The sequence below is a fragment of the Ahaetulla prasina genome, chromosome 1, assembly GCF_028640845.1.
Source record: "Ahaetulla prasina isolate Xishuangbanna chromosome 1, ASM2864084v1, whole genome shotgun sequence".
Lineage (NCBI taxonomy): Eukaryota > Metazoa > Chordata > Lepidosauria > Squamata > Colubridae > Ahaetulla > Ahaetulla prasina.
The window spans coordinates 298,660,517-298,732,605 of NC_080539.1; the positions used below are offsets into that span (position 1 = coordinate 298,660,517).

Here is a 72,089-nt window from a genome sequence, read left to right on the forward strand (position 1 = left end):
TCCAGTCTCTTCTTAAAAACCTCCAGTGATGAAGCTCCCACAACTTCTGAAGGCAAGCTATTCCATTGGTTAATTGTCCTCACTGTAAGAAAGTTTCTCCTTAATTCCAGGTTGCTTCTCTCTTTGGTTAGTTTCCATCCATTGTTTCTTGTCCTGCCTTCTGGTGCTTTGGAAAATAAATATAACCACCCCCCTTCCACCACCACCCGCTCTTCTTTGTGGCAGCCTAACTTTGTCTCCTTACAGCGAGGTTCCTTCTGACACCAATATGGAAGCGATTTGCGTCTGTTCTGCTGTTCAGCTGCTACCCTCGAATAACAAACACAAATATCGTCTCCCCTTCCCACCGCCTCAGAGAGGTGACTGTTTCTCCGCCGCAACGATGGCGGCGCTGTTGCGATTGGTGGCGCTATTTCCAGGCACTGCTTTAGTCACTCTGGCGGGGCGATCTGCAAGGGATAGAGCAGGGGGCCCCAACCATGGTCCCTTTAAGACTTGTGGACTTCAACTCCCAGAGTTCCTCAGCTAGCTGGAGACCCCTGGGATAGAGGACGAGGATGTGGCCTAAACTCCGCCCCTTATCCCGGAAGTGCCGGTGGAGGATGGTTTCCAGCCGGTAGTTAGCCCAGTCCGGCGTCGGATCGGGTGGAGGGGGAAAAAAAAGAAAAAGCTGCTGGATCCGGACTTATGCGGGATGGCGGACCGCGGCATCGGCTCCTCGGAGCATCTGGAGCGGCTGCACGAGATTTTTCGCGGCCTCCATGGAGAGTTGCAAAGCGCCCCGGAGAGGCTGCGCGGGAACCTGGCGGTTGGTACGTGAGAAAGCAGCGCTCCGGTCCTGCGGGGGTGGGGAGCCTCTTCCCGGGTTTGGCTCCGTGCCATGCCGCGGACGTTCCCAAGCAAGGGAGGAGGTCGCTCCCGGAGTGTGATGGGGGTTACCGGTAAAACGGAAACGAATCGGTGGCGCTCCCCAGATACCAAAGCGAGAAGCTGAGTAGTCTTATGAGGATTCGCCCCGGCCAACTCGCCCCTGGACAAGAGTTACACAAATATCAAAGCAATGGTGGAACAGAAGCATGAAAGGAAGCATGCAAAAGGAGGACAGAATGAAACCTGAATGGCAAAAATAATAATGTTTTATTTATTTTAAATAATTAAACAGACTTGTTAAATTGTCTCGCAACGGGTGGTCCTGTGCCCAGGTGCCCGTGGTGAGTTGGCTGTACCTTTCCCGTGGCATTTTACACTATATAGAGCAGGGGTCTCCAACCTTGGCAACTTTAAGCCTGGTGGACTTCAACTCCCAGAATTCCCCAGCCAGCAAAGCTGGCTGGGGAATTCTGGGAGTTGAAGTCCACCAGGCTTAAAGTTGCCAAGGTTGGAGACCCCTGATATAGAAAGTTTATTCCAGTTAAAAGAAAAACACTCATATTCAAGTCTAGGCTTCTTTCCTCTCTTTCAACCCCATCCCCACCCCCTGCAGCTGCTTTCTGGCTTGTTTACTTGCTGACTTGTTTACCTGGAACAAATTGCATTGTGTAGCGTTGGATTACAGTCTTTACACCTCTTGAAATTGTGCGTGTGAGAAAGAGAGGAGGAGAGCTGGTCATCAATGCTTAGTAAAGACAAATATACAATATAGAGTTAAACAGGTAGCCCTCGACTTACAACAGTTCATTCAGTGATCGTTCGACGTTACAATGACACTGAAAAAAAGGACAACCGTTTTTCCCGCTGACGACCATTGCAGCATCTCCATGGTCACGTGATCAAAATTTGGATATCTTGACCACCAGTTCATATTATGTATGCCAGTTGCAGTGTCTCGGCGTCGTGTTATCATCTTTTGCGACTTTCTGACAAAATCAGTGGGGAAGCCAGATTCACTTAACAGCCGTGTTACTAATTTAACAACTGCAGTGATTCACTTGGCAAATGTGGCAAGAAAAGTCATAAACTGGGGCAAAACTCCACTTAAATTTCTCACTTAATAACAAAATTCTGGGCTCAGTTGTGGTCCTAAGTCGAGGACTACCTGCACTCTTGTAAACTCACTTAATGTAAGACTTGCAATCTACCCTTGTGCAATACATAAATCTACAAGATGTGTATCCTAGATACATGCCCATCCAGTCTCAGCTTAAACACCTCTAGTGAAGGAAAATCCTGCACCCCCTTGGGTAGACTCTTCCATCATTGATCATTTCTTATTTGCCCCAATGTCCCAATTAATTTTAATGCCTTGTCATTTAAAACTCGTTGTTTCTTGTTCTGGCTCCTGAAATGATATTCACCAAGTCTGCCCTGACTTTTACATGACAACCCTGCAGATACTTGAAAACAGCTAGCATATCATCCTAGAGTCTTCTCCAGGCCAACCCCTCCAACTGTTTTTCCTTTCAGGTCCTTTATCACCTTGGTCTCTGTTCTCTGGATAACTTCAAATTTATCAGTGTGCTTTCCAAAATGGAGTGCAAAGCAGAGAGGAATCCTAATTTCTCTTGACCTTTCATAATACTTTGATTAATGCAGCCTAGGATGACTTTTGCTTTTATTTTTTGGCAGCTGCTAGATACTATCGTATTATGTGCTTATTTGTCCAGTTTTGAGGCTGCCTGATTCCTTAATGACTCTGGCCAGTTTACATATTAAAAAAAAATCAATATCCTAAATGTCATTTGGACAAAAACTGCATGAATTTCCCGGGGGTGTGGATATTGCCAAACTTATCTGTTCTGAAAATAATTCAAAACAACATTTTAAAAATAATTTATTCAGTCCTGATTGGAGTACATGATAAGGGTAGGGTTAAGTAATATATGGTCAATGTTTTAGGACCTTTTATTTAGCAGGCAATTTAGTTTGGCAGGAAGAGTGCTGTGTAAAGTATTTAAAGTAAAGCTGACAATGAAACAACATGAATTGTGTGAATGAACTAAATCTGTGGGTTGCTTACATGAACCAATTAGGTTAATATAGCAGGTATTACCTTGCATGTATCCTCCAGAACAGATTCAGGATATATGTGAAGAAAATAAATCATTGCTTTGGGGCTTATGTTCCTTCAGCAGAGCAATATCTTTAGAATAGAATAGAATAGAATAGAATAGAATAGAATAGAATAGAATAGAATAGAATGGAATTTTTTATTGGCCAAGTGTGATTGGACACACAAAGAATTTGTCTTGGTGCATATGCTCTCAGTGTACATAAAAGAAAAGATTCGTTCATCAAGGTACAACATTTACAACACAATTGATGGTCAATATATCAATATAAATCATAAGGATTGCCAGCAACAAAGTTACAGTCATACAGTCATAAGTGGAAAGAGATTGGTGATGGGAACGATGAGAAGATTAATAGTAGTGCAGATTTAGTAAATAGTTTGACAGTGTTGAGGGAATTATTTGTTTAGCAGAGTGATGGCCTTCGGGAAAAAACTGTTCTTGTGTCTAGTTGTTCTGGTGTGCAGTGCTCTATAGCGTCGTTTTGAGGGTAGGAGTTGAAACAGTTTATGTCCTGGATGTGAGGGATCTGTAAATATTTTCACAATGTAAATGTAGCCCATTATCTAATAAGGTACAAAAGCAGCCGTTTTGTATGGGATCTGCTTATCCATAGAACTAGAGATGACAATTCTGGAGACACCTGAATATATTTGAATAAAAATGACAGGAAAAACAAGTCAATTATTTAAAATGAGTGGCCCGTGGGTTTTTTTTTATTGATTGATATAAACACAATGTCAGCTTCTTGGGTTCATTAGTCAGAGCCTTGACACACAAATGTAGATATACATATATACGGTATGTATGATTGGTAGAATGTTTTTCTTTATAATTTTGTTATGCCTGCTTGAGAGCTTATATATAGAGACATTGATCTAGAGATCAATAAAAAAAAATACGTTAGTTCATAAAGTCAGGGATCCAGTAAAAAGTGAGCAACTCCAGATATACATATGATGATCTACCTCTAATTATTGAAAGTGGCAGCACAATTGCCACCTTTCAGAGATGGAAAACTCTTCAAATATTAATATAAAACCATGAGCAAGCACAACAAAGGTATAAATAATATACTTAGTGTATGAATTATTTTTGTACTGCTAATATTTTGTCCTTTTCTCTTGTAGAAGAGAAAAAAAAGTTAATGCGAGAGTTTGATGAAAAACTAAAAGAGGCAAATGAAACGGTAAGAATATGAACAATTCTTTAAAAAGTTTTAGAACCCTAGTGTATATGAAACTAATCCAGAGTGATTTAAACAAGATGGACCTTAATAAAGTGCTTAATATTGATTGAAGTCAGTGTTTCTCAACCTTGGCAATTTTAAGGTGTATGGACTTTTTAAGTCCCAAAATTCCCCAACTAGCATGGGGACTTGGGTTGCTGAGACTGAAAAAAACTTGATTGAAATAATTCATTTTAAAAACATTGCTTTTTCTTTTCTCTTTTTACCATTTAATGATTTGTCCAGACAAGCCAAAACCAGTACTTGCAATACCCATTTGAACAAATTAATCTGCCTTCTGTTAAAAATACGTTTTAAACTTTTACTAGATACGTTTTCTGAATTAGGCTTAAAGATAATGATTTATCTTTAAAAAACTACAAAGATAATTGCATTACAGACAGTTGTATTGTTTACAATGAAGATTGCTATGGAACAATGTGAAATATTCTTTTGAGCCTGGTCTTTGTTTCTGTTATCAGAATGGTAACAAAACTGAGTAGTTTTTTTTATTTATGTGATGTAATGTTTCTGGTAAATTAATCATTTACAGTCTTGATTTCATGTTTCAAATACAAAGGATTTTGATACATGTTTACTTTTAAAACTTGTTTTAGTTAAGGGAAATGGAAGAAGAACTGAAATATGCCCCAGTGTCCTTCCGTAATCAAATGATGATTAAAATTAGAACTTACAAAGGAGACCTTAGCACATTTCATAGGAAAATGAAAAGTATGGATTTGGGAGTAGCTCCGAGTACACGTGGAAATTCAAAGTTTGGTATTTTCTCTACGGAAAATGAGCAGAGAGTAAGTACTAAGTTTACAATTATTTTAAAGGTTGTTCTGATGTCAACATGCTTCAGGTTCTTATTCAGGAAGGGGTGCATATGAAAGATGCATCTAGATGATCACTAGCATCACTGAACAGAGAAATACTTAATAAGCATTGCAGTGTTTATCTTATTTATATTCTGATGCCTGAGCTCATGGAGAAGACTTAGGAAAAGTTATAGAGAAGACAAATTGACTTAGGGAACAATTAGAAAATACAAACGTATTAAAACACAAAAGTTTATCTGCCCTTAATGGCTCGGTGGATTGGAAGCAAGTTTAGATTCTTCTTGAAAAAATGAGCAGATAAAAAGAAAAGAAAGAATAGAGGGGGTGAGAGCTTAGTTGAATAGTAAATGCAGTAGTAAAAATCCCTCGGTAAAATGAGGACCCAGATTGTTAGTGACAATATGCTGTCTCTGTAAACTGCTTAGAGAGGGCTATAAAACACTGTGAAGCAGTATATAAGTCTAAGTGCTATAGCTATTCCTGGATTTCAGGGATTTTCGCTGCTCTCCAAATTCTGCAAATAGTAAAGTTCTTTTTGAGCATTCATTGGAGAATTTAACAAATTAAGAGAAAACAGAACCAAGTCCTCATTTCCAAATGAAAATAAATAAATAAATAAATAAAACAAACAAAATAAAATGATTAAATAAATAAATAAATAAGTTTATTATTTATTATTTATATTTTTATATCGCCTTTCTCCAAAGACTCAGGGCGGTGTACAGCCAAAATAAAACAGTAACACAGCAATTAAAACCATATATCACTAAAAATCTAATTCAATTTGGCTAAAAGTTAAAAATAATAGAATAAAATTATAAAAACCCTATAAAACCCCATTAAAATTCCCTTTAGGCCAGCCCTGCCTGATGAAATAAGAAAGTCTTGAGCTCGCGCTTAAAGGTCCGGAGGTCAGGGAATATGCGTAGCCCCACAGGTAGTTCATTCCACAGGGCAGGTGCCCCTACAGAGAATGCTCTTCCCCTGGGAGCCGCCAGCTGACATTGTTTGGCTGATGGCACCCTAAGGAGGCCCTCCCTGTGAGAGCGCACAGGTCGATGGGAGGCTATTGGTGGCAGTAGGCGGTCCCGTAAATATCCCAGTCCCAAGCAATGGAGCACTTTAAAGGTGATGACCAACACCTTGAAGTTCTCATTTCCAAATGAAAGCGCATTGATAATACAGATAGTCCTCAACTTAAAACATTTGTTTAGTGACCATTTGAAGTTACAATGGCACTGAAAAAGTGGCTCACATTCATTTTTCACACTTAGGACCATAGGAGCATCCTTATGGCTATATGATCAAAATTCAGACTCTTGGCAACTGGCATGTATTTATGACACCTACTTAAGTCTTGTAATACATAAAAAGCAGCAGACTATAAATAATATAAACATTGCAATGCTTATTAAGCTATTTCTCTCTTCAGTGCTGCTAGTGATTGTCTAGATCAGGGGTGTCAAACTCGATTTCATTGAGGGCCACATGAGGCTTGTATTTGATCTTGGGGGGCCGGGATGGGTGTAGCCAAGGTGGGCATAGCCAGCTCGACATCACTCATGTCGGTGCCTGTAATGGCCCTGGCACTCTGCCAGAGAAAATGGGCTCTCGAGCTCCATTTTCAGCTGCAACGGCCTCCTGCAACCCTCTGCCAGTGAAAACGGAACTTGGGTGGGCCGCACGCAGCTCTCCCAAGCTCAGTTTTTGCTGGCAGAGGCATTGTGGGACAGTCTTTCGCTGTTTCCAGGCCAGCCCTACGGGCCAGATCTAAGCACCCCATGGGCTGGATCCGGCCCCCAGGCCTTGAGTTTGACACCCCTGGTCTAAATGCATCTTTCATATGTTGATCATCACTAAGCCAAACTGGGATGTATTTTAATTTCTGATTGATTGATTGATTGATTTGATTTGTGTCCTGCTTTTATTTTGTACAATTCCAGATGTCTTAGAATGGATAAAGCTCCTTCCTTTTATTTTCCCCTTAATAACAAATCTGTAAGGTGAACTGAGGGACACAGTGGCTCAGTGGAGGGACATAGTGGCTAAGACGCTGAGCTTGTTGACCAGAAGGTCGGCAGTTCAGCGGTTCAAATCCCTAGTGCCGCGTAAAGGAGTGAGCTCCCGTTACTTGTCCCAGCTTCTGCCAACCTAGCAGTTCGAAAGCACGTAAAAAATGCAAGTAGAAAACTAGGGGCCGTAGAAAACTAGGGACCGCTTCGGTGGGAAGATAACAGCCTTCCATGCACCTTCGGGTTTAGTCATGCCAGACACATGAACACGGAAATGTCTTCGGACAGCATTGGCTCTTCGGCTTAGAAATGGAGATGAGCACCACCCCTAGAGCTGGAAACAACTAGCATGCATGTGTGGAGAACCCTTTATTTTTACCTTAAGGTGCACTGAGTGGAGAGAAAGTGACTAATCCAAAGGCACAAACTGGACGACCAGCATTTTCCCTGTTTCTGATCCAGTACCTTAATTATTATACCAAGCAGTCTTGTTTTTTTTAAAAAAAAAACTTTAATTGAGGTATTTTTAAAAAATTACAACATCCACTGAAATAATTACATAAACATTTTCTTTTTCCCTTTCAAGGAAAGTGAGTAGTAAGCACAGCACACTAGGTTTTGTAATGTCTAACGAATTAGCCACACATCTTGAAGATTACTAAATCAAATATAATAATAATAATATTTATGTAGCATACTGACAATAATTTCATTTTTAATACGCTCTGTGCCATTTGAATTTTACTGCAAGCAGTTTATATAATTCTTCACTATTCAAATGTATTTAAACTGTATAGTGTCTAGGTCCACTACAATATTAACATCTATCTGCACCAGTGTAGTCCTTTGTCTCCTAAGACATGGGTCCCCAACCCTGCTCCGTGGACAGGCACCAGTCTACGGCCTGCCAAACTGGGCCACATAAACAAGCGAAACCCCATCCATGGGATGCAGGCAGCACACAAAACCACACCCCTTCTGGTCCGCAGAAAAACCTCTCCATGGAACCAGTCCCTGGTGCCCTTGGGGGGCACTTAGGGGTGAAATGCTACGGGTTCGCACCGGTTCATGTGAACTAGTAGTGGCAGCGGTGGGTGGTTTGGTGAACCCACCTGGATGTCATTACTTCCTGGTTTTAATCAGGAAGTAACCTGGTTTTGACCCTTTGTGCATGCGTAGAAGGCTTTGTGCATGCATAGAGGTCCAAAATCGTGCATGGAGCGCGTAATAGCTGAATGATCTATATTGAAAGAGGGGGAAACTGATTGTAAATACTCCAAGAAAATGTTGATAGCATTTGTTTGAATTAATTGATGGGGGGAGGAATAACCTACATGTATAGTTTCTGCTGTACTATAAGGAATATTTTTTATTGCAGAATCAAACTAAAAACCTAGGTGTCATCAGAGATAGTTTGGACAGGGAGATGGGATCATCTCGGTGTCTTTGCCAACATTTTCTCAAAAGAATAGGCTGTTTCTCTCATCTATAGGAAACCTCTTATTCTCCTTTTACCTTGCTAGCATGACTTAAATCTCCACTCTCAGGGAAGAACATACTGAAAGGTAAAATATCCCTTCTGCCTTTTTAAATAGGTCTTAATTGTCTCTTAGACTCAGATGCAGTCTCAGAGGGTGTTACTGCTTCAGGGAACAGAAAGCTTGAACCGAGCCACTCAGAGCTTGGATCGGACACATCAAATTGCTGCAGAAACTGATCAAATTGGTAGTGACATCATTGAAGAACTAGGTGGGCAGCGTGAGCAGCTGGAACGCACCAAAGGCAGAGTAAGTTTCCAAAAGGCCACTGGAATAGAACTGTCTGTTTTTCTTCTATCAACAGATTTCTCTGTCAGTTTTTTTTTACAAATATATATATATATTTCCACTTTGAAATATATATTTCAACTCTGATATTATTATTATTATTATTATTATTATTAGTAGTAGTAGTAGTAGTAGTAGTAGTAGTAGTAGTAGTACTACTTTCCCAGCAATTCTCTCTTCCCGTATCACTTTTCTGTGGGACTTTGCTCTTTCATGATGGAGATAATGCTGAGGAGAAACTGCAATGAAATAGCAATCTTTAGCTTATACAGCTATTTAATGTAAAAATATAGTTTAAAAAGAATACTTTTTCTTGTTTCTAAAGTTTTTTCTAAAGAATCAAATACTATTTTCTTGAGATTGATTTTCCTTAGATATGTGTTTTAATTTATTTTAAAGATAGCACTTCCCTTTTAATATACTGCTGAAATCTCAGAAACTAGATAGATACGTAGTCAATGTCCAGTAATGAAACTTACTTATAGTTTCTGCTCCAATATAGATGATGGAATCTTAACCAGCCCCAAAATGCTGCTTCTTGTTTACGTGATATCTTTGCAATTCATTATCAATATTTTTCTCCCTCAGGAAAAGACCAAGATTTTACCTTGGATAGTGTGTTATTTGGCCTTGCTATCAGAAACATAATTGTCTATTAGTACAAAAGAAAAAATACAGAAATACATAAGTTGGGGTGCATTATAATTATTATTGATGGAACTGACCATCATTACTATGATCTGGAGGGAGTGGAGCTAAGATGGAGGACAGGCAGCAACGGCTAGAAAGAGCTCTTCCAAAAGTAAATTAGGTTTTTCTTTTTTTTAATATATATATAAGTATTTTTATATTTTTAACTCATTTTTAATCTATACCGGACTTTTACAAAAGTACATATAGTGTGGCTACCATTTGTTTTAGATACATTTTAACAACACTACAAGTCAGGACTTTTTAGAGAAAAGGAGAAAGAGACAGAACTCTGCAACATAAGAGTTCATCCAAGCCATTGAAGCAGGAGAAAATGGAAGATTATGCCTTAAAACAGAGAATGCTACTAAGTGGGCTAGAACAATCCAGTCAGCTACTACTGACTGGATGTCAGCCTTCAATGCATTCTTTAATCTCTGTAATATTCTGAAGAAACAACTAACAAATAAAACTACAAAAAGAGCCCGAGTGGGTAGACCCCATTGGTTTGATCCTGAATGCCAGACTGAAAAAGAAATTGAAGGCCGCCATGAAGCTCACTCATAGGAATTGTACCACTCATATACAAGCTGAGATGTTCAACACAAGAAGGAAATAGAAAAAAATTATAACATTAAAGAAAAAAAGTTTTGCCATTTCAATCTGGTCAGAACTCGAGTTGGCTGCTAGAAGTTACAACTCAGTAATATTTTGGCACTCTGTAGCAAGTGTCCTGAAATTTGCGTTTGACATACCAATCTCTGCTGAGGACTGGGAGAATTATTACAAGTGTTTGTTTGCCTCCACGGCACCTGCAGAGAAACTGTCTCTAAGCAGTGACCTAGTAATCATTTCCCCCCCTTAGCCACCAATCTTAGAAAAGGAGATACAATCCATCATTAAAAGCTTAAAGAACAATAAAGCCCCAGGTGAGGATTTCTTACCAGCAGAATTATTCAATAAATTTCCCAATTGGTGGGGCCCAATATTGGCAGGTCTTTTTACACACATAAATAAATAACACCTGCCACATACCAGATGGGTGGAAGATGGCAATAATTGTCCCCATATATAAAAAAGGAAATTAAAAGGATCCTAGTAATTACAGGCCTATTATCCTGATTGACATTGCAGCAAAAATATATGCTAGGTTCCTTTTGAACAGAATTGAAATCTGGGTAGAGGAAAACAATATCCTCACAAGCAGGTTTTAGACAAAGCCGATCCACTATTGATAACTGCTTAGTCGTGAACCATCTAATTGCCAAATATGCCTATAAGAGGAGACCCCTGTTTACTACTTTTATAGACCTTACAGCAGCATTTGATATGATAAACACAAGTACTATGGAGTAAACTGACATCTCTTAAAATAGAACCTAGACATCTCTTAAAATAGAACCTAGAGTAAACTGACATCTCTTAAAATAGAAACCTAGACTTAAAATAGAACCTAGACCTGGCTTTGATTAAAGCCCTTTACACAAGTACCTGTTTGAGGGTGTGGTATGGGGTTAATGGGGCTAAACTAACAGGATTCACACAAAAAAGGGGTAAGGCAAGGGTGTATCCTGGCCCCATTATTTAGTTTATATATCAATGACTTGCTAGGATTAATGAAGGATCCCACGGTACACATGCTGATGATCCTAAATACTTACTATAACAGCTTGCTTTATGCTTCTGATATGATTTTATTATCATATTCACTAGTAGGATTACATAGGCTATTAAGAAGATTCAGCTCTTATTGCCAGGATAACTCCCTAATCATTAGTAAATCTAAATCGAAAATAATGGTGTTTGGAAAACAGCATTTGAGACATAAGTGGCCATTAGACGGTGAACCAATTGAACAGGTTAACACTTTTGAATATTTAGGCGTAACCTTTTCCAAGACTGGATCTTGGGCTTGCCATCATCAACGGAGTACATTCAGAGCAAACACTCGTTTGAATTTACTGCTTAAAGAAGCATAGTTACCCAGGGTCCCTAGCCCCATTAATTAAACTATACAAAGCTAAGGTTGCCCCTATGCTCTTGTATGGAGCAGAGGTTTGGGGTCTGTATCCAAACACAGTCCCAGCATTTGAGACGTATTTTGGGTGTAGATCCAAGAACTGGGAATTCATACAATACATGCACAAAATTAGAGCATATAACTACTGGTGCAAAGTCAATGAAATGGAGACTGATAGACTCCCCAAGTTAAGTCTACTAAAGCAAATAAAATTAGAATCACAAATCTCCTGGATCACCAAACTAACAAATTTTGTAAGAAGCTGTGGTCTTCCTGACACTTGCATAACAGGAGAACAATTAAAAAAAAAAAAGGCTGACCAAAGAATTAAGGATATAGAAGCACAACATGATATAGCTATCCTTAGTAAGGTGGGTAACTTGAAATGGCTGAGCAAATGCAAACATACTTTTCAAGTAGAGAGCTATTTGAAGTTACAACTGCCAAAACTTCTTAGGGAGATATTTACATGAGCAAGATTTGGGCAGTTTGACACAATGGTCAGATATGGGAGATTCCATTCTATACCCTACAATGAGTGTCTCTGCATTTGCAGAGTGGCACAGGTAGCAGACCTGGTTCACATCCTGTTTGACCGTTGCTTGTATAAGGGGGTGAGAGACAGATACCTCAGTCCATATACCAAACAAATGACCCATTGGGATCCCCATATCAAAACAACTTACGTTATGTGCGGCCAGAACCTGAAAATAACATTTAACACAGCACGGTACTTGAACAAAATGGTTCAGTTGAGATCTGCATACACGGGACTGATTGGGGTAGATTGTAAGGGTGACACAGAAATATAATTTTATGTCATTTTATTCTATTTTATATATTTATGTATTAAATTATATGGTATAATTTAACCTATCCTAGAACTATTGTATTTTGCCCTACTCTTAAATAGTTTGTACAAGATTTAATTGGCGATATGTATTTGTACCTTGTGCTTTGATATGGCCTATAGGCTAATCAAATATATCATTTTAAATTCTATTTTATTCCAAATTCATTTTAAATTCTATTTTATCCGATTCCATTTTAAATTATTTTTATCAGATTTTAGTAATAATTTGTGTCTGGAACTCTGCACTTGGATATGTCCAAGGGCTAATCAATAAAGTAAACTAATTAATTATGACAGAATGTTATGGACAGGAATTAAGATGACTGGATGTTCCTATTGTTATCTTATTTAAAGCAGAGGCCAAATATCCTCCTCTAAGTTTGGCTTGATCTCCTAATTTCAACATTGTGCTTCACATATGATGCTTTCCAACTTTCAAAAGCAGCACCCTAATCCCTTGCCAAGCAGATGGGAGTTCATGGTGTTTTTCTTCTTCTTTACAGTTAGTAAACACAAATGAAAATTTAAGCAGAAGTCGGAAGATCCTACGTTCCATGTCAAGAAGGTTGGTGAAATAATGCTTTATAATGTGCTCGGAATCTTGAATCAGAATGTTTTGTATGTTTGGGATTTTTGTGAAGCTTATTCCTTCGGTATAGGCTTATCCTACCTTCGACGTCCCTATCGAAGAATGGCTTTTATTTTCATATACCATATTTTTCGGAGTATAAGACACTCCGGAGTATAAGACGCACCTACCTTTTTGGGGGAGGAAAACAAGAAAAAAAAATCTGCCTCTGCCTCCCAGCAATTTGCCTTGTTGCAGCAAGCAGCGAGCAGCCTGTTTCAGCTTCAGCACAGCCTGATTAGCACAAAGGGAAAAAAATCTGTCTCCCAGCAATTTGCCTCCTTGCAGTAAGCAGCAGAGGCCTGTGTGGCAATAGGCAATGGCAGTCCCTGCAGCCTGAAACAGCTGAGGGTTGGGAGGCTGCTTGCTGCAAGGAGGTAAATTGCTGGGAGGCAGAGGCCAAAGGGTGGGGGCCAGTGGGTGGGTGGGGCTACATTCGGTGTATAAGACACACCCAAATTTTCACCTTCAAGGAGTGAGCAATTAAGTTAGGGCCCATATAGAATTTGTATGACTGGTGTACCTTTAGGCATTTGTGCATTAAATGTAAAGTCCAACATTTGTGGGAGCATTTGTGAGTTGGATGCTGAACAAATCCAAACCGAGCTTTGCTGGGACTACCCCATCAGGGTGCAAACCATTGGACAATCAGTAGAAAGCAGCAAAAATGTACCTCTTTGCTTCCATCTAGGGGTCACCTGGATTTTTGCAGCCCAGATCTGGTAACTTAGCTTTTGCTAAAGAGAGAGAAGGGATACTTTTTTTGCCAGTTCCTCGTTTCGCATACAGCACTGTCACCTGCCCCATACTATACAGGAAGTGATGGCCAGACCGCTAAAGGAATGTGATAGATAAAAATCCTACCATGAACACAAATATTTCTCTAGTTATAATATTCCTTAAGTGGATACTGTAGGTTGATTTCCCTCCCACCCTCCCCTTGGAACAAGAATAAGATAAGAAAATAGTATATGCCCTAAATTTAAGATGCCTCTCACCTGTCAGAATGGAAGAATCAACAGAAAATAAGCTATATAAATACAGGAAGTCCTTAACTTGCATTCATTTAGTGACTGTTTGAAGTTGGAACAGTATTGAAAAAAGTGACTTATGACTGCTTTCCATTACAGCACCCCCCGTTCACATGATCAAAATTCAGGTGTTTGGCAAATGACCCATATTTATGAATGTTGCATTGTCCTGGGATCACGTGATCATCTTTTGTAACCTTCTGACACGCATTGTCAGTGGGGAAATCAGATTCACTTAACAACTCTGGAAAGACAGGTCATAAAACAGGGCAAAACTCACTTAACAAGTGTCTCACTTAGCAACAGAAAATTGGGGCTCAATTGTGGTCATAAGTCGAGGATCACCTGTACTATATAAAATGCTGTGTAATGTCTACATCTTGTTAGGTGACTAACTGGACACATAAGGCTAGATTGTTCTTTAAAGCACTCCAATAGGTATGGTTACAAATATTGGCCACTTTCTGAGACTAAGGCTCCATAGAAAGAAGTCTGAGCAGTCGGATCCCAAAGGACCCTTCATGTCCACATGCACACGTCCACAGCAGCAGTTTTTAGCATCCTAGCAGAAAAAAACCCAGGGGCAATAAGGTTTAATATTTATTGAAAGAACCTGCCATACAAAAAGGAACTACTAAAAACAATATTCAAGCCATTAATTATCATCAGGTTTTCTGCTCTTCATGCTCTCCCATTTGCCAAAAACTGGAATTATTACAGCTTTTTTATCTCTTCAATTAGGAGTGAAGTATATTTCTTTCTGCCTCTATTATTTTATACTTTCTCATACCCTACAGTGAGGCTCTATAACTTCAGGCAAGAGTATTTTGATATTCTATAAAGAATCTCAGGAACCATGATGTTTTAAACAAAAATATCCATCATTAATTTTCTCCACAATGGCTGTACCTATTTATCTAGGATTTTCCTTAAAATTCACAGTACATAAAGGGATCTGCTTTTGAGTAAACATGCAAAGGGTTTGCTTTACCTAAAATGACATTGGATGGTTTCTGTGGTCACCATAACTCCATAAATGGTAATGACTTGCAGTTTTTAAAAACCAACAAAGTTCGTGTCTCTTTCTTTCTAGGCTTATGACAAATAAATTGTTACTCTCTGTCATCATCATCCTGGAGTTAATCATCCTTGGAGGTCTTGTCTACTACAAGTTCTTCAGTAAGCCTTGAAGAGATGCAGCTTTTCTCCTTTGCCGTCTTCAATCCACTATATGGACATTCCTTGGCAATAGCTGTCTGACTACAGATTGAAAAGATGGATTGTATTTTACTACATTTAAAATATAGTGCTGGCTTGTTGTCAGTCTTGACATGTCCTTCTGAGAATGGTGCAGTGCTACTGGGAGGAGATGTGGCTGGAGAAAAGACAAACCGTGAACTACATCTGCAATATAATATGATAGTCATTTATACTGAAGATATTGATTAATTTGTGGCACAGTTTGACTTCCCAACTGAAAAAAAAATCTCCAAAGCTGAGTGAAGACTTCAGAATGTAGTACACTTGATTTTTGTTCTGTCCGCTTGTTTAGTAGATCAGCATAACTATACATAATGCCCTTTGTGTGGCATCTGCTGCCACTTGGGAGATCCTAAAGCCGGACTTGCTCTTCATTTTCTGATTCGTCCGGCGAACTAGGTGTTGGTAGGTTCTCAAAAACAATGTGTGCTCCTTCTCTCGTCTGCCCAAAGCTTGTAGCGATCACATCTACTGCCAAACCAGCTGTTGCGTTCACTTCTTCCTGTGAAGCTCCAAGGAATGGATTTACTTCTACAAGGTCCATAGCTGAAAGCAGCCCTGAGAAAGTGAAGGCAGTGAGTTATTTTGTAGCAAGAGACAGAAATTTGCAGTATTTGAAAAAAAAATCTCTTCAGCCAAATAATAGATCTGTGTCATTACATGTTGCATCATACTTCCATCCTACTTTTATCCAGAGCAATAGTAATTTCCAATAGTTTTATTTCCTTTTTCTATATTTTGTTTTTGCCAAGAGCAGACGAATGGTTAAATATTTAAAATATGATATATGTCTTCAAAACTCCCTGATAATTTTAAACTTGAGTCAAGGAGAAGGTTAGAGAAGTGTAATATAAATACATAGATAACAAAAGGGAGTAATGATAACAACTGGGGATGAACTGGGAACATTGACTTCTCTAAGTTACATTTCCATATAGGTTATGCTAAAATTTGGCAGCATAGCCTGTAATATATATTTTTTTAATCAACTAGGAAAACTAAATTTGGTGCCATTTTGTCGTCTTCAGTCCAGAAGGCCTCATTAATCTTGAAAGAGAGAGAATAAAAGAATCCAAGCTTCTATTTTGTTAACATTTTGATTTAAACATTTCTGAATATTTTTGTAGTACAGATATCCTGCAAGCACATAATTACAAATTTTTGTGATTCTTGTTACCGTAACCCAAATTTTTAAAAAAGATTCTTAAGTGGTTTTACCTGTGTTGTGTATTTCCTCAGAAATGTACATGCCTTCACGATATGTTAATCCACCTAAGACAGTTGTCCCTGTTGCTGGAGCCAGTGATGGGTCAAAGGCATCAATGTCAAAGCTCAGATGGATTGGTCTTGGCCCTCTGACAAAAGAGAATACTTTTGTTTACTAAATACAGTTCAGCTGCAGTAGGTCCCTTATCCTAGTAATCGGTAGACTATGGCTAATGGTTGCTAATGATCAGGTTTCTGGCTTATTTAATTGCCTAACAAATAGTCTTCAAAACATGTTACCTTCCCAGGAGATGGTCAAACGTTTTTTCCATCACTTTCTGGATTCCAAGATCATCAATATGTCTCATTGAAAAGTACTGAATGCCATAATTCTTCAGAATATAACTGTTTTGAGAAAATAGGTTAAAGTTAAATACCCTTGCAGTCACTCTAGAATATAGCAATAATTGGGAGAAAAGGAATACTAGCATTCATTTAAACTAGATATCAGTTACTTACTGTTCAGCAGGATCAACATCTCTCAGACCTATATATACAATATCTGATTGTGAAAGACAGGGCTTCAGCCAGGAAAATCCAGGAAGCACTGGTACCTTCAAAATAACAAAAACATGATCCTAAAATGACTGGTCTATGAAATATTATTTGAGTGCCATGACCTTGCCAACTCAACATGATTTTAGTATAGATTCCCCCCCCCCAACAGACCAATATCCTGTTATAGAAATCTTGTTTTAGTTGTTATTGCTGCAGTCATGTAACATTTTCTATTCCACAAAAATAACTTGTAATAGATTAAAGATACTATATTTTTTCCTTTTTTTCCTCCAGCCCAGGCCAAACAGATATCAACATTCCCAATAAAAGAACTTGCTCTCGTTCAGTTTCTTGCATAAAATTTGCTGGAATCCAAAATCCAAGCTTTTGAAAACATTCTAATATTGAAACACATACAGGTAGTCCTCGATTTACGACCACAGTCGAGCCCCAAATTTCTGTTGCTAAGCGAGACAGTTAAGTGGATTTTGCCCCATTTTATGACCTTTCTTGACACAGTTATTAAGTGAATCACTGCAGTTATTAAGTTAATAACACGATGGTTTCCTCATTGACTTTGCTTGTCAGAAAGTCACAAAAGGTGATCTTTTGTGGGACACTGCCACCATTTTGAGTTGCCAAGCATCTGAATTTTGATCATGTGACCATAGGGATGCTACAGTGCTCATACCTGTGAAAAATGGTCGTAAGTAACTTTTCAGTGCCATTGTAACTTTAAATGAACTGTTGTAGGCCAAGGACTGCCTGTATAATGAACTGCATTGATGGCCAGAGGGCTCCTCAGGGAGGTGAAAAAAAGGAATGTGGGTGTGGAAAGCAGTGTTGCACTGCAAAGCATGCCTCTTTCCTACACATGTCACTGCACTCCTGTATGAAACAATTGGAAATTTCATTGTTGTGATGAAAACATCAGATCCTGCTGTGCCCTTTTATAATGCTTATTCAGATTTCTGAGTGTGTGCTGTACGATAAATCTCTTGAATCAGTCCACTGCCAAGCTGACTAGGGTTAATGAGAGTTTTTTTAAAAAAAGACAAGGAACACCCCCAACGAAATAAAGCTCTGAGGCTTGAGCTTCCTCAAAGTTCCAATTTATTAGAGATGTCATGTTGGCACAGCTGGGAAAACCCGAAACTGAAAGCTTCCAGGTTTTTCACACCCAGCTGATAGTTCACAGCCCTGCCCCACACCCACAAGTTCATCACATTGTCCAATCAACTCCTCACACTCAATTGGATACAATCTTCAGGCAGTCTACATCAGAAGCAGATTGTCCTTGAATACGGAATGTTGTTATGACTAACTTTCTACCACTCCAACAACAACCCCCTCTCAACTTCCCCAACTAAAATATGTGGCAGTTAAGAAGCAAAAAGAAAATTGCCTTCCAAAACTGACAGGCAATTCAGATTTAGCTGATTGTACCACTTTCCAAGAGTTAGATGTAATAACAGTATTTAGCTACAGTGTTATTTTAACTTGCTCAGTTTGGGTAAGGATGATAACTATGTTGAGCTGCTGAAAGCAGGAAGTAAATCTAGCTAACAAAGTCTCCCCATATGATGAATCGATAGTACTTTTCAAGTGGATATGATCAAACAAGTGGTTTTTAAATTACCGGGTGGTGGGGGGACTTGCAAGGTAGAGGTCTATTGAATAGAAAACACATCCATGGATGATCATTCCTTTGGAAGGAAAACTGAAGGAATACCAGCAGGTACAGCCATTAACTTTCAGCTACAATTCATCAAATAACAGACTATTCCTAGCAGGTAGAAAATACAGGTAATCCTCATTTAGCAACTACAATTGGGTCTGTTAAGCAAAGTGGTCACTAAGTAAAAATGTGACCATGGTTATGATCTTTCTTACTTCAGTTTACCTTTGCTTTACCTGTACGGTCCTACAAAGGTCATAAATGTGAGGAATGGTTGCAAAATTGCTTTGCCATCATCGTCATAACTGCAAATGATTGCTAAATAAGGCAGTCACTAAATGAGGACCATGTAAGCACATGTGTGTTATTCTGAAAGGATTGTATGATACAATTGCCATATAGTAAACCAATAGCCACCCAATCTCAAATTATGTTGACTAACTCAATATAGAGGTGTTTGCATCTTTATGAACTATGCGAACAATAATATATCCCAAAGAACACCATTCTTGGATGTTCAGGACATATGTCTCTACAAACCAGTAACCAGGAGAAATATTATGTCACCTCTCTAAAATTTACTTCCAATTTTAAAAAAGTACTGATAGCTCAATAAGTGCTATTCCTTGTTACATCACCGTGCAATCCCAATTTACCTTGTCTTGAAGTTCTCTTAAAAGAAATGAAACCGGCTGTCCATGGAGATTTCTTGATTGGCTTGTGAGTGGAGTGTTAATATCAGCATGGGCGTCAACCCAAATCACACAGAGATGTGGGTACTGCCTTGCGTGTCCACTGATGGAGCCAAGTGCTAAACTGTGAGGGAAAACAGTTCAGATTTATATCAGCCTTGTCTAAATTGGGGCAAGTGGAATTAGGATATCTGATAAATGTGGGCTAACAGAATCACTTTGGAAGTCAAATGTATACAACAATTGTACATAACATGCATGTGATCCTGTCCATAATGCCTTGCCACTGAAGAGTTAAAGCAGGGGTGAAATGCTCCCAGTTTGGACCGGATCACGCAATCCGGTAGCGATGGCGGTGGGTGGTTCGGAGAACTGGTAGCAAAAATCCCTGCCCCCCCCCCCCCATGCGCAGCTGAGCTGCAAGTTTATCAGAGGTTGTTTTTTTTACTTTTAAAAGCATTTTTTATTCGGCTGAAAAAATGCTTTTTAAAAAAAGCTGGGATCATCAGAACGTTTTAAAAGCATTTTCTCTTCAGCTGAAGAGGTTGTAGAAAAAATGCTTTTAAAAGTAAAAAAAAAAAAGTTGGCCACGCCCACCCAGTCACATTACCACCACCAAGCCACACACACGGAACCGGTAGTAACAAATTTTACATTTCACCCCTGGGTTAAAGGGATAAATGTGAAATCCGTATATAACTTTACCCTATCACATTCTCTACATCAGTTGATACAATGCTTTAAAAAAAAAAGCTGGGCTCATCAGAACCTTTTGATGTACATTCTTATAAACTGCAGTTTTCCCTTCTTTCAACAAACATTCATTTTTCACCACTGAACATGTGTTACCTTCTACTTTCCTTCCAGCATTTGTACCATCGTTACTTTTTTTATTCATTCTCGCATCTGTATTAAATATACTATCAAGTTACACATTTTTTCACAATTTGTGTATTGCTCTATATTTCCTGTCAAGCCCGACTATGTTGATACAATGTATTAATTCTCAGATGCAGTTTCCTTGTTGCATCATTCTCTACATCAGTTTAATCAGCACCATTTAGATAGCCGAGATAGATAGCAATAGCACTTACATTCCACTTCACAGTGCTTTACAGCCCTCTCTAAGCTGGTTACAGTGTCAGCATATTGCCCCCAACAATTTGGGTCCTCATTGATGGTAAAATGTAGCCCAAAATCCCACAATACGTATCAGAAGGAAAATCTGTTTTTTTCTACGTGTCAACCAGATCCTCAGGCTAAGCATGATGATCACAGCCATCTTCCACAGCTCTCCAGCAGCTGGAGTTTAGAGGCATTCTGGTAATATAGGCCTCCTCAAATAATGTAGGATTAGATTGAAATAGGAAGGTTATTCTAGACTCACTGAGAATATGGTAATGGAAGCAGATGTGTGTTCCTATCTAATTGCAAAAGAGTTTGTTTGTTTTTTAAATTCAGGACTGACTACTTTTTGTTTAGTACAATAATAGTATATCCATTACCTACCCATCATTATTGTAGGTCCTACAGTATAACTTTAAATGGATACAACATCATCTAGTCCAGGGGTCTGCAAACTTGGCTGTTTTAAGATTTGTGGGCTTCAACTCCGAGAGTTCTCTGTGGGAATTGAAGTCCACAAGTCTTAAAAGAGCCAAGTTTGCAGACCCCTGATCTAGTCCCCCAAATCATTCTCAGATCTAGTGTTGCCAGGCCCATCATTTTTGGAATTTTACCAACTCTTTTCATCAAAATATTTTTAGGAATCAACGCCTCCTTTTATACTGTTCGTGTTAGTTACTTTCAAGCAATGGGTCTAAATATAAAACATGTACGTCGATGGTCTTTATATAAAAGTCATATGGTAGTTTCACTTTTCCTAACTTACCTATGATCACCTCCAATGGTTATGCAGCTATGCCCAGCTGTCACAGCTCCGTTCACAGCGTCAGCCAGAAGTTGGCTAGCTAATCCTACAGAGCGTGGGTACTTGACGAGGTTATTGTACAGTTCATCATTGGGCACTGGGGTGAAACTTAAGTCTCCAAAATCATATACCTGACAACCTAGGAACAAACAGAGTGGGAGAAGAAAGCAGAGTTGTATAGATTAACTTTGTTTGGTGACAGAATATTATGGAATTTAGAATTGTTATTGTTTTCTTATGAATAATTCCCAAAGAGTCCTGGTAATGTAAGTGAACTTTATGGCACAGAAGTAAAAACCTTTTTGGGAAAAGAAAGTGCTTGAAATTGTGAAAATATGAGAGCACCCTCACAAAATGGTTGCTTTGATAGGTACTGCCAGTCATGGCACTTCATTTGCCAGAAAATAGATGCATTACCCCCATCCACTTCTCTTAATATGCTTACTAATACTTGCTGGTTGTAAGCCACCCAGTGTTGTTTTAAGAGGGGTGGCTATACAAATGTTTTAAATTAACAAACTTCAACTTACTTTTTCTCTTTTTATGGGTAGGTGGACACAACCATCACCTAAAGCACTGAACTGCAAACACTCTCTATTTTAATTTTCTAAGAACACTTATGTGGAGTTCAGAGGCATTAACACGAATAAACTTAGCAGAGAGATTGGTGTTTTGCACTGTTCTAACTGCTGGGGGGAAAAAGTAAGGACTATTAAGGAATTAAAGTCAGTTGAGACAGAAAAAAGTTTTCCATGGAGACATCAGATTGATGGCTACCTTGTCATCACAGATACTGTGGCAAGGTGTGCATGATTTCAGGCTATTTATTTAAAGTAACAATCTTTTACATTATGGTGCCCAGATGTGTTGAACCAATTACTAGACTTCCTAAAGATCCAGCTGCTGAAGAAATCTTGGTCCAATACATGCACTTGGGGAAGGTTGCTATACAGATGCTAATCATAGTGTCACATATAGGGGCAATTTAATGATCCAGTATGAAGTGTGCATGGTCTACATCTCTGCATATCTTTATACACTTGCCTACCATCCTCACTTCCACTGGATGTGTTGCCTCTTCTTTTGGTTTGTTAGCTCTCACTTTATGATCCTATCAGTTCCATCAAACCATTATTTCTTTACTCTTCTCTTCCTCTCAACCACTATTCTTTCACATAGTTCAAGAGCAAGTCAACTCCTATTCATTCCTTCCATATCAATAAACCATATCTTTCATACTAGTCACTTATTGTATTCACTCTACATTTATTCAACACCCATTGCTTCTCAATGCTACTTTTTCTTGTTCCACAAATGAACCTGAAGTATCCTATTTCTAAGGTAATGTTTCTTCCGGCATACCAACTCTAGTTTAATGAAGTGGCCAAAAGTACATTCTTATAAACTGCAGTTTTCCCTTCTTTCAACAAACATTCATTTTTCACCACTGAACATGTGTTACCTTCTACTTTCCTACCAGCATTTGTACCATCGTTACTTTTTTTATTCATTCTCCCATCTGTATTAAATATACTATCAGGTTACACATTTTTTCACAATTTGTGTATTGCTCTATATTTCCTGTCAAGCCTGACTATGTTGATGTGTATTAATTCTCAGATGCAGTTTCCTTGTTGCATCTTATAGCATCTTTAACATTTGGTGGAAATCATTTTGATATTCTCAACCAAAATAATCTGGACATATTCCACATTCAAATTCTCAAGTAACACGCCCATACAATCACTACAAGCATTCTATCTGTTTATCCATAAACACTTCTATCCATGAAGTCATTCCAAACCCAACTCACTCACTAAGCATTTCTTTCATCTTTGTGCATTTTACTTCTATGAATAGATGTACATACTGCATTCAGCATCCAGTTTCAAATTTATACTGTATATTTCAAGTTTGTTTGCTTTATTATGTTTTCCTTAAATCTACAGAGCACAATAATTTTTTTTCTTCACATCCATTCATTTCTTAATGGTTTGCTATAAAGCAAATGCTGGGATTACATTGCATTTCTCACACTGTCATCTCTTGGAGACTTTCCAGGTTCAAACACCTTCCCAGGGACTCTTAACAACAAAATTCCATAGTTTTTGCATTCACTTTTCCTTTATACAGAGGAACAATAATAGCATTATTTTAACTATCAGTCATAGCAGTAGCTTTCTCACATAGACAAATCACACAGCACGACCACAAAAAAATCACATCTTTAAATATTCTCAGTTGTTTCATTTAAATCCTCAGCCTTACTACTTTTCAAGATTGTTAGAACACTTTTAATATTCCTTTTCATCATTTTTCCTTGGACATGAAGGTTTGTTTATGAACTTGTAGTCAAAATGCATCCAAAATTATCAGGACACTATAAGCAGGGAATGCTGCATAGGTCAAGTGGCATTAAGACTGATAATATAGTCCTTAGCTTAGCTTACTGAAAAGTTCTGTTTCATTTTCCAACTGAATATTATGTATTTCTTCATTCCACATACCTTATATGATTTTCCTACAGATACATTTGAGATTACTTCCTTATTTTTTTTACTTAATAGTTATGACTCAGTTTTCAGCGTCAAGGTTTCGTCAAACTTTACAGTTAGTCATTTTTTCAATTTTAACATCAGATAAAGTTTACTCATCTTTCCTACTTTTGAAAGGTTTCCTATTTCACTACTTTTGAATAAACAATTTTTTATCATCTCTGGCACTTAACAGCCTCTCTAATAAAAGAAATTAGGAGTTGAAATGTTTGATGAAGCTTCTTAGTTAATAATGGACATATATTGCAGTCATCTTCACAAAATGATATTCACTTTTTACAAATGAAGTATCATTAAACTGTGAATTTCAGTTTTCCTTCAAGAATCTCTGGAATGTTGTAACTACTAATCATTTTTACTGACTGCCACAAAAGTAAGCTCTGGATAATTGAGTACATATCAGCTAGTGTAAATATGTGACTCGGGCTTTAGTTCAAGATAACTTGGATTTTTAAAAAAACTTCAACTGTGTTAGTTACGTTAGTTATCTTTGTGATAATCTGATGGTTTCAAAAAGAGGCAAGTACTGAGTTCATATTTAACTCTGAGATTAGGAAGATTTAGTTTGATGGGGTTTTAAGACGACTGACTAGCACAGTGTGTTTTGGAATTATTGGTCTGTTTCAAATTATTCAATCACTTATTGAAGTCTGTTTAAAACTATTCACTTTTGCTTGATGAATTTGTCTATGCCTTGAAAATGATTAGGATCTCATAAGTCAATCTCCACAATGATGTCTTTCAAATGTGTTGGACTACAGCTTTCCATGATTTCCTACCCCCACCTCAATGAGCCAGGGCCAGTGGGCTGCAGATTGAGTGTAATATACTATAATCATTCAAGCACATTTCTCCTTCCTTAAACTGGATGGTGGCTGGGCGACATTAGAACAATGGCCAGGCAACTATCTGGAAGGCCCCAGGTTGAGCAATAACCTTAATGTTTCAGACGGTAAACTCATGGTGAATCATATCATATGAACGACTGGGTGGTGGTGAGAAAGGACCAGAAACAAAAAGTCGGATCCGTTCCGGAAAAGTAGGGGCTCCCATCCCGCCCTGCCCATTTACCCATGCTGGAGAGCTTTCCGACCAGTCCGGCATTCCGCACCGCTTCAGGACCGTGATCCACTCCTCTTTTTTTCTGCAAGACAAAAAAGGATCTGCGCCGTGATTCCAAGCGACACCCGTGGGAAGTGAAATCAATGAGCCCGAGCGGCCGCTTGGAAATTTCCAGCTGCCAGGAGCATCCTCTGTCGCCGCCGCCCCTTTTCCCCGCCAGCCAGCCAGCCAAATTCTCTAGAAAGCTCCATCCCAACCTTTCCTTCCTGGCTGCCGACACCCACCGCCGCACCGCCTCCCCTCCTCAGCACTGCAGGCTTCGCAACACGACCACCACGTGCAACGGCCTTGTTCCTGCTTAGGGCGCATCATCGCGGATCGACAGGATCGGACACGAACTATAAATAGATCATTCATCTTCGGAGCATCCCTTTTCCCCAGCCCAGCTCGCGGCATCAAGTTCCCTTCTTTTCGTTAGGCTGGCTGGGGAAGGCGGAGGTTCGCAGCCCCTCCGCCCCACCCCCCCCACGGGAAAGGGCCAAAGGACACCTCTCTCTCTCTCTCTCTCCCTCCCCTCCCCCACTTTCCCTTTCTCCCTCTCTCTCTGTCTCTCCCTCTCACACTCTCTCTCCCACCCCTCCCTCCCTCTCCCTCTCCCTCTCTCCCACACACCTCTGCAGTCTCCCTCTCGCATTCCCGGACGGACAAATCGGTGCTCCGGGCTATCCCCTGCCCGCGATGCCCACCTACCTGGCCCCGGGAGAAGGGTGCCCCAATGATGGCCACCGAATGGGAGAGCTTCCGAGGGACCCACAGAGGGGTGCCCGCTTGCTGAAGGAGCCGAGCGAAACTGCTACGAACAGCCATCGCGGCGAAAGATCTCGGAAGGAGAGCTGCGCGCAAGAACCACCTTTGTTACCGCGCCGGTGTCGGCGCCCGCCTGAGACCGAAGCTTTATAACCAGCGGATTTGTCGAGCCTCTGCGCCTTTGGCCCCGCCCCTTGGCCCTCGGCCCACTGACGCGCCAATCGGCGTAGAGCTGGCCGGGGGCGTGCCTCCGAGCCCCTCGGAAGACGCGAGCGAACGTGACCGAAGCTGCTTGGCGATCTCCGGGCTTCTGCATTCCTTCTTGACCTCCCTCTGGCTTTCACAGGTTGTTCCGGAATTTTGCTTCCCCCCCCCCCCAAAAGGCATTTCTACCTGGGTGGTTTTTTCTTTCTTTTTTGGAATCAAATCGTTTTAAGGTGAGGAGTAGCCAAGTTACCTGTTTCTCGGGTAAAAATCTGCCCGGCGATTCAGGTTTTCATTCCCTTTCCTCCTTAGACTTAAAACTTAGAATAACTTTATTGTCACTTTGAATGTATGATAATCGTCATACATTAAAATGGATTTTCGTTGCATACAGCTCTCAAAGGGTCACCACCTCCAATAAACACTACATAAACACAACAAAATAAATAAAATAAATAAAAACAAAATTATACATATACTCACATATATTATATGACACAGAGAAACAACACAGTCTAAAACGTCCTTAACCCCCCCCCCCAGCAATACTCCTAAAACCAGGTTAGATAACTACTTTTTTAAAAAGAAAGTTGGGCTCACAGATCAATGCAGTACACACGTACTGGACTAGGAGGGATGAGGGGACAATTCCCCTTGAATTCAGAGCAATTTATTTTAGTGGCTCTCTTGGAAGATTTAAAGATATGGGACTGGTTGGTTGGTTGTAATTATTCAAGATAATACGTACCGAATTCTCCGTTCAGACAAATGAGCGTGTGTACAGATGAGACTCATGCAAACATAATTTCATCACTTCCAGTTCTTCTTTTCATCTATGAGGTATAAGATTGCAGTGTTGGGAAACAGTGTCACACTGACTGGGGTTATTTCAGCTTCTACAGGAAATAATAAAAGCTTATCTTATGGGAGACCCCTCGTGCTCAGGGCTTGGCCTTGCCCAACCTGTTGGATGATTTTGTGCAAAAATCTCCTCAAGTATTCCCTCTACATGAATTCCACCTGTTTCCTTTGCCACATTTGCAGCCCAAAACATCTAAGAGTAGATTGTTGGACATACACCATTTCCACAGGAATCAGCTGTCAGCTGGTTACATCTCACAGGTATTTCCTGTGTCTACTGCCATTTCTGGAAATAACTGAGATCTGACCAGAGTCAATCTATCTGTTTTAATCTTCTGCAATCTAAAAGCATTGCCAACTTTCCAGAAAGATGCTTCACAGTTGCTTTTCTAAGAAAAGTAAGGATGAAAAGAAGTTACTGATGTAGATCAGGTTATGAGGTGCTGGTGAATATCTAGCTCTATTTTGGTAGGCCCATTCTGAATAAAATCTGGTTTAGCAGCCTGGAACTGCTAGCTTCCAGCATTCCAATAATTCTTGAAGAGTTATTAGTAGAATTAACAGCTTCAAGCTATAAAAGCCTGTTTAAAATCTCACTGTGCTCATTGGATCTTACTCACAACTAGGCACATGTGTATAAAACAACAGACTTACTTTCTTCCTTCCGCAGTGTTTAACATGGGATTAGTCCTCCTGAGGTTCCTCATTTAAGAGGTAGTCTGGCTATTTTATTGTGAACCAGAAATGCAATTAATTATCTCTATAAGATATTATTAGCCCTTGAGTTCAGAATGCTGAATTTAGCCAGAGCATGTGATCTTGATGAAATCTTGTTTTGTAGATCCTTATAGGTTAAATCAACCTCTTCCAATCAGAACATTACTAAAATGAAGACTTTCAGAATTTCCAGCTAGCCCAAAGCCATGTTGAATAAAATCTGGCACGGGAAAGATAGGATTAGGCTGCATGAAACTATCTTGTCCGAGCCACAACAGAACAAATATTGAGGAGTTTCCACAACAGAATCTGAAGAGATTCTACACTTCATGGAAAGTTACTGTCCAGATCATGGAAAAACACAGGTCTGTTTTGCAATCATATTTGCTAATGCACAGTTCCAAATGATTTAAGATTATACTGTTTTATTCTTTTCAATTGTACCTGCTTCAGCATTTGTACCTGCTTATTAGCATTTGGTGCCAGTGTGCTTTTAAAAAAATTAAAACAAGCATAAAAGAAATGAAATAAATATGTGTGATATGTGACATATTTCTTAAAAATACACTGCAACTGTACAATTAATTCAGTAAGCACTGTAATTATGAATAAAACGCATTGAGGAAACTGCCATGTGAGTAAAATACTGGTTATTGTAAGCAAATCCTTTTTAAAAAAGAGTTCTATGAGATGAAACTACACATGTAAAATTGTGTCACAATTCCACTCCCCCCCCCCCGGGAATCACATGATGCTGTGTCCCCCACTTCTTTTAAATAAATAATACCATTCTTGGCATCAAGAGTTGTTTTTGGGGGTTTTTTGGTAATTTTTCCTCATTGTTTTCCAAATTCAAAAACATCAATTTCTCCAACGTCAGTGTGCGGGGATAATTTGTACAAGGTTCTTTTTTTGTGGGTCTATGCAAAACACAGGACAAGGGACCAATCGAAATTTAAAAGAAAATCCATGCAAGTCGGTTCATCTCGATTTCTCGGGACTGAGAACAAAGAACAGCGCAACGCTGCCCGAGGAAGAGGACCTGAAGCATCGGACATCTTTTTTGCTGGGGGCTGTCGCTTCCTACGCTCCCGTCCCGCTTGTGCAAAGGGAGGGAGCCGGCGGTCGAAGCAGCCAAGGGAAATCCCCTCCGGCGGCCGTGTTGCCAACCTTTCCAGCACAACAGACAGCTCCTAGCTGAGAGAGGCGGAGCTTTGCTACCATCGAGTGACAGCCGGCTAGAGAGGGAGCGTAACAAAAGAGCCGCTCTGCGCATCTGCAAAACGCTATCGCCTTGCTCCCTGGCTCGGACATGGCGGAAGAGCGGGAATACCTATCGGTCTCCGGGGCTCGCATTAAGCTGCGGCCCCTCCACCATAGCGCCTCCTGTCGGGAGCTCCAGGTGCGCTGCCCGCGGCTGCAGTTGGGCTCGTTGAGCGCCGTCACGTGCTGCGTGTGGCTCGTGGCTTATGGGCTCTTCGTCGTCAGCCAGGTACCCGTCCGGTCGCCGCTCTCCTTCGAAGCGGGTCCTGAAACCCGAAGTTCGCTCAGACTCGGGCAGTGAGGGGCAGTTAATGGGCCGCCATTACGTGGGAACCTCCCCTCCCCTCCCCTCCCCAACAATTAAGCGGGCAGGAAGCCCCACAATCCTCCATTCCGGCCCCTTTCAGATTGCTAGAACCTGCTGGGCTCTTAGTGTCTTGTGGTGTTTCTCTTTAAATGGCGGGGGGAGGGGCTTCCCACTCCCAGAATTTCGCAGCCAGCATTGGGTTACACCTCTTACAAGTTGTCAAGAGAAAAACTGACCACTGAATTAAGTAGGTATGATTGTCGAGCTGGTGTGCTACATTTATCACCAGGCCACTGCCACCTTATGCGTGTGGTCCTTCCTAACCAGAGGTGGGTTTCAGCAGGTTCTGACTAGTTCTGGAGAACCGGTAGCAGAAATTTTGAGTAGTTCGGAGAACCAGTAGTAAAAATTCTGACTGGCCCCACCCCCATCTATTTTCTGCCTCCTGAGTCCAGCTGATCGGGAGGAAATGGGAATTTTGCAGTAAACTTCCCCTGCCACGCCCACCAAGCCACGCCCACCAAGCCATGCCACACCACACCAACCAAGCCACACCTACAGAACCAGTAGTAAAAAAATTTGAAACCCACCACTGTTCCTAATCCTTTGTCAGGATGTCCCACAGGTGCTTTTTTCAAGAGCTGAAGAAGCTTCTTGGATGAGAAGCGAAACATCTTCAAAGAAAAACCCAAAAAGTCCAGTTGCCTCTCGGAAAAAGCACCTTTGGGATCCATTTTTAATAGTTTCTATAGTAGCTTTTATCTTGTGGTACACTTGTGCTATATTTATATACACTTATGCACCAAGACAAATTCCTTGTGTGTCCAATCAGACTTGGCCAATAAAAAATTCTAATCTATTCTATTCCACACCATCCAGTCAGAGCTGAAGAAGCTGTTTGTATCAGAAGCATAATGTCTTCAAAGAAAAACAAGAAAGTCCCATTGCCTCTTGAAAAAGCACCTTTGGGACAACCATTTTATTTATTTATTTCATCAAGCATGTATTTTATGCCAGATACAAGTGTAAACATAATTATAAATACATGTAAAGAATACGAATAAAAGAAAACATTAGGACAGGGATGGTAGGCACTCTAGTGCACTTATGCACACCCATCCATGACCTGCATGACTGAGAATCTCCATAGACTTTATCAGGATATCAACATACAGCATTGTGTTCAATCCATTCTAGTGCATTCTAGTGCATTCTAGCTTCATAGCAGCTACCACCCAGCTTCCATCCAGTTTAGCAATGGGACATGAGGCCATTGTTGGCATGTGGTTCTCCCCACCCTCCCCACCTCCCTTGGTTTCCAACCACTGATTTTCAAGGGGATTTGTTTTTTGGCAACAAGACGGTTGGAGCTTTCTCCTCTATATGCTCTTCAGAATCATTAGAATTCACCTTTCACCATCCACAATCAATATTCCTGTCCTGATTGCACATGATATAGGATGAAGCCTAGTGGCTCTGGAAGACTTTCAGTCGAGCAATGGTTGAACTAAATGTCTCTGGAGATTCTCAGCCTTTTAGAAATTGATTGTCCCAAAGGTGTTTTTTGAAGAGGCAACTGGACTTTCTTGTTTTTCTTTGAAGACTTTTTGCTTCTCATCTAAGAAACTTCCTTAGAGCTGAAGAAGCTTCTTGGATGAAGCTTCTTGGTTTTTCTCTTCAGAGAAAAACAAGTAAATGCAGTTGCCTCTTGAAAAAGCACCTCTGGTTGAAGTAAAGTTCCCAAAATGAGGAAAGAACACAACTATTTTCTACATTTATCTTCTTGTATTTCAAAACATTTCTTCTAATGCCACATCACCTTCTGCTCATCTCACCTACCTCAACAATCTCTGCAAGGAGATAAATAGTTCATGAACCACCTTTTTCCCAAGAGGATCTGTAAGCATTAATTCAAATGGTATCTACAGTTTCTTAACTAGACCTACAGTTCAATGTAAAATCCATCATGTCTTGTGAAATTAATATGGTTCTCTTTCTAAATGAAGATGCATATGATTCATATAAAAAAACATATTAAGAGCCTACCAGGAAAAACAACTATTGTAAATAAAAACAGTTCAAAGATGTTTGTAATTATCAGTGTTTGTCTTCAACCCTACACTTGTATCTCTGTTTTAAAAATAAAAATGCTCTTATTTTGCCAGAAATGTATATTTTTTACAGTTTGATGTTCCAGTTTTACCTCTGATAATAAGAACAAGTAATATCTGTTTTATGAAACACAAACATACAACAGATGTACAACTGTGCTTAGGCAACTATTTATTGTGTCTGCATAATTTCATTTTGTACTGTTTAATGTAGTGCATGAGCTGCTCATATAGATTTTAATGGTAATAAGCAGGTCTTCCTTTGAAAGTGTTTGATAGTATTACAATATAGTATATAATTATGTAGAATACAAAATGACTTTTGTTTTGTCCATTTGAGAACTTGTTTTCCATTACAGAACAGTATGGTGCTCTCTGCTTCTATATTTATCACACTGATTGGCCTACTTATATACCTGCACTTTGTGAAAATTGACCAGGAGTCTCTGCTGATAATTGACTCGCTTGGAATACAGATGACCTCGTCCTATGCATCAGGGAAAGAGAGCACAACCTTTATAGAGATGAACCAGGTCAAAGATGTGGTCATCAATGAAGCCATTTATATGGTAAGGACTACTTACTACTACTTACTTATACTACTAAGAAATCTTTTCCTACACTATTAAGAAATTGTATTAAAAATAACAAGAGATATCTCAGAAAGAAAAAAATACTTGAATATTTCATATTCCTAGTGAGAAGAATCTGAGGAAAAGAAGTGGTACATTTGCTTGTTCTACATTATAAAATACTGTTTCATTGCTTATTAATTTTGAAATGGGAGAACTCTGAAGGACTCTCCATCTATTGAGTTTAATAGGATTGGGATGATTCCAGAAATGGCCCAGTCATGAGAACAAGTTAAATTCTAGATAATTGGCAGACATGAACAATAGACTTGTTTGCTTTCTTCTAAAAAATAACTGATTTCAAGTTGCTTTCTGTTTAAAGACCACCATACCTTTGGAACTGTTTCAACAATCAGAAAATGAGTGAGAATGCAATATACAGAGACCCAGTACCATGCAAAGCCATAATGTTGTAAATAATCTCTTCTTTAACAATATGTTGTTTCTTGCAGGAAGTTAAAACACAATCTGGTAAACCATATCATAGTTTAGTACATAGATTAGTATGTACTAATATATAATATTTATATTGTATAGTACATATTTGAACCCAGCTGTAGTCAATAATGAAAACTCGAGGTGATTCATGAAAAGAGGTGTTTATAAAAAAATCTGATACTGAAGGAACTCTTTAAAAGGGAGACTTCTTGTTATCAATTACTAGTTATAAGCTTCTCTACTCCTATTTGAATGCTGTTCTAAAGAATCCCACTGACACAAATATTATTTCCATGTATATTTTTCTGTCCATAGAACCAGTGGTAAAATCTTTTTTTTAGTACCAGTTCTGTGGGCGTGGCTTGGTGGGCGTGGTGTGGCTTGGTGGGCGTGGCAGGGGAAGGATAGTGCAAAATCTCCATTCCTACCCCACTCCGGGGGAAGGATACTACAAAATCCCCATTCGCTCCCCACTCCTGGGGGAAGGATATTGCAAAATCTCCATTCCCTTCCCACTCTGGGGCCAGCCAGAGGTGGTATTTGCTGATTCTCCGAACTACTCAAAATTTCCAGTACCGGTTCTCCAGAACCTGTCAGAACCTGCTGGATTTCACGCCTGCATAGAACATAGTGTGGATAGCAATCTCTTCTAAAGAATTGTTGTTTTAAGAGCAGATTTTATAGCTGGCATAATTATATTTTTTACTACCTTATTTATACATTATTACTTTTAGCAAAAAGTTATCTACTACTTGTGCATCCTTCTCCAAGATCCTACTGAACCTCATGCTGTTTCTGAAGTAGTGCCACTATTTCAGGTAAGTATAAAGTGTATTGCTGAGGATGTTAAGACCTATCATACCATATGCTTTTCTTGCTAAAATGCCTCTTGGAGCCATTTGTTTCTTTTCAGTATTTCTTCTGTGGAAAATACATAGAAATTGTAAAAATATTAAAAATATTTTTAAGTTAGAGAACAGCATTTTATGTGATCTTTTTCTCACTTCCATGTTAAAGAATATGTGTATCTTTGAAACTTACTGACTTGCAATAACTATGACTTTAGATATAGCAGTGATGTGCTCAGCTGAGCATGGACTGACTGCTGAACTTTTTAGATAGTTAATTTTGCACAGGTAGGTGGAGTAGTAACCCTTGTCACCCTTTGATGCATTTAAATTCTTGTTTTTCTCAGATATATCAACTCTAAAGAATACAATTTACCACCTCACTGAGCCTATAAACACTTCTGTAATCACGTACTGTACTAAATTAACCTTTTCTATGAAACTTCTAGATATAACTGTCCAGAAAGAGAGTTCCAAATGGACTTTATTCTCTTAAAAGAGCTTTCAGAAGTCAAAAATAGCTAGAGAGCAGAGCGTAGAAATTACTGAGTATATTAAAAATAATCGATACATTAATTTGCTTTTTAATTGTTACATAATTCAGCAAGAATAAATATTATATATTATCTATTCTTTAGCAATGTGTTATAATATTTCATATATTGATAAAGATTGGATTCTAGGCTGAAAAAGAATAATTCAGTTGGACCTGATGAATTCAGGCCTTTAAAAAAAAAATTCCCTCTTATTTATTTCTTCCCATTGTATCTACAGGTAGACTTCTCTAGAGATCAGGAACTTGCAGTTTAGGAACAAAAACTATAATTCTTTTTGTTTTGTTAACTTAGAAAGGCAGTGGAATTTATACCGTGTTCAGTATGCAAACATTGGAGCTAAACATGAAATAGGAGCTATTGCCATGGAATCGTGAGCTGTAAATCAGTTTCATGCAGAGAACTAAAACTGAGTTCTGCATTTGGAGCTTTCTCTAGGAAGGAGTTAATCCAGGAAGATTGATTTATTAAGGAATTCTCAATTTGGGAAAGTTTATAAATGTGTTCAATTGGTTATTGTGGTTGTCCTTTAAAATCCAAGAAGTCATATTTTACAGTGGTTTTGTATCAATTTTTTATATAATTTCAGCTGCAAATTCACATAAAATATTCTTTTTATTTGTAGAGCTCCATGCCACGTCTAGACTGCCTTGTAGACATATACAAAAATTGCCAAGAAATCCTGGAGCAGAGGAAAAAATCTTGATCCAGCTTTTAATGTGAAACTTTTTATCAAGACAGAAGAACCACAATAATACAAGTTTGCTTCAAGTTATTAGGTGAAGTTTTCCAAGGCAACCGTGTCAATCTACCTGGCTAAGTTGACAACTAGGTAAGACTAGATTCAAATCCACCAAATTGGGCTGGGAAGTGGCTCACCAGGCTAATGCAGCCTGTTATTAACACACAGCTGCCTGCAATTACAATTACTGCAGGCTTGAGTCCCACCAGGCCCAAGGTTGACTCAGCCTTCCATCCTTTATAAGGTAGGTAAAATGAGGACCCAGATTGTTGGGGGGGCAATAAGTTGACTTTGTATATAAATATACAAATAGGATGAGACTATTGCCTTACACACTGTAAGCCGCTCTGAGTCTTCGGAGAAGGGCGGGATATAAATTAAAAAAAAAAAATTTGCTAGTGCCTTTTTGAGAAAGGACTGAACGTGCAGCTGTGAAGAAATGTTACAGGACAAAATTACTAATCCAGGTTCCACATTTTCTTCAGTCAACCTCATGATGTAAGAAGCACAATGATAATTTTTTCCTGTCAAAAATTAACCCTGTCTAAATGACTGGAAATCTACAAGGAAAGTTCAGCAGAAATAAGATGAAAATAAAGCTTTTTCCCTTCCTAAATAAAATTCCATGGTAGACTAGAATCTGTTTTCTGATAAAGTTGAGTTATATGCTATGTGCAATAGTATTCCTTTTTCAGACTTAATTTTGTTCATTAAATATATATCAGTATTAGTGGATAATGATAATGGTAGATGTAGGTAAGATCATTTGTATTTATGGAATTCACAAGTAAAGTGATTTTTTCCTGAGTGACATGAGGATGCACTTCGGTTTTACAAAAAGCCCCCTGGAACATTAGACACCTGCTTCTTGAACAATAGCTCCATTTGCCCAGACATCTACACCTGAAGTTCATTTGTGCATCAAAAGCTGAGAAGCAAAACTTCTATTAAAAGACCCAAAGGTGCTTTTTCATCAAGAGGCAACTGGACTTTCTGGTTTTCTTTGAAGACGTTTTGCTTCTCATCCAAGAAGCTCAGTGAGCTGAAGAAGCTTCTTGGATGAGAAGCAAAACGTCTTCAAAGAAAAACCAGATAGTCCAGTTGCCTCTTGGAAAAAGTACCTCTGGGGCAACCATGACATCCTATTAAAAGAATTATTATTATATTGAAAATCTCATTTATCAACACCACTTCCATCTTAATACGGAACACAGTTTTTATGCACGGGACACTAGCATAATTGTAAAACTAATTTTTCATCAGCTATTTCTAATGTCCAGTTAGGGCTAGGTGACATAGTCGGTAATGAAATATCTGTCAAAATTGCTATACTTTAAAAGAAACAAACTATAAATAAATAATAATTTATTTACATGAGAACCTGTATGAACCAGAAGAGAGCCCCAGCTAATATCTTCCATATTGGAGTTTCCATTTTCTATTTATAAAAATGAGGAAAAGAAAATACAATTATATGGTACAAGCCAAAGGATTATCTGGTTGGTAAATGTCATGCTCTGTCATGTATAATATATCTAGATTTGTTCATAATGTTGCTAAATCACCAAAACATTTACAATTTTTATTTTGTCATGTGCATTAAAATACATCAGTGGGAATGATATATTTCAGTGAAAGTAGCTTCACTTCACACAAACATATACATACACATACACAGACACACATATACATATACATACTCAAAAATCTGAGCAATACACAGGCCTACAGTACAATACTTGAACTAAGATTTAAGCATTTTTTACATCTACTAACATCCTGCTTTCTTTAAAACTTAGGAAAGAAAACATTCCACAAACCTATTTAACTTGTGTTGCTCAGCTGCTCTTATCACTGGTCTTGGGTTCTTACTGTCGTTCTCCAAATATTTAGCTTCTCATGGCCTTGACCTATTGTTTCCTGATGTTGGTCCACAAGATGTGTAATTGATACATATGTATATTCTTTGCACATAGCTTAAATGAATGTAAACCTGTAAAGGTATCTCCTGTGCAACTGGATGTCATGCATATTTATTTGAAGTAAGTAAGTCATACCCTCAAGGGTATATTGTGTTGAAGGCTTGGCTTTCATTCTTTTGCTTAATCATACTGGTTCTCAGTTTTTTTAACTTACTTTATTGTATTTTGAATAAAACATATTAGCTCCATTGGGGATTCAAATATATTTGATTCAAAACCACTTTAGGCAGTGTGCACAATTGAAAAGAGATTAAAAATAACAATTAACAAAAGACAATTACAACAAAAGAAACAAATATTCCCAAGAAGGACTCCAAATTAGCCCAAGGTCTAGGGGGTGGGGGGAAATCAGGTCATTCTAAAATAAGGGCAGGGAAATGTAGATCTCGGGGAAAATGCTATTTCAAAGGGCAGGAACAGTGGTATAGAGCAGTGGTCACCAACTGGTGGTCTGTGGACCACTGGTGGTCCGTGAGAAAATTTTGGTGATCCGCAGAAAAATTATTTGCATTTTTTATATTGCACTAAATCAGGAGTCCTCAAAACTATGGCACCTGGGACGGATACGTTCAATGAACATTTATGTTGCTGCAGAGAGTCTCCCCCTTTGGGATCTTTTTGTGTGGGTCGGAGGGGGACAGAAATTCCAACTTGGGATCTGCTTCAGCCTCCTGGTGTAGGGCTTTGGGCAAAGACTGGAGGGAAAGACTGGAGGGAAACGAGGTCCTTGTTCCAGTGGGACTGCCTAATGGCCTGGAACTGGCTGACCATCTCAGCCCACTGACCCTCCAGGCGCTGGTACCTGGCCTTGCCCTCCCTCTGCTTGGAAAGCCTATGTTCCTATCTCATCTTGGAAAGTGAGATGCTTCTGCTGAGCTTCCTTCTCTGTCAGATCCAATTTGAATTGAGCCAGCTGTTTTGCCAACTCTTTCTTGTGGTGGCTCCTTAGCTCCAACAACTGATTCCTGTTGGGGCCCTAAGGACCCCGGGCGGGGAGGCAAGGAGAGGCTGGGAGGGGAGGGGCGAGTAAAGGCCGGTGAGGTGCCCCTTGACATGAGTGACATTGAGTTGGCCATGCCCACTCAGTCACATGACAACCTAGCGACACCCACTCAGCCGGTTATTAGGCAAATCATATTAGTGGTCCGCGGGATTTAAAATTACAATTTGGTGGTCCTTGAGATCTGAAAGGTTGGGAACCCCTAGTATAGAGGGCCTGGTTCCTGGATAAGAGTATACTATTTTATCCATGAGCCTTTGAGCTTACTGACTGTCAGATCAAACAGGATGGGCAAATGCCATGGAAGATAGATCTCAAATAACCAGACTCGGTGTCACAAAGAGCTTTAAAGATGATAACTATCACCTTGAATTGCACCCAGAAGCTTATTGGTAACCTGTGCAGTTCCCAAATCAGAGGTATTATGTGGGAAACCAAGGATTGTCCATAACTGCTCGGGCTGCCAGATTTGGGACAACCTGTAGCTTCCAAATGGTCTTCAATGGCAGTCCCATATACAACACATGGCAATAGTCTATATGTCAGATGACCAAAGTATGACTGACTGCTCAAAGTGTCCCCTGTTTCAGAAAAGTTAAATTTGGCCTGCAAGATGAATCTCTGCAAAGGCTGCCTTGGCTACAGCTGCCACCTCCTAAACAGGAGTTGCGAATCCACAAAGACTTCCCAGTAGTGCAGCAGCTCCAATAAGTGTAATCCTATTTAGGATGCTCCAGATGTGGGCTGTCCAATCTCCAGATATGGGCTGTCAAATACAAGTAATCTTTGGTATGGTTAATGACCACACATTTGGTGACCGCACATTTGGTTCAAAGATACAGCAGTGCTGAATGAGTGGTGATTATGATAAGTTCTTGAAGTTCCAGTTATCCTTCAACTTCAGCACCTCCACGATCACATGGAGGGCACTTGGTGACCATCTCACAGCATCACTTGGTTAAGTCAGGATTCAGATACACAACTGGGTGTTATCAGCATACTGGAGATACTTTAATCCAGCAGTTTTATATTTGGGAAAGAGCATTGAGCTTTGTGGCTTCCCATTGAGCTTTGTGGCTTCCAACTCAATCTCTCACCAACTTCTGACTAGATTTGGAGAAAAGACGTGAAACATCATGCGCCTCAAATTTAAGGCTCATACAAACTCCAAAATGATAACATTATGGAAGATATCAAAATCTGTCGAGAGATCAAGAAGATCTGTTGTACACACATACCCATAACCACATCCCAGTTCTGGCAAAAGTTATCCAATAGGGTAACCAGTACCATCCAAATTCGGTGTCTTTGTCTGCAACATGACTAAAATGAATCAAAACAATCAGTTTCCTCCAGGACTCTAAAGCTGCATGCTGATTACCTCAACAATTTTCACTAAGAAGGGAAATTGAAGATGGAACAAAAAATATCCAGGACTGTTGAATCCTGCAATAGTTTCTTCAGCATCAACAAAACCCAAAAGTATGACATGGACCCTCCTACATGCCACCTTTTGGGAAACCTTAGCAACCTAAGAGGGGCATGGAACTAATAGACAACTGATCAGGTTAGCATTACTAAAGATCCTGTTCAGGAACTTCTTGTACAGATTCTTTTCAGTTAACCAAGCGAGACTGCGTTTTCATTACCTTGAGAGGAGCAGCCCAGAATCTATTCTCTTGTCACTAGAGTATTATAATGTGTCGTATGAAGAAGTTGCCATCTGATAGGTCTTTAACTCTGATACAGAACCATCAGTATGCAGAGGCTACTTTGTGTTGCTTGGCACAACAGTCAGAATGGGTGACTGTGTGATTCCAAGTCTCTCAATTGGTCTTTTTAATTAGCTGGCAATTGATTTCATTCTGCAGTTCATTAGGGATAAGGCAGAACTGTAATGCCATTAGTGTCACATGGTAATCAATACAGGGAGCTTCCATTGTGACTTTGATGAACAGCTCACTGAAGTATGGAGTGGAATAAGGAGAAGCACATGAACTGAGAAAGTCAACATTAGATGCAAACAAAAATTAATATCAGGATACAAAGTGCTTTAAACCTGTTAAGAAAAGAGGCCTTTCCCAAGGGAAGCAAAAAAGGAACAAGAGGAAAACAGAAACAAAAATAATTATATAAGATAATAATTAGATAAACTGATCAAACAATTTTTGTTCAAATCTATAGACTATAGTTGTTTCAGTTTCTCATGCATGGGCTGGATTCTAGATTAAGTTTCAATAAGGCTGCCTTCTACTATATTCTTCAGTTGACAGATTCTCTCTTTCATCTGTGCAACAATTAAGTCTAGTTTTTGAGTGGCTATACCGTTTCTCCTCAAAAATAAGACCAGGCCTTATATTAATTTTTGCTCCAAAAGATTTATTAGGGCTTATTTTCAAGTTAGGACTTATTTTCAGGGAAATATGGTACTAAATTCATCCATCTGGCTGTCGATCTTAACTAAGGCTTATTTTGGAGATAGGGCTTATATTACGAGCATCCTGAAAAATCATGCTAGGGCTTATTTTCCTGTTGGGTCTTATTTTCAGGAAACAAGATAGGTGAACTATGGGAACTAGAAAGTTGTGCCAAAGGCTTCATGGAAAAATGTATTTAGAGGATGAATCGAAATGAATTAAAAGAGATAGTGAAGATTCCAGAAAGCTGCTTCAAACAGCATACCTACACACCTAGGTCTCATCTTTAATTTTGTTTAAATATTATTATTCTGGATTACAAAAAAGAGAAAAGAAATACAATAACAATCATGCAGGTTTTATTCTGGCTTTATTCTTGATGCTTCCTTGACACCTATCCTCTTTCTGATTTTGAATAGTATATTTAGATAATCATACTGTTTCCTTAATTCCTTGAAGAGTTTGCTGGCTTCTGTTTGTAATACTCCTGAAGACTGTGGTGAGAGATGTCTGCAGGCCATCCTTGCTGTAACACAGCATAAGGTGTTTCCAAAAGAAGAATCTAAATTAGTGAGCAGAAGAAAGCAATAAACGATCTTTACCTAGTAGCACAAGATAAGGTAACTTGCAAATAAACATTGAAACTCTTGCAAAAAAATGAAAAAATGCAGATGTTTGTATAAGTTCACAAACTTCTTTGGTCTTAGAATGTCTTTATTTATTTAGTAAAACATAACACATAGCTTTTGTGGAAGATCTCATTTCAGAATGTAGTTGGACTATAATTTCTTTGCCATATGGATGTTAATTGGAAGATACTTTTCTCATTAGAACAAAGTATCTCAAGCTTGGCTATTTTAAGACACATGGACTTCAACACCTACCATTCCCATAAGATGTTGAAGTCCACATATCTTAAAGTTACTAAGACTGAAAAACACTACACTAGACAGATTAACATCAGGCTCTTAATAAGATGTGAAATATATGACAGGAAAGTAGGAAGCAGGGTAAGTGTAGGGTTCTTATGTATGGGAAAACAATCTAGCCTCAAACCCTGAAAAGCTCCAGAGTTACACAAGTAGGGAAGGAGGGAGGGAGGGAGGGAGGGAGAGAGAGAGAGAGAGAGAGAGAGAGAGAGAGAGAGAGAGAGAGAGAGAGGAATGTGTGATCACCTCACTTCTCTCTCTCTCTCCATCATAAACCTCATAATCTTCCTCAAATTACAGGAGTAATCCACTTCTATCTTGGTTTTACTCTAGTGTAAATAGGCTAGAGGGCTTGACGGAAAAAGTCAAGTTAATGGGCATACTAGAAAAAGAAAATTTAGAGGTAAGCTGCTCCTACTATTAGTAAACCATATTTTACGGTTATTACCTTTTGCTTATTACCTTTGCTTATTATAGCCAAATAGGGGGCATGATGATTTAGCAGTTAAAGCTGAAGCCCCAGTTCAAGACCCAAACGCTGTGCGACGGGATGAGCTCCTGCTACTTGCCCCAGCTCCAGACAACCTAGCAGTTTGAAAGCATACAAATGTGAGTAGATAAATAGGTACCACTTCAATGGAAAAGTAAAAGCATTCTGTGCACCTCGGTGTATAGTCATGACGGCCACAGAACCATAGAAATGTCTTTGGACAATGCTGGCTCCCTCGGCTAAGAAACAGAGATGAGCACCCCTCCTAGAGTGGAACATGACTAGAAAGGGGAAACCTTTACTTTTACCTTTTTATTATGACCAAATATGGAAATGGCTGCATATTAATTGTATGGCATATAAACCTTAGCAGTAAGCAAATAGCAAAACACACAATAAAACATACTATAAAATAAATTTGACCTCTGTGAAGAATGTAATAGCATATATGTCTGGCATCCATTACATATGATTACAGCAGTGGTGGAATTCTCCTGGTTTAACAACCGGTTCAGTGATCGCGCACTTTGCGCGCATGCGCAGTATGAAGAACTCTTCACTTCCGGGTTTCTTCGGAGAAGTAACACAGCTGATTCGTGAGGCAATTGGCTCTGCTGCGCAAATCAGCTGAGGAGATAAAGGTAGAAAAACAGCGCAGGCTGGTGGGACCATCTGATTGTCGGGACACACTGGTTCACTCCCAACTGATCTTCAGAGCTACTGGTTCATCCAAATCAGTAGAATCCCACCACTCCTTCCATTCTAATAAGATATTTCAAGAGAGAGAGATTTCTTTTGCAAGAGAAAGAGAAGAAAAGATCTTGTCCCAAATGTGAGTGTTGCAGAGTTCCATAAAGTAAGACCTATGCACTCTGATTTAGTGGCTGTAAGTAATTAGAATGTATTTAGATTTATTTTTATATTTTATTTTAAATGTGTTCAAAGACTGGCCCAATTCCCTGATATTTTCTCTAGGGCTACCAGATCTTGGCCACAAAACTCTAGACACCACAAGAGGGCACTCATGAGAAAGAGAAAACTTCCACTTTGCTGACAGCTGGTGATTCTCCAAATTTCGGAGCTCAGATCTAGTTCCCCTGACTTTTTCTGAGCCTCAGTTTCTGTTTTGAGTGGGCCTAGCTATTATCCCTTTTATCACATATCTTGAAAATCCTATCCTCAACAGGCAATTCTGTGTTTTGGAGGTTGTAAAGTGATAAAAAATGGTCTAAATCAGGACAGATGACCTGTTGCTGGAATTAAGATAACCTTTCCTCCTTAAGGTGTCCATTTCCCCTTCTTTTATTAGCTAAAAGGGGACAGTATTTCTTCTTCTTTTAGCCTTGCTCCTGCCTGTGACATCAATAACAGTTTTTACAGCTGACTGAAAGGGCTAAATTTAGCATTACAATAGCAAAAAATACATTGTACAGACAGCCTCTGAAAGCTTGTTATAAATAATACCACCTGAATAATGAAATTGTAGTTTGCTGACAGTAAATCTGCCATATAGCTATAATTAGTCTCATTTCTCTGCACATTTCTCTTATACCACTGCACAGAACAATCATAAAGACATTACAAACAATTAAAGTTTTTTGTTTCCCGGGCTTCCGGTGGTTTCGTTTCCCCCGGAGGACGTCTGGAATGGCGTCCCGAACTGAGATTCTGTAAAAGCTGGTGAAACAGCGGAGAACAGCTGTTAGCCAGCTTCAAAGCTTTTCTCCGGGTGAAAGAGATTAGCAAGAGCGGCTGGATAGCAGAAGATTGCCCCAGGGGCTCTGCTTTCTTATGCAGAGTCTCGGAGGGGTGCCTGCCTAACCCAGCCCTACTCCAGACTCGGCTCGATCCTGCTAATTAGGCAGGACAAGAGGAAAACGCCCACTTCTGCTCAATTGATTCCGTTTTGAATAACTAAAAGCAGACGGGACAAATACAAGTGATCGATTACTGGGGAAGCAAGAAGAGAGCTGACTTCTACTTCTTTTTAAAAAAGGGGAAAACTTTTTCTCACTTGAACTTAGTGAAGGAAGAAATGGTGTCTGAGAGGAAGTGGATTGGAGGCTGATTGTGAGAGAAAGGAAGTTCGTTTTTGTGGATTTTGTGGATTTTGGCTGAATAGAAGCTCTCCATAGGAGGCAAGGTGAAAGTTTTTATTTTACAATTTTAATTTGAGACTTTTTGAGACGTTGAGATTTACAATTCTAATTAGAGACTTTACTTAAAATAAAATGGCTTTTAAGCCACCAAAAGCTCCCATGACGAGAAGGGGGTCTGAAACTAATTTAGAAGATATATTAAAGGAACAGAACAGAGTTTCTGAAGAGCGATTTAAAGAAATTATGAATAATATTCATGGTGTGAAGGATCAACTTAGGGAAGAAATTAAAGAGACTAATAAAAAAATTAGAGAAGATTTATTGATGGTTTTTCAAGGTTTGGCAAAAAATTTGGAAGTAATGGAGGATAAAGTGGAAGTAATTAGTCAAGCAAATCAGTATTTGGATAATAAAGTTGGAGAGCTCCAAAATAAAGTGGATAAAAATGAGGATCATGTGGTGGTATTGCAATATAGAGCGTTGGAGAAGGCTTTGAGAATTAGGGGTCTTCAAGACCGGAAGGAAGAAGATCTTTAAAAAGTTATATCAGAAGCCTTAGCTGAAATGTTAGGAATGGACCCTCGAGAAGTTGATTTTCAAATTGATAAGGCATATAGGGTTAATTCTTGGGTAGCGAGGCAGAAAAAGCTCCCAAGAGATATTGTAATTTATTTTTTGACTTCTACAATAAGAAACCAGATTTTGCAAGCTACATACCAAAAGAAATTGCAAATAGCAGAACAGGAGGTGTTGGTTTTGAAAGAGATCCCTGCTAAAATGTTAAAGGATAGAAGGGATTTTAGGTTTTTTACACAAGAGCTTAAGAAGCATCAGATTCAATATAGATGGGAGGTTCCAATTGGTTTAACAGTATTTTTTCAAGGCAGGAGATATCGAATTGATACTGAATTGAAAGCAAAAGATTTTCTTTTTAATGTATTGAAAGTGGATGTAGAAACAGTGGATAAAAGTCTTCAAGAGAAACAGAGTGGGGAAGCTGAAACTGCACCTGTGATATCAGTACCTCAAGAACAACCTCAAGAACAAAGAGTGACAAGGGGAGCTATTAGGCGTAAGGAGATGGAGGAACGACTTCAAAGACAGGAACGGGATTCTACTACTGAAGCTGTGGGAGGAGCCAAGCCGAAGAGTGAGGGTCTTCGGCTAATTGCTCAGAAGCTTCAAGAGGCCAGTGATGGCAAATAAATTTTTGACATGGAATGTTAATGGTTTAAATTCAGCACAGAAAAGAAGAAAAATATTTCTAAGAAAATTCCTATGCATGCAAAATTGCCTAAATCTTTTTTTGATTTGATGGAAGATTTTGAGTTGAAAGATATATGGAGAAGGCAGAATTTTGATGATAGAGATTATACTTATTTTTCGGATAGGCATCAATCTTTTTCACGTATTGATTTTATATTAATTACCAATGACTTGCTTTCTAGGGTTAGGAAAACAAAGATATTTCCAAGGTGTTTAACTGATCATAGTCCGGTATGGATAGAGTTGCAATATGAAGGTGGAAGAAGATCATGGAGAATAAATGAAAATTTGTTTAGATATGAGGATAATGTAAATCAATGTAAAAAACAAATGAAATAATTTTTTGATTATAATTTGGGTAAGGGAACTTCGATAGAAATGGTGTGGGACGCAAGCAAGGCCTTTATGAGAGGAAATTTGATATATATTAATAGACAGAGGAGAAAACTACAAAAACAGCGTAGGGATTTAGAAGAGGAAATTCAGAGGAAACAACAATTATTGGTATATAATCCACATGATTTAAAAACTACTGAAGCGATAAAGATATTACAGAGGCAATTTAATATGTTAATGGCAGATCAGGTGGCAACCAATATACAATATGCTAAACATAATACTTTTTGTAATGCCAATAAATCAGGGAGGTGGTTGGCTTATATGTTAAGGAAAAGACAGAAAGCACGTACTATTGAAAGAATTGAATACAAGGGTAAAGTGCGATTTCAACAGGATAAAATTAAAAAAGCTTTCTTGGAATATTATACAAATTTATATGCCAGAGATACAATATTGAATATGGATATTGATAAATATTTGAAAGAATATAAGGTTAAAGGTTTAACTAATGAACAAAGGGAAGAGTTGAATCTGCCTATAAGTTCTGAGGAAATTATTTGGGTAATAAAGCAATTAAAAATAGGGAAATCCCCGGGCACAGATGGACTTACAGCAATATATTATAAAAAGTTACAGGATGAGATAGTTGGTCCACTTATGGAGTTATTTAATCAGATACTGATGGGAGGAGGAGTACCACCATCATGGAGGACTACTTTTATTTCATTGATACCAAAAGAGGATCAGGATTGTATTAAGCCTGGGAATTATAGACCGATTTCACTCTTGAATAATGATTATAAGATTTTTGCAAAAATAATGGCAAATAGGTTAATGGAAATTGTACAACAAAGGATTCACACTGACCAGTCTGGTTTTATAAAAGGGAGACAAATGAGGAATAACGTTAGGCAGATAGTGAATTTATTGGAATATTTGGAAAAGAAAAATCAGATTCCGACAGCGTTTATATTCTTGGATGCAGAGAAAGCTTTTGATCGTTTGCATTGGGAATTTTTATTTAAATTAACAGACAAAATGCAATTTGGAAATGGTTTTATACGAATACTTAGGGCAATTTATGGAGAGCAAACAGCTCAGATAATAATTAATGGTAGTTTGACAGATAGTTTTAAAATTGCGAAAGGAACAAGGCAGGGGTGTCCTTTATCACCTTTATTGTTTATTTTATCTTTGGAACCTTTATAGGATAAGATAAGAGAGTTAAGGGAGATAGAGGGTATTAGAATTAGAAGACATGAATATAAAGTCAGAGCATTTGCAGATGATTTGGTTGTTATGTTGACTCAGCCTATAAATTCGAGTGTATATTTGTTGGAAGTAATTAATCAATATGGAAGGGTCTCAGGGTTTAAAGTGAATCAAAATAAAACAAAAGTGTTAACCAAAAATATGATTAAGAACCAGAAAGAAAAACTAGAGGAAATAACAGGATTTGAAATTGTAAAAAAGGTTAAATATTTAGGAGTCTTTCTTACTTCATCAAATGGAAATTGTATAAGAATAATTATGATGTGTTATGGAAAAAATTCAGAAGGAAATGAATACTTGGAAAAATTACAATTATCTTTGTTAGGAGAATAGCAGCTATAAAATGAATGTTTTGCCTAAATTCTTGTTCTTGTTTCAGATGATACCAATAATTAAGAAAGATAAAAATTTGGATGAATGGCAGATTGGAATTAATAAATTTATATGGGAAGGAAAAAGCGAGAGTCAAAATGAAAATAATGCAAGATACACGGAAAGAGGAGGATTAAAAATACCTAATTTAAAACTGTATTATGAAGCAGTTGTTCTTTCGGTAATAAGTGATTGGTTTAATTTGACGGAGGAAAGGATTTTGAATATAGAAGGTTATGATTTATTATATGGTTGGCATGCATATTTATTGTATGATAAGAAAGTAGATAAAGCTTTTAAGAATCATGTGTTGAGAATTTCTCTTCTGCGTGTCTGGAAAAAATATTATTATAAGTTAAATTATAAAATTCCTATATGGGTAAGTCCTCGGCACGCAGTAGAGAATATAAATATAGAACAGGAACAAGAAATGATTACTTATAAAGATCTTTTATACAATGAGAGGGGAAATTTACAACTAAAATCTTTGGATACATTAAAAGAAGAAGGGAGGAATTATACTTGGTTTCAATATGGACAGTTAAAGGCTAGATGGAAAGAAGATCAGAAAATTGGTATCATTCAAAATGAAGAAAATCTGGTTAAACAAATTAGAAATCAAACTCAGGGGCATATAAAGAGATTGTATACTGTGTTGATAGAAATAGATTCTGAAAGAGATTTAATAAAGGATTGTATGATAAAATGGGCACAGAATATTCAAGAACCAATAATGTTGGAAACATGGGAAAAAATTTGGATTAGAAATGTTAAATTTACATAGCGCAGAATTTAAGGAAAATTTTTATAAGATGTTTTATAGATGGCATTTAGATCCTAAGAAATTATCATGTATGTATCCAGATATGCAAGCGAAATGTTGGAGATGTAATTGTGATGATGCTACATATTTTCATGTATGGTGGACTTGTAAGAAAATTAAGTCTTTCTGGATAAGAATCTGGTGGATTATGCAGAATGTTCTGAAGAAGAAGATAAAGTTCCTACCGCAATTTTTCCTTTTGGGAATAACAACGGACTGTACAGTGATTGAGACTAAGTTGATTTTGAACTTAATAACAGCAGCAAGACTGTTGATTGGACAATATTGGAAGAAAAAAGAATTACCCACAATAGAAGAATGGATATTGAAAGTTTCCAATTTGGCTGAGATGGCTAAAATCTCAGCCTTCTTGAAAGACAGTACTCAAGAAAAATATTTAAATGAATGGAAGAACTGGATTGATTATATTCAAAATAGATATCAGATTAAGAAATTTCGGATTGCCTTTGAATGAAGGATGTTGTTTTTGATTTTAATGGAAGAAGTCAGGTTATGTGAGAGAGAAGGATTATAATTGTGTTAGATTTTAAAAATTTAATATATGACTGTTTTGTTTAATGAACTATACCTTGTGTTTGCTCCGGGAAGTCCGGGGGGGGAGGGGGGGTTTGGAGGGAGGGAGGGGGGAAAATTTAATTGTTGTTGTAAAACTTTTTCAATTAAAAAAAAAAGTTTTTTGTTTCCCATTTGCTTGTTTATTATTATTTACTTTATTCATTAAACATGAAACTCAGTCAACTGAACATTCAAAAATGCATCACAAATACCATTGACTGGTGCTAATGGTTGATACGGGTTGCTGCCAGTGTCCTAGATATCAACCAAGTACCTTCTTAACATGTATGATGTTCCAAGTAGCACAGTTTTTTGCAGTTCCACTGTTGTTATTGTAGGAAGCTGCAATTTGTTGATGTATTTGATAAAATTCTTGGACATGGTACCAAGTGCCCAGATGACAATGGGTATCACTGTTACATGTTTCATCCATAGCTGTGTAGTTTCAATGGCCAGGTCGCGATATTTCATGATTTTTTCCAGTTCTTTTTCTTTGACTCTGGCATCTCCTGGTATGTCAATAAATTGTACATTTCGGTTTTCGACAGTTGTGATATCTGGCATGTTGTGTTCCAAGTGACAATCCATCTATATTCAAAAGTCTCACAAGATCTTCACCTTCTCATTTTCTATAACTTTTTCCACTTTATGTTCCCATGACTTTGGATACAGGTAAGTCGTATTTTTTACATAATGACCAGTGGATTAATTTAGCAACTCGGTTGTGTTTAGCTTTGTAATCAGTTTGTGCGATTTTGCTGCATTCACATATTAAATGTGAAACAGTTTTGATTTTGTTGTTGCAAAGTCGGCAGTTTGGATTGTCGGTGGATTTTTGTATCTTTGCTTTCATGGCATTAGTTTGTAGTGCTTGTTCTTGAGCAGCGAGTATTAAACCTTCCGTTTCTTTCTTGATGGTTCCCATCTTAGGTCATGCCAATATAAAGTTGTCATCACATTTTCTTTCAATGTTTTTCAAGTGCTGTCCATGCAAAGCTTTGGTTTTCCATCTATTTAATCTGTCATCCAACTGTCTTTCCTTATATTGTCCCTTTGTTTCTGTTTTTTTCATAATGTTCTCTGTTTTCACAGCCTGCAGCAATTTTTCTATACTTTGGTTCACATAATTATTCAGACTTCATTTTTCTTCTTCTACAGTTTGATGGATTTACAATAGCCCACTGCCCCCTATTTTTCTTGGCAGATACAACCTGTCGATGTCACTTCGTGGATGTAAAATGTGGAACATATTCAAAAGCTTGCACGTTTTCCGGTCCAAGTTTTCCAGTTCAGCCAAAGTCCAGTTGATGATTTAAGCTGAGTAGCGTATCACTGGAACTGCCCATATATTAATGGCTTTAATTATGTTTCCAGCATTCAGCTTTGATTTTAATATTCTGCGGACCCTCCTGATGTATTCCTTTTGCGTTGACTCTTTGACTTTTCCATTCAAGATGTTATCTGCTTCCAATATGCCTAGGTATTTGTAACCATCATCCTTTGCTAATGCTTTTACTATGTTTCCATTTCCCAGTTCTATTCCTTCTATTTTTTCCATTTTTCTTGCTGCATGGATGATGATGATATTATTATTATTATTATTATTATTATTATTATTATTATTATTATTATTATTATTATTATTATTATTATTATTAACCTTTCACACTCATTACATGCTCATTTACCTTTTAGAGCTTCTTGGAAGGCTCTGATTTGCTCTTTCAGCTTCATATTGTGGCAATACTTTTCCAATTCCAGCTGTGAAGCAATAAAAGAAAAGACTCATTAAAAGTATTGTTGTTTAACACATTATATTGCCTAGACCTCCCATTTAATAACAAGGAGCTTTATTGAAATTTTAAAAATCTTTCATAGGTTTTAGGAAAATTGCTTTGATTGTCTCTCTGTAGCCAAGTAGTTCTCTAATCAGTCACTGAAGTATTAATTAAGTTGAAAGATTAGTATGTTTACAAGGCTATCATCATAGCCTGTAGAAGTGTAGAAGGAGACAACTGAACAGTATTTTCAGCAATTATGTGATGCAATAATTTGAATAACTGCACAATAGCAGCTCTAAGAATTAGTCACTCTTCTTAGGCTTCATCACATAGATGCTTAAAGAGAGGGGAATAGGTTGGGAGTGAACTCATAATAATTGTAATAATAATACTAAAAGATGGAGATAATATCAGTGGAGTTTCTCTCAGCTACATCCTGTAGGAAGTTTAGTTGATTAGAGAAAGCATAAATGGAAATATTCGTGATTGTGAAATTTTAGTAACAATATTTTTATTGTAGGGAACAGGAAGGAAACACTATTGGTTCACCTTGTTTCTCATCCTTAAAGTGTTTGTAGAGTGGAATCAAAAAAATTAAGATGGTAGCTGTGCCTGCACAATCAAAGTCCTCCCCCCCCCCCAGCTTCACATGCCTCAATGCTTCTTAGAAGTGGCAATGCAAGTCTGTTTTGTATCAACGTGTAATATGAGGGAATGACCTTGCAAAACAGGAGGAAGAACTGCAAACTGGACAACTGTCGGACAAGTAGCAACTGAGTCCTCAGAAGAAATGTGAGCATAGCAAATGTCTCAGAAGAGATTGTAAAAGTGGAGATGGAGGAACTTGGAGACTTGCAAGATTCTGTTAATGTAACCTTACAATAAACTTAGATCTAGTATTTTTGGGTGTGTGTCTTGTTTAGACTTCCTTGCAAGACTGACACAAGGTATCTATGTATATCTGCAGACTAACTATATACTTTAAAGAGTGTGGCAAAGTTTGGCTATTACCGCTCTTAATTTAGTTGCCACCTAGTCTTTAATATTCACAGCTTTTTCCTGAACAATTTTAGCTTCTTCTCCTTTTAGAAATATAATACAAATACCATAAAAGTAGCAGCAATAAAAGACTTCAATAGCATTGAACTTTTTGCAAGATATCACATGGCGATGAGGTTGTTTTTTGGACCGGAATGTACTTTGCTTTGGCAATTGACACAGAAAATAAGAGAGAGGAAGCTTTTGTGCTTTTTAACTCTTTACATGAAGCTACTTACAAAAAGTGTGTATAACAGATTTGTCCAGTGCAATTCTGGTATTCACCTAATGTCAGATTACCTCTTAAGTTTTCCTCCCAGAGCTATTCCCCTTTAGTTCTCCTGATTCCTTCCCCTCTGTGGGGGATGACGTACATGTGCGGGAATGCGCACGCATGTGCAGGGGCAGGGTGCATGTACAGGAAGGGCGCTCACATTGCATTTTGGGGTTCAGGCACACCTGCGTGGAGTTCACACACATGCTTGCTTGCGCGTTTTGGGCACTTGGCACCAAAAGGTTAACCATCACTGGAATAGGATTTCAGAGCATATCACCTAATAATTAGTATTATTAACTAGTGTCAGGATTATATATTGTACATTCTGCCACCAACTATAAACTCTCCCCTTTAATGACAAACCCAAAACTGGAAATGAGCTATTTATTTGAATTCAGTGGACTTTTGATAAAGTAAGTCAGGACTCTTAGCCATCATTGGATAGAAGAGTCCATTGTATTCTGATAGTTTTTCAGAAGGGAAAGTAGTTGTTATGAAGGGGATGTGTTTTGGAGTTCTGAGTGTTAGAGTTCCTTTCATAAACTCATAAGCCTTAAAGGATTTATATTGATATTGTTTCCTGATTGTTATTTGTACCCTAAGACTATCATTAAGTGTTGTACCTTAGAATTGTTGATGAAGGTATCTTTTCTTTTATGTACACTGAGAGGATATGCATCAAAACAAATTCCTTGTGTTTCCAATCATACTTGGCCAATAAAAAATTCTATTCTATTCTATTCTATTCTATCTTCCATTGTTTTCTAGAAGATCTGCGTTAGTCTTTAGTACTGCATTTAATTCAGTGGTGACAGGAATCTTCTGACATCACAAATGATTTTTTTTGGGGGGGGGGGAAGCATCAAAATATTTTTGATGATCCTTGGCAATTTTTTTCTTGGGGCACTTCTAGTATTAGTCTAATTTGTCCCTGCTGAAGAGAGCGTGGACTCCCATAAGCCCATTTAAGAACTGAGGTATTTGTTATTCAGGAAGAATATCCTTGACCTTTTAGGATGTTTCCTCTACTAGTCTGGCCTTTTCGCTTTAAAACTACAGACCGCTAGAGCAAAATCTAGGCTGGATGTGAATTTTTGAATGGCTTTAGTTATGGATCAGTAGACGTTTTGTTCCAAAGAGGCAGAGAAAGCCATTGTTCTCTCTTCTAATTCACATCTGCTGTAGCAAATAGCCTCTTTCAACACTGCCTCCAAAAGGCAAAACTGCTCGACACATCCTAGCTAGAAAGCCCTGCCTGCTGAACTAGATTTTATTTTCATTTTTTTCATTTTATTTATTTTGTCATAACAGTATATATAAGCATTAACATGAAATAACTATATAATATATAAGCATATATATGAGCATAAGTATGTAATAACTATATTAATTGGATACAATGAAGAGGAACAATAGGACAGGGAATGGTAGGCACGTTTGTGCTCTTATGCACGCCCCTTATAGACCTCTTAGGAATGGGGTGAGGTCAGATGCAGAGTTTTTATTTGAGCTGAGGATAATTATAGTCTAATGATTTTCCACTTGTCTGATTCTTGAATGTTGATTCCATGTTGGAGGTTCTGAATAACCAGGGAGGGATATGACCAGGTGGTTCCCTTATTTGAGGACAAAAGCAGCAGGAGATGCAGGGAATGAATCAATCATATCTTCAAACTCAAGCAGGGAAAGAAAATGCAAGCATTCAAACTCAGCAGGCAGCTCTTTATTGTTCACTGTCTGTTGCTTAGTCAGAACATACCTGTCTATTGGCTGGTAACACCACACTGTGCTCTAAGTCTATGTCAGATTTAATTAAAGCATTTCTTTAAAAATGCCCTTTTCTCCCTGGATTTTGAAGTTGGTGGTGTTACTGGTACCTGGCAACAGCAATCTTTCAGCCTTCACTTTGGTAAAATTCCTCCCAAAGTAAGTCCTGTACTACATTGCAGCCCACTTGCTTTTTTCTATCTCTTTTTAAATAGGTGGGGCCTTTTCAATGTAATGTCAATAGCTAAATTATCTTCTGCCTTGATCCCTAATTTTCTAGGAACTGCCTACAGTAGAAATAACTTATCAAACCATACAAAACTGGAAACAGACTGATTTCAGTATGAGTCCATTGATTAAAGTTCCATCTCTTTGGGTGCAAAGTTTAGAGTGCCAATTTGGTACCCCAAATTTGTTTTTAAATGTAACTTCTATCATCTTAACCAGCATAGCATATTCTTAGGCTTGATATGAGACAATTTAAACATCAGGAGGAGATTTCTTCTCTATGTCTCATAGTGTCCTATACAACAATGGAATGGAAATGGGCTATTGAGACTCAATCCAGATAAAGCAGGGCATTACATAGATCCAAGATGGAGTACAATCTCTTCTGGATAGAGTTGTATTTGTCTGGAGGATCAATTCCATAGATTAGGAGTACTTTCAGATTTAATATTGTTGACATCCAAATTGAATGGCACTGAATCTTAAGCATCACAAGGGTAAGGGGTAAACAGGAATTTTGTGTCATGTCTTCCTTTATCACTCTGCTGTTCTTTCATAAGAGAAGGCTAATCTGAGGTCACTTTCTTCTGCATTTCTTCTCTTTCAGATGTGAACCCAAGCACATGATCCTGGCTTCTCTTTCTGATAGGATGCAGTTAACTAGATGTTAGTCTTTGCCTATCCCTTAAATGTAATCCCTATAAGTAAATCTCCTTTTTTTGTAAATTATAAAGCCTGCTTCGTTAATCCTGGGTGTAGCTAAAAGCAAACGAGGAGCAGAAATAAATGTTTATTTATTTCATTTTACTTGAAGAGCAAAAACCTTTCTTGCTTGTTTCTCTGCATATTCACCCCTCTATTCTGCCTCAATTTTTCTTTGTTCCAGTTGTTGCATCTGGAATTCTAAATATAAAAATATGGGGAGCAGGATCATATTCCTAGGTTTGTGTAGTCAGATCATACAGCACGATTTTAAATTTTCAAGGGAAGCCATCTCATTCCCTTATTGAGTCAGCATGTTTATGACATTTATATTAGAATAGTAAAACCCTCGTTTTCAATATTTCTGACAAGCTCCACAAAACTGGGCAAAATTAAGAGATCAAAAACTACACAGATTTCATATCTTTAATGTTACTCAGGGTAAACAGGGAAATTGTATCAGAGAAGCCTAATAGATGTTATACCCATGTTTCTCAACCTTGGCAATGTTAAGCTGCATGGATTTCTACTTGCAGAATTTCCCAGCCAGCATGCTGGCTGAGAAATTTTGGAAGTAGGAATTTGGAAGTAGAAGTCAAGCTTAACATTGCCAAGGTTGAGAAACACTGTTCTATATCATAATGTCATGTCCAAGATCTTTTAGTTACATTACCTATATGCTACTCAATATTGATATCTGGAAGGATCTCTCTTTTTTTCTCTTTTTTTTTACAAAAAAAATTACAAAATAGAACTATAAAAATCTAATCATATAACATTAATGCAATTCTATTCCACATTCTATGAACTCCTAAGGAAATTTAATACATATAATTGCAACTAAGATAATAATCCCTTCAAGCTCTTATTTGCTTTTCAGGCTTAACTGTGACCTCCTAATATAAGGCCAAAAAATAAAATGCAAAGTGAAGAGCAATTAATGGTGTATCTCTCAAGACCCTGGTGTCAGGGTTCCAAGGAACACCCCCAACGAAATAAGCCTCTGAGGCTTGAGGTTCCTCAAAGTTCCAATTTATTAGAGATGTCATGTTGGCACAGCTGGGAAAACCCGAGACTGAAAGCTTCCAGGTTTTCCACACCTAGTTGACAGTTCACAGCCCTGCCCCACACCCACAAGTTCATCACATTGTCCAATCAACTCTTCACACTCAACTGGATACAATCTTCAGGCAGTCTACATCAGACGCAGGCAAAAGTCCTTGAATACGGGATGTTGTTATGACTAACTTTCTACCGCTCCAACAACAACCCCCTCCAAACTTCCCCAGCTAAAATATGTGGCAGCTAAGAAGCAAAAAGAAAATTGCCTTCCAAAACTGACACCTGGCAGGCAGGCAGATAGACAGGTAGGCGGAAAGGAAGGGAGGGAGGGAGGGAGGGAGGGAGGGAGGGAGGGAGGATGGAAGGAAGGTCTAGCTAATTTTGAAGGTGCACAGTTTGAGATTATTCAAAACCTAACAAAATGCTGGCTCTTAATTTGACCATGACAAAATACAGCTGCTATGCTTAAAGCTAGCAATACCCTAACAGTTTTATTTCTTAATTTCACAATTTGATTCTTGAAGTAAATTGGACTTGATTCAATTATTGACTTTGAGCTACATTAGCAAAAACATACAGTTCCAAGAGTTAAATAAATATCTCTAGAAAAAAAATTCTAGAATGAAAAATAATCCTGGATGATATCAATCTAATAAGGATAAGGTTGCTTCAAGATTTGGAAGATGTTTTCTGCCCTTCATTCTGGAATTAAATAATCAGAAACAAGGACTAATGGATGGAAACTGATCCAGGAAAGATTCGACCCAGAAATCAGGAGAAATTTCTGACAGTGAGAACAATTAACCAGTGGAATAGCTTGCCTTTAAAAGTTGTAGGAGCTTCATCACTGGAAGCTTTCAAGAAGAGACTGGACTGCCATCTGTCAGAAATAGTGTAGGATCTCCTGCCTGGGCAGGGAGTTAGACTAGATGGCCTACAAGGTCCCTTCCAACTCTCTTATTCTGTTAAGATGATATTCACAGCCATCATATCAAAGCCATTATGGGAAATATTTCCAATAACATTTCCCTCAAACATATTGCCTGTGTAATTCATTATCCCCTCTGATAGATTGGAATATTTTAGAGGGATATTTCTTTAAAATATCTGTGTTCATTTTGAATGCTAGAACTAGAACTAATTCCTGAGTGAAACAATCTCTACATTTATCAAGGATCAGCTGCTATTTTTTGGCAATGTGCCAAATCTTTGAATTCATGGAAGTAAAAGCTAAAAAATTCTAAAATAACTGGTATTTTTAAATTATTTTTACTATTTTATTATCTGACTAGATAATGTTAAAACAGCTGCCTTTTTTGTTTTACATCAGGTAAAAGTGTAACTTCATGGTGCCTTCAGAGTTTCAGGAATACTTCAAGATGTTTTAGGGACCATGTAATCTAACAATACAACGAGTTTTCAGATTTTTTTTCTATAATTCTGATGAAACAATTGATCCCCATATTAATTCATTGCAAAACAAACACAGAAATGTGGATTTTCAAATTTCAGTTACTCTGTTCTGAATGATCAAATGCCACAGTGCCAATATAAAGAATGAGGACCAGCACAATATTTTTGATCTTTGGCAGGCTGCTCATGTGATCCACTTGACTAAAGTTTCAAAAGTGAGAAGGATGGTCAAAAATCCTGTTCCGCAATCCAATTTTGCTGCCATGGCAACACTCAGTCAAATCAGCAGAATATCAATGCTCTTTCCCCTCAAATGAACAATGGTGAAGCAAATGCCTGCAAAAACATGAGATTCTTGAATGCATTTTCAGATGTATGATATATTCACATTGAGAAAGAATAATCTTTGCACTGGTCCTCTAGACTATGAATAAAAGCCAATGAGCACACATTCTAAGTTAAATCAATATCTGCCAAAAGAAAACTATTTGATTCTTTTCCTCTCCATTACAATAATTACATTCATTCTATTTTTCTTTCAGTCCCTTTGGACTGTGGCCCACAGTTCATTTGTTAATCATCATGCTTCCATAGCAACAGTTTGCCATGTTGCTGAATAACAGAATGGAACTTGTTTTTTCTTTGATGGAGGGATAAAGGGGAAAGTGGAGATAGAATATAAACGCTATCTAGTAAAGGAAAACATCATTTTGAATCCAAAATCAGTTTATTTCAAATCCCATGAAAAGTTTCCTGAAACTTTTAAAAGTTGTATATTTTTTCATAGACATCTTTCAAAGGTTTCGAGAAACTTTTCATGGAGATTAAAATAAACTGATTTTGGATTCCAAATGTTGTTTTCCTTTACTAGATAGCATTCATATTCTTTCTCTACTTTTCCCATCATCCTTCCACCAAAGAAAATTTGAGACACCAATCTTTTATCTTTTAAATAGCCTGACAGAATGCAGTTTTCTGTTCTGTTACATTTTTCATTATATATTTATTAACAGAGTGATTCTCACAACCATATGGGGGTTCTGAACTTTGTGATTAAAACAAAAATGAACACAAGACCTTTTTGACAGGAATGGTCCTAGAGGTGATAAGAAATAATATGTTCTGCCTGCAATAATGGGTTTTTGTTTTGCATGAAAATCTCTGCTAGATGGTCACCTAGGTGGCAGCACCAAACTGACTTTGGCTAATATGGATACCTTATATTTTCTCCTCCTAGATACAACAGTTATCAAATAATTTTAAAACTGCATCAAGACATTATTTATTTTATTTTATTTTTATTTATTTATTTTGTCACACAGTATATATAAGTTTATGCATGAAATAACTATATAACATATAAGCATATATATAAGCATGAGTATTGTTTCCTTTCCTATTGTTTCCTTTCGTTATATCCAATTAATATAGTCATTACAACTATATTAATTGGATATAACAAAAGGAAACAATAGGACAGGAACGGTAGGCACGCTTGTGCTCTTATGCACGCCCCTTAAGAATGGGGTGAGGTCAACAGTAGACAGTTTTTGGTTGAAGCTTTGGGGATTTTGAGAAGAGACCACAGAGTCAGGTAGTGTATTCCAAGTATTAACAACTCTGTTACTGAAGTCATATTTTCTGCAATCAAGTTTGGAGCAGTTAACATTAAGCTTAAATCTACTGTGTGCTCGTGTATTGTTGCAATTGAAGCTGAAGTAGTTTTTGACAGGAAGGACATTGTAATAGATGATTCTATGAGTTAAACTCAGGTCATGTCGAAGGCGGTGTAGTTCTAAATTTTCTAAATTAAAATCTAAATTATTGTATAAAATGATCTAGCTTATATTCTTCCTTCCTTCCTTCCTTCCTTCCTTCCTTCCTTCCTTCCTTCCTTCCTTCCTTCCTTCCTTCCTTCTTTCCTTCTTTCCTTCCTTCCTTCTTTCCTTTCAAAATAAAATATTTATTTCAGACAAATAAATCACAGGAGCTTAAATACTTAAACAGAGAAGTTTGGGAACTTTAACAGTATGTTCCAGGTTCTTAGATTTTAATATTTGTGATTACATATTTTCAAAGGAAAAAGAACAGTTTCAAACAAAATGTGAGACTACAGTACCTCAAAACTTCCAGCCATCACTAGCATTTGACAAGCCTTTGTCATGATATAATTTGTAACTGCTTCTTTAGCCTTTGAGTAAAAAAGAAAAGATAACCATATACTCATATTTTCACTGAACTAGACAGCCAGTTACAGAATAACTTGGTCATTGAACCAAATTGCTCCATGATATGAAAAATACTCAAAGTCCATAATTTGAATTAACTCTGGAGACTTCACTCTCCTTTTAGGAAGATCTTCAAGAAATTGGATTCTCTGAATATATGAGAGATACAGTATGAGAGGACAGGGATGTGTTTATGTTTTAATTACAATTCAGATGCAATGATTTTTTTAAAAAAACATTGACTAAATGAATATCTACACTAAGGATATATACTGTGATATACACAGTCAATTTTTGAGATTCATAAATGTATTAACAAATATGGTTTCTTATGATTTCAAAGATGGGACAATGAATTTGGAGGTTCTCAAATTTGCTACAGAAAGTTAAAGGTATGGGTTAAGATGGTATTAAAATCAATTAGTTTCAAAAAGATTTTGATTATAAGCAGCTTATGTGGAAATAATATACTGTTTTTTTCACTACCAGCAGAACAATCTGTAAAGTAAATTGATTCAAAGTCATGATAAGTAATAAAAATCACTAAATCAGGAGACAAAAATCCCAGGTATTTTGTAAGTCATTTGGTGCAGCATTAAGAAAATGAGCGAAGGCTCTAGTGACTGATGCCACTGCATTAAAAATTATATTAAAATCATATAATAAGAAATATGAAGCCCTTTCTCATCAACCTTTGGGCCACTACATATAGAATAAATATTAGATTTCCAAAAATAGGCAATATTCTGTCCCTCCTTGAAGGAGATCGACAGTCTAGAAATGCAAAATATAAATATGTAAGTATAAATATCATTTACAATCCTTAGAGTCTAGTTATATCATACTTTGAAGTATGTTGCCTAGCAGCCGTGTCCATTAGACATTGGCTGGAATTATTCAGCATACTGGGATTTAAAGTAGGGTCTCTTATTTAAGATTTCACAATATTCATTAAAATTGTACATCTCACAACATTCATTAAAATTGTACATCCATTCAATTTATTTGTATCTTGTATTTCCTCCAAGAGCTCAAGACAATACAGATTATGTTTCTTCCTCCATTCTCACCCTATCACACTTCTATGTGACATAAATTGGGTTGAAAACTGATCTGAAGTGACTTACCATGGCTGAACTGTATTTATTCAGTCTCTACATCCTAATGACTTTTAAAAGAAGCATTTAATATTTTTTAAAAATATTTTATTTTAAAATATTACCTATAACTAATATATTATTTGTTGAATTCATCAAACCTTGAAAAATTGACTACATATTTCTATTATACGCATGCCATAGTTTTATGTGCTCCTTCTATATAATTTTATTACTGTTATCCATACGCTAAATAAATAAAAAATAAATGTTTTTAAATCTACTTAGCCAGACTATATTCCAAGACTGCTAGAATAAGGGTCATATATGTAGATTGTCCAGTTCTTCCTCTAAAGATTTCACCTACAACCTTTGCACAAACTGAGATATGAAAGAAACAGACAACAAAAGACCAAAGGTCTTTTTCTTTTTCTGTCTAACAGACAACAAGTGGTCAAAATTGGCAATGCTTTATCAAATCCTGTTCCTGTCAAGAGTGGCGTTCCTCAAGGCAGCGTCCTTGGACCAACACTCTTTATTCTATACATTAATGATCTTTGTGACCATATCTCAAGTAATTGTGTTCTCTTTGCTGACGATGTCAAACTATTTAACACCACAGACAACACTTCTATCATTCAAAACGACCTTGACCATCTAACCGCTTGGTCTAAAAATTGGCAGCTCCAAATTTCAACCAGCAAATGCTCAGTCTTACATATAGGAAAAAAGAACCCTAAAACTAAGTACATACTAGATGGACATTACCTTACAGACGACCCCCATCCCGTTAAAGACCTTGGAGTTTTCATGTCAAATGATCTAAGTGCCAAAGCCCACTGCAACTACATAGCAAAAAAGGCTCTAAAAGTAGTTAACCTAATTTTATGCAGCTTCTTTTCCAAAAACACCACACTACTAACCAGAGCATATAAAACATTTGCTAGACCAATTCTAGAATACAGCTCACCTGTTTGGAACCCTCACCACATCTCTGACATCAATACAATTGAACGTGTCCAGAAATATTTTACAAGAAGAGTTCTCCATTCCTCTGAAAACAACAAAATACCTTATCCCACCAGACTTGAAATCCTAGGCTTAGAAAACTTGGAACTCCGTCGCCTTCGACAAGACCTAAGTTTAACTCACAGAATCATCTATTGTAATGTCCTTCCTGTCAAAGACTACTTCAGCTTTAATTGCAATAATACAAGGGCAACCAATAGATTTAAACTTAATGTAAACCGCTTTAATCTAGATTGCAGAAAATATGACTTCTGCAACAGAATCATCAGTGCTTGGAATACTTTACCTGACTCTGTGGTCTCTTCCCATAATCCTAAAAGCTTTAACCAAAAACTTTCTACTATTGACCTCACCTCATTCCTAAGAGGACCATAAGGGGCGTGCATAAGCGCACAAACGTGCCTACCGTTCCTGTCCTATTGTTTTTCTTTTCTTCTTCCTATATATGTTTATATGTGTATATACTATATAATCTTTTTGTATGATGATGTGACAAAATAAATAAATAAATAAAAATAAATAAATAAACATGCATAATTTTATGGCATACAATTTTAGGATCTTTTGTTATTGTAAAGTTTATTTTTTAATGGATTTTGAGTACATTTTTTTTATTTTAACATTTTCTGGATTGTACTAATTATCTTGAGATTTTTTTTTCAGGGAGTAAATTGTATAATTAAATCTTTATTCAAATAAATAACATAATATTTTTTCTAGACCTCCATGGAGTATATTACAGCAATTTTAAATTGCAAACATTTAAACAAGTGAGAGATAAAGAGATACTATCTTTTGATCTCAATATAAAATATAGTAGTGGCTAACCACAACTTTATTTTATTTATGGCTGATTGGTAAGCAAAAACACTGGATGCACATACATAGCTTTTGCCTTATTTTCTTCATGGATATTAGTGGCTTAAAAGCGGAATTTGAAGAGCTGTGTCTCTAATGCAAAGCACCATTTATGCCAATACAGACATCTGTCATTTTCAGGGAATTTTGCCATTCTGACCTCTTTTTATCCACCAGCTGAACTTCTTAAGGAGATCTAAATGAATAAGGTTTTTAAAAAAGAGACAGAAAGCTTAAAATACATCATTGGTTCTCCTAGCTTTCCCAGAACAAACATTTTCAGCAGAAACTGATTTTAAATGTTTAACTAAAAAACAATACATTAGTAAACAGCAGTAGTGAATCATCACATAGTGTTCTGCACTATAAATTAAGGATACCTTTTACTAAAGCTGATTCACATCTACCTATATGTTCATAATTTTAGTCTACAAGAATTCAGTAGCAATGTATTTTTGATTCATAACGAATTCATAATCTCATTTGACCAGGGGTCTCCAACCTTGGCAACTTTAAGACTTGTGGACTTGTGGACCTCAGCTTTGCTGGCTAAGGAATTATGGGAGTTGAAGTCCACAGGTCTTAAAGTTGCCAAGGTTGGAGGCCCCTGCGTTAGACAAAGAACTGAGTCTAGAGACATCTGAATCAATGTCTAAATTGGGGTTAATGGGCAGAAATTAAATCAGGTTAATTAACTATGGCATAAAATTCATTCAAATATATATTTTTTCTTTTATAAAATTGTACTCTATCTAAAGGGGTGGGCTTATAGTTTAGCAGTATCCTGAAACCAGGATTTAGTGTTTGATGTTCAGGTTAGTGCTAAGTCAATCTTCCTTTGACTTAGCATAGCGTACCATTTCTACAATAGGATATCTGAGCAGAATGATCCTTCATCTTGTCATCTCCCACTTAGTATATGGCTGGGCTTGTAGTATCTTTTACCATAATTCTAGATGTTGTTCTGTCCTCCTCTGCCTCCGTCCAAATGATGGGTTAATTAGCCAGCACTATCAGCTCTGGCGACAAAAGAGCCAGTGTCTGCCAAGAGCCCTCGTTATTTTCCACTACGCTGGTGAGTCAGAAACTTCAGCTCTAGTCAATCAATGGATTTGCCTGATACAAAGAGACACACCAGCTCTGGCTGCCTTTTATATCCTGTGGGGTGTGGCTTCATGACTCAGTACTTCCTAGGCCTGCCCCACCCTTGTTTCTGTTGTTCCCTCCTCTCCTGCCTACAAAACCTAGGATTCAACCATGCCTGATTGCTGTCAGCTGGGTCTGCAGGCGTGGCCTGGGGGGGGGAAGAGTCAGGGGATGGAGGCCTCGTTATCTCTTTCACCTGGCCTGCTTCTGGCTCCTGGAGCTGAGCCAGGGAAGCCGGTGCTCCCGAGGTAAGTCCTGACGGCCCTTCCCCCTCACTGTCCAAGTCACTTTCTGGGCGCAGGCCCGGCTCCGAGTCACTTTCTGGCAGCAGGGCCGGCTCGGGGGGCGCAGACACAACAGATGTTCTCAGCTTTCAGTCAAATATGATAGATAGATAACTCTTATTTTAATTTGAAAAATGGAAAATAAATATGTTAAATTAAATTAAAGTTGATATCCGGCTTCTATTTAACTTTACAACAAAAAGCTGCTATTTACTGAAAGGTAGAAAAATAGTGTTATAACATACTGATTGAATAACAGAAGTCATGTATTTAGATAGAGAGGCTTTCGATACCCTTAACTGTGGTATTCTGCTGAACTGGCTTCAGGGGTTGGGTGTGGGAGGCATTGTGATATGGTGGTTCTTGTGCTTCTTCCACGGCCAGTTCCAGTCAGTATTAGTAGGAGAGGAGAGGTCAAGCCTACGCCCTTGAAATTTCACCACTCTTTTAAAAAAATCTATATGAAACTGTTAGGGAATGTCATCCATAGAGCAATATATAGAGCCATGATGGTGAACCTATGGCACAGGTGGCATATGTAGCCATATCGGTGGGCACGTGAGCTCAGCTCCAGCATGCCAGCTGATTTTTGGGCCTTCTGGAGCCACTGGAAGTAGGTAAACAGGCTGTTTCCTGCCTCCAGAGGGCCTTGGGGGGTGGAGGGTGGGGAGGCCCATTTTTGTCTCTCCTATGCAGAGCTTGCAAATACAGAAAGAAATAATGGTACCAATGTGCGGAGGCATCTGTGGAAAGCCAAAACTTTTGCAAAATGACAAAAGTAATGTGTCTCCATTGTGATGGAAACCATGTTTTTGTAGATGTGTGTGATATTGCAGTGTACACCCAAAGGGGTCAGAATTTGCACCATGATGGCACAACATTTCTTTTGTCATTTCTTCTCTCTTGAGCACATCTATAGACACCTCTAATGTAATTAAGGAGACTAGGTATTACATTTTGCTCTAGAATGCCAGATGGTGTTGAACTCTGGCAAAAAGTAGGTTTTCTCTATGAAAAATTAGGCTATAATAACAGGCTGCACTGCAGTTTTATACTTATTTTCACAGGAGTCAGCCCCATTAATGATCAACAGAACTTTAGGCATGAAGATTATGCTGCCAATCTGATGTCTGGATAGATAAAACTACATCTTGTTTCATATCTGACTTTATCCCCCCCCCCACCCCATCTTCAACCTTATAGTGAGGAGACTGTATGGTGTCACTTCACGGGCCATTCCTCGAGGAACCAAGGCAAGATACCTCTTTATCTTCATGAAGTTTCTAAAATGTTTTGTGCATGTATGTGTGTATACATTTATTTTCAACCATAGATTTTAGAAAATTTCATATAAAACAGCAAAAATCCCGTATACGTTCATTACATGACTTCTAATATTAGCAGCACTACCCGCAATATCTGCTTTTGTACATTCCTTGCAGCCATTTCCAAACAATGCAACTGGTTTTGTTACATGTTCATCTACATCAGGCTTCTTTCAGCTGGGTTAACAAAGGCATGATGAATCTAGTTCTTGCTTCCTGATACAATTTGCAATTTAATAAGTAATGGTCAGATTTTCTGCCTGTGAATTATTACAAATACATAAACAATGTGTAATTGGTAAACCTTTATATTTTCCATCCAAATACAGTTTTGACATTGTTTGAAAACTAGTTGCCAGGGCAGCTTGTCTCAGGGAATAGAATGTAAGAAACTACAAATATGACATGCCTTATCCATCTTTAAAAAAACTAATAATGCTTGGCTAACTTAGACTTACAAATCTGATATTTACCTTGTCTAAAATCTTTTAAAAATAAATAGCTCCTCAACAGAGTGTGACATGTTACGTTGTTCAATAGTTCTTAATCTAGTGAAAATTATAAGAATAGTTTTACCTGTTCACCCATCTATTGCTGCTAAATTGTACATGAAGGCATTGCTTTGCCAAATAAGGGCATGAGGATTAGTTTCCTATAATATTATTGTTTATCCTTATATTAATTGATGGGAGGCCCATTTCTAATCCCAATATGTATGCTGCAATGGTGGGTTTCAATTTTTTTTACTATTGGTTCTGTGGGTGTGGCTTGGTGGGTGTGGCATGGCTTGGTGGGCATGGCAGGGGAAGGATACTGTAAAATCCCCATTTCCTCCCGATCAGCTGGGACTCAGGAGGCAGAGAATAGATGGGGCGGGGCCAGACAGAGGAGGTATTTACTGGTTCTTCGAACTACTCAAAATTTCTGCTACTGGTTCTCCAGAACTGGTCAGAACCTGCTGAAACCCACGTCCGGTATTGTTCTGTTTCCCTCCCCCAATACTCCCAACAAAGAATCAGTCAAAGGCCTCCTTTTCTAATTTATTTACATAGATAAATGTTCTGGCCACGTCTACCCACGGGCCTGCCAAGTCTCTGGAGATAATTAGGAAATTATAGATAAGGCCAGAGTTACTCACGAATATACTCTTCCCTCCATTGATACAGTTTTCCCACGCAAATTCACTGCTTTGTCCAAGACAAAAAGCCAGGAAGTTCCGCCTACTGCTTTTATAGTGTCTGTAGATGTCACTGCATGACTCATCATTCTTTGGCTTTGTCCCAACGCCTCCTTTGCTGCGCGCGCCGGTCACATCTGCACAGTCTTGCATCAAGCCAAAACTGTTCTTGGGGCTTTGCCAAATCAGAAGAAGGCCCGGGAGAATCAGGCCTTGACGGCCCCTCCTCCTCCCTTTGGGTGGGTGCCAGGGAGGGAGAGGGCCCAGGAGAAGCATGCCTTGCCAGGTCTTCTCCCTCACTTTCTGAATCATCCGAGTCCAGCAGTCCGATTCTAGGAACCTGAGTCACAACAGGTATAATGGTATACACGGACCATTTCTAATCTTTCTAGTTTAATGAGATTCCATGTTAGGGGCCCATGTGAGATTGTTTCATTCATTCATTCATTCATTCATTCATTCATTCATTCATTCATTCATATTTAAAACTGCCTTTCTCCCTCACAGAAGGAACCTGAGCAGCATACAAATAAAATATTATAAAATATTTCACTTGAAGGTATTGAGCACAAGTTCTACTAATTGGTCTCCTTTTGAATCAAAGAAGGAGCTAATGGATGTCATTGTTCTCGTAGCCATTGTTTTTGCTGATGCTATATCTCTTTTCTATGTTAATATTTATGACTATGTTAATATTATGCATATTTATTTTGTAGACATAACATTTAATTATTGCCACTGGGTTTTATAATAATCTTGTTTAATCCTCTTTATCAATGCTTGATATATTTTGGCATTTATCCCTCACTGCCTCTACCAGTGATTTCTCTTAATTTGCCTGACTAACCTAATCAGTTCCTTTCTTTCATACCTACCTTTGTGATTAAACCATGTGTCACTGGTTTCAATCATTTTTCCTTGCTATGGTTTACATGATTTAAGATGGTCAGCCACTTCCACATCCAGTATGTGCTATTTGCATTTTCTGCTTTTTGAATAACTGTGACCCTCTGCTGTAGCACTGCAGGACTATATAATGCTAATCTTACAGCTATGGCCAAGGGGAATATCTATTTTAATAGTTTCTATAGTACCTTCTTACTGGAAAAGAGCCTAATGCTGGGAAAGATTGAAGGCAAAAGAAGAAGGGGACGACAGAGAATGAGGTGGCTGGATGGAGTCACTGAAGCAGTAGGCATGAGCTTAAATGGACTCCAGAGGATGGTAGAGGATAGGAAGGCCTGGAGGAACGTTGTCCATGGGGTCACAATGGGTTAGACACGACTTCGCAACTAACAACAATAATAGTACCTTCTACATCATGATATTCTTGCACTACAAAGGTGTTTTCCAAAAGGCAACTGGACTTTCTTTGCTTTTTCTTTGAACTTTTCAGTTCTTTAGAAGCTTCTTGGATGAGAAGCAAAACATCTTCAAGGAAAAAACAAAGAAAGTCCAATTGCCTTTTGGAAAGCACCTTTTGGACAACCATGACCTAGATGACTGAAAATCTCCATAGACACTAGTGCTACATTATTTCCACATATTCATATTAAGTTCAATCACCACTCTCTGGTTGATTTATAATAACAAAAACACTGTAATAATGGGATAAGTGAGGGCAATATGAATATATAATCAATGAAACTTCCCCTCTGTGGCTGACTAATGTATAAGAAGCCCCAGACTGATCCCATTGCGATCCATGTAAACTCACCATTTGTAATGTATACATTAATTTATGTAAAATCTAGACTGCTCTTTTTCTGGATCTTATTGTGAGACATAGAAGGAAAATGGTGTCCATTTCAAGGAAGCCTTTATCCTTTCAGTTCAATATTTCCAAACCTGGGTCTATTTTAGCATTGAAATTCTCACAAATAATTAAATTTGCAGTTGTGGGATGATACAACGTATCAACTAATGCCTGTTCCAGGTCATCCCAATTTACCTGTTGTCTTGCTGGAACATAGATGCAAACACATATTAACATTTTCTCTTTAGATTTGAGCCTCAGTATTTGAATATCCTCTGTATCGAAATTTCCACTATGAATTTCTTTGGTTCACACATCAAGATGTACTGCAATTAGGCTCATTAAGCCCCTTTATCAGCCCCCACCTTTCAGTCCTTCTTGACCCATTTATAAAAACACATATAATCAAGTAACACCATCACATTGTTTCCCATCCACCAAGTTTCTGATGGAGAAAAATTAAATCATAAACTTGTGGAAAATGAAAAAAATCCCATCTAGACATTTACCTACCCAACCAGCAATGTTCCAGCATAAAAAATTTAATTGTAGATGTTTTCATGTTAGCTTTTTAAAATCAACTTTGGTAATTAACTTCATTTTGCATTTGGATCTAAGGACTGTTTTGTCTATTTTCCTTGCAAAGTAATGTTGGAATATGACATATCTATTGGCCTCCAGTCCTTTCTTTTTTTTTGAGTAATTTGAGCCATCCTCTAACCCAGGGGTGTCCAAACTTGGTCCCTTTAAGACTTTTGGACTTCAACTCCCAGAGTCCCTCAGCCAGCAAAGCTGGCTGAGGAACTCTGGGAGTTGAAGTCCAAAAGTCTTAAAGGGACCAAGTTTGGACACCCCTGCTCTAACCATTTCACATATTCTACAACAGGGCTGTCAAACTCGCAGCCTGATGGGCCAGATGCGTTACACACTGGTCACGCCCAAGCCCGGTTTAGCAAAGGGGGAAAAAGTCCCGATATGTCACATGATGCCACCATGATGATGTGAATTTGACAGCCCTGTTCTACAGTATTAAATTGCAAATTCTTTGAGTATTTTCATAAAGACAATTTTTTAACCCCAGGGATATATTTCACTGAAGAATCTTGAGTCTAATTCTAGTTGCTTTGTTCTTTCCCCTTCTGCAATAGTCTTATAGTCCTGCACTATTCATTGTCTTATCCATCTCAGCTGGCCATAGATTTCATGATACTCTGTGAATCATCAACTGTTCCAGATTATATCTATGTTTGTAGGCATAATGACCTTCATGGTCATTAACAGTACTAAAGTTAGCAAACCTAATCTTAATGCTTAATTAGAATTACCAATGGTTAATCCTGGAGTTGAGAGGTCATTTTCCTCACCTCCTGGTATAGTTCAGTTCCTCTCTACGGGAGTGTTATTTGTTGTCAATATGTAAGATTGTTGATTCATGAGGACAAATTCTTTGATTAGGTTTACTCCAGTGGTGAAATCTGGCCAGATCTATCCAGCTCGTGCAAACCGGTAGCGCCGGTGGTGGTGGGAGGCTCCGCCTACCCGCGGGACATCATTACATCCTGTTTTTGACCCTCTGCGCATGCACAGAAGGCTCTGTGCATGTGCAGAAGAGGTGCAAGTGCATGCTCCCATTCCCAAATTGGTAGCGAAGGTAAGTGGATTTCACCGCTGGTTTACTCTAGTTTCAACCGGCTCTGTTGTAAACATATAATTGGGCCTGTCATGAGATGACTTCGCTATCAACGCTACGCCTTGATGAACGTATCTTTTCTTTTATGTACACTGAGAGCATATGCACCAAGACAAATTCCTTGTGTGTCCAATCACACTTGGCCAATAAATTCTATTCTATTCTATTCTATTCTATTCTATTCTATTCTATTCTATTCTATTCTATTCTATTCTATTCTATTCTATACGGCCTTCATTTGGGTCAATTGAGCCATTATTTACTGGTAAAACAAAGTTAGGTGTTGGAGGGATAGAAAAATCTATGATTTTAGTTCCTCCTTCTTTATAGTCTGCTGCTACTCCAGTCTTTGTTTCGATTCCTAATTGATGATAATCACCTCTTGTGAGGACCATTCTGAATATTTAAAGAATAATAATGGCCTTCCTTCTCATTATATTTGCAATCATTCTTCCATCTTCCTGCAATAAATGCTCTCAACAGTGCTAATGGCTGCTTGTATTATGGTTGGGAGAGCTAAAATAAGTTTTTGCAAAATCAGATGCTTGGAGTTAGTTTGCATTCCTTATCAGCACACCACAATTCTGCAACCACTTTGCTTTTCACATTCAAGCCACAGCTCGTAGTAATACTGAGTGCTTTAATTAATAAATCCTACCCAATGTTTATAGCTTAAAATTTAAAATTATCAGATGGTGCTCAAGTTGGGAGAGCCTCATGCATCATCGTCTCACCTGAAGTCTCAGTAAATGGTTGGATTGTTTCTAGAAAAAAACTAAAATACAAAGAAGTTGTATGGCACCTGATGATCTAGCAAATATATTTCTAGTAGAAAAAAAATCCTAGTAGAGAAATATAATTTGTTTTGAGATGCTTAAGTGAATTTAAAAATGTAACATGTACAGTTTTTTCATTTCCTGTAATTTCCATGTAATAGTGGTTTTTTAAAAAAAATACTATCAAAGAGGGCTATGTATTTTTAAAAACTTAAATATTCTCTACTTTCTTCAGTGCTTAGTTTGTATTATAAGATAAACAACTAACATTGTTTAATCACTTTATAGTTCTAATTGTCTCTATCACTTCATGAGTTCTTGCCTACCAACTCTTGCTTTAGTTTCCCAACAACTCTTAGTGTCAAAGTCCTGTATTATATGAACCCCTTTACTATTTCTTCTCTATTTCCACCATCATACACCATGAACTTTAGAAGATAACTAGTTCCTGTGTATATTTATGTGGCTCGAGATAAACAGTTTCACCCACCAGAAAGGAATTTTGCATCAGATCTATTATGTGTTTAAATACACAATATATATCAGAATCAGAATCAGAATCAGAATATATATCAGCTCGCCTGTCTGGAACCCTCACCACATTTCTGACATCAATACAATTGAACGTGTCCAGAAATATTTTACAAGAAGAGTTCTTCACTCCTCTGAAAACAACAAAGTACCTTATCCCACTAGACTTGAAATCCTAGGCTTAGAAAATTTAGAACTCCGTCGCCTTCGACAAGACCTAAGTTTAACTCATAGAATCATCTATTGTAATGTCCTTCCTGTTAAAGACTACTTCAGCTTTAATTGCAATAATACAAGAGCAACCAATAGATTTAAACTTAATGTTAACCGCTTTAATCTAGATTGCAGAAAATATGACTTCTGTAACAGAATCATCAGTGCTTGGAACACTTTACCTGACTCTGTGGTCTCTTCCCATAATCCCAAAAGCCTTAACCAAAAACTTTCTACTATTGATCTCACCCCATTCCTAAGAGGACCATAAGGGGCGTGCATAAGAGCACAAAAGTGCCTACCGTTCCTGTCCTATTGTTTTTCTTTTTTATCTTCTTATATATATATATATATATGCTTATATCTCCTAATATTCGCTCATATATATGTTTATATACTATATAATCTTTTTGTGTGATGCTTATATATATGGTTGTGACAAAAATAAATAAATAAAATAAATAAAATAGAATTATTCTTCTCATTCATTGTTTAAAACATGTTGCAGTTTGCAGAAAACCATCCTAAAACGAGAAGCTCCTTCTGTGAGTCCGAAAAATTACTATAACATTTCATTTTTGTGACACCCAAGATCAAATGTAACACAACCTTTTTTTCTAATGTTAAATCTTTTGATGTTTGAGGAATTTTGAAATGAGTATTTCTGTTTTGTTTCAATGATAAATTATAGCAACTGGCATTACTAACTTAAAAGCTCCAGATAAATCTAAAATGAGATAAAAGCGAATATCCACATTCTTAGGTATTTTTAATTAATTATTGGCCTAGACTGAAAAGACAAGGCTACTGTATGGTCTTAAACGATCATTTTAAAAAATTCCTTGGTTTTCCTATGTCTTGTTGCCCAATTTATAATCCAGACCACTGAGCTAATTTTTTGTTTCTTCCAGCAATTAGTCAATACATACTTGATGGTTTGGAATGTGATTTCTGTGAAGGACAAATGTGTGGTTCAGCACATACAGTACTTAAAATTCAGGGTTGATACCTCGCTTCATTAGAGTGCCATAAGATAACTGGAATGAGCACCAGCCACAATATACCACTTGTATTCAGGGGTGACAGAAACTCTTTGGTGGCGAGGTTCTGGCAATAAAGTACTTCCACAAACCAAATGAGAGAGACCCAAACTAAAGCTTAATTCATCAGGCCTCATCAGACTTTCGCTTCATTACCTCAATCTCATATCTATTTATCTAAGTCATTTTGTCTGTTCTAATTGTCTTTGGGAACTCTCTTTGCTTGCTCTCCAAGTTAATGAATAGAAACGTAACAAAAAGAAGGCTGAAATCCTTTGGGCATCCAAATTTCTGTAATTCTGCTTCAGTTAGTTTAGTTAGGGGAATTAAAAAACAAGGACGCCCGCCCCCCCCTCCATCTAATCTCCAGTAGGCTGGCCTAGCAGCATTGAGAGCAGAAGCAAGTAAATCCCTTGGGAATCAAATAAATAGCAGAGTTTATAATCTTTTTCTGTGTCTGACCTTGTCTTGCTTTTACTTAGAAAGAGATTACATCAAGAGCCATCTGCCTGCTGCTTTCTTCCAGCCCCTGAAGCAACAGAC

General features: G+C 37.9%; 3 protein-coding genes across 6 annotated transcripts; 2 read left to right on the forward strand and 1 right to left on the reverse strand.

Annotated features, from left to right (window-relative positions):
- Positions 1-430: 430 nt before the first annotated feature.
- VTI1B (vesicle transport through interaction with t-SNAREs 1B) lies at positions 431-28,334 on the forward strand. 2 transcript variants are annotated; one of them, XM_058161884.1, is made up of 6 exons: positions 431-812; positions 4,139-4,197; positions 4,854-5,045; positions 8,704-8,877; positions 12,983-13,044; positions 27,793-28,334. In XM_058161884.1, the coding sequence occupies exons 1-6, from the start codon at positions 695-697 to the stop codon at positions 27,800-27,802; spliced, it is 615 nt and encodes a 204-aa protein (XP_058017867.1). In that variant the 5' UTR covers positions 431-694; the 3' UTR covers positions 27,803-28,334. The 2 variants fall into 2 exon arrangements, with proteins under 2 accessions (XP_058017867.1, XP_058017866.1); XM_058161883.1 differs by lacking the exon at positions 27,793-28,334 and adding an exon at positions 15,232-15,753.
- Positions 15,600-26,231, reverse strand: ARG2 (arginase 2). The gene is made up of 8 exons (XM_058161881.1): positions 25,830-26,231; positions 25,089-25,161; positions 21,424-21,601; positions 19,497-19,656; positions 17,124-17,218; positions 16,905-17,009; positions 16,617-16,753; positions 15,600-15,956 (listed from the first exon to the last, which is right to left on the reverse strand). Exons 1-8 carry the CDS (start codon positions 25,944-25,946, stop codon positions 15,751-15,753), a joined length of 1,071 nt encoding a protein of 356 aa, XP_058017864.1. The 5' UTR covers positions 25,947-26,231; the 3' UTR covers positions 15,600-15,750.
- A 563-nt stretch (positions 28,335-28,897) lies between the features above and the next one.
- PIGH (phosphatidylinositol glycan anchor biosynthesis class H) lies at positions 28,898-36,733 on the forward strand. Of its 3 annotated transcripts, XR_009152565.1 has the most exons (5): positions 28,909-29,160; positions 31,709-31,918; positions 33,154-33,237; positions 34,447-35,525; positions 35,665-36,733. XR_009152565.1 is itself a non-coding variant. In XM_058161886.1 (4 exons), the coding sequence occupies exons 1-4, from the start codon at positions 28,981-28,983 to the stop codon at positions 34,525-34,527; spliced, it is 474 nt and encodes a 157-aa protein (XP_058017869.1). In that variant the 5' UTR covers positions 28,898-28,980; the 3' UTR covers positions 34,528-36,733. The 3 variants fall into 3 exon arrangements, 2 of the variants coding, with proteins under 2 accessions (XP_058017869.1, XP_058017868.1); XM_058161886.1 differs by having other exon boundaries at positions 28,898-29,160; positions 31,790-31,918; positions 34,447-36,733; XM_058161885.1 differs by having other exon boundaries at positions 34,447-36,733.
- Positions 36,734-72,089: the final 35,356 nt, after the last annotated feature.

Coding starts and splice junctions, on each gene's coding strand:
- VTI1B (XM_058161883.1), top strand. CDS start 695: ATGGCGGACCGCGGCATCGGCTCCTCGGAGCATCTGGAGCGGCTGCAC. Junction 5,046..8,703: donor CTACGGAAAATGAGCAGAGA/GTAAGTACTAAG, acceptor ATTGTCTCTTAG/ACTCAGATGCAGTCTCAGAG. Junction 13,045..15,231: donor CTACGTTCCATGTCAAGAAG/GTTGGTGAAATA, acceptor CTTTCTTTCTAG/GCTTATGACAAATAAATTGT.
- ARG2 (XM_058161881.1), bottom strand. CDS start 25,946: ATGGCTGTTCGTAGCAGTTTCGCTCGGCTCCTTCAGCAAGCGGGCACC. Junction 21,602..25,088: donor CGGAAAGCTCTCCAGCATGG/GTAAATGGGCAG, acceptor GTTTGTTCCTAG/GTTGTCAGGTATATGATTTT. Junction 16,754..16,904: donor TTTGACCATCTCCTGGGAAG/GTAACATGTTTT, acceptor CTCTTTTGTCAG/AGGGCCAAGACCAATCCATC.
- PIGH (XM_058161885.1), top strand. CDS start 28,981: ATGGCGGAAGAGCGGGAATACCTATCGGTCTCCGGGGCTCGCATTAAG. Junction 31,919..33,153: donor TCAATGAAGCCATTTATATG/GTAAGGACTACT, acceptor TATTACTTTTAG/CAAAAAGTTATCTACTACTT. Junction 33,238..34,446: donor AAGTAGTGCCACTATTTCAG/GTAAGTATAAAG, acceptor TTTTATTTGTAG/AGCTCCATGCCACGTCTAGA.